This window comes from Manacus vitellinus, unplaced genomic scaffold (genome assembly GCF_001715985.3).
Source record: "Manacus vitellinus isolate BGI_N305 unplaced genomic scaffold, ASM171598v3 scaffold_2_pilon, whole genome shotgun sequence".
Taxonomy (NCBI): domain Eukaryota; kingdom Metazoa; phylum Chordata; class Aves; order Passeriformes; family Pipridae; genus Manacus; species Manacus vitellinus.
Window position 1 is genome coordinate 1,786,531 of NW_021940208.1, and position 72,089 is coordinate 1,858,619.

The following is a 72,089-nucleotide window of genomic DNA, read 5'->3' on the forward strand; positions in this document are numbered from 1 at the left end:
ATTCATAACAGTAACTTCAAGAGAGTCTTAATGATCATCAGTTTTTCTTAGTGAAAAACCAAAAGCCCATATGAACTACAAGATAAACCTTCTTGGAGCTGTATTATCTTCTGGATATTATCATTGATTTGGATCAGACAGCAAGACACATTGAAATTTCTCTATGACTGATACGTTCCATTCAGTTGAAAAGGAAAAAGGTTGCATTTAATTAAAAAAAATATACTAGCATTAATAGTCACAACTTTGATGCTGGGCTTATTATATCACAGATTTATTAATAATTTGAATTAGAGGAGGGACTGCAGTAAGTATGCTTTCTAACTGTAGTGACAAATAATGATGTGCTTCCTCTTAGCTCAATTAATATAAGCTTTTATTTTTTTTAATTAAAAGGATTACTGAAGTGTCTTTTTGAAATCATTACCCCAATTAACATACCATTAGTTCACACACACACCTTGAAATTAAAATAAGCATAAATTCTTGGCCATAGAAAAACCTGTGTTTATCCATAATAATGGAAGAAATAATTGATGACTACAGAAGGGAGGTTTATTTGCTAAACACATAGATTATAATATTCACAAGACTGTAGCTACTTTGTCTGCAATAGTCTTGTAGTCTTTTGTCATGCAAAAAAATTCACTCAGAAAATCTTAATGCATATCAGAAATCAAATTTTCTATCTTTTAATCTTGGAGATTATAATGCTCTTTTGTTACATGAGGTGGACAATATTTAGTGTAATGAGGCACTGATCTCCAGCTGAAAGCTGTATATATTTCTATAACAGAGATTAAAGATTGTTTTGAGTAAAAACAAATTTAAGCAGTAAAATGTGTGCTAGGAAGAAGTTGAAATAGTGGTTGTGGAGATAAAATTAATAACATCAAAATGTCGCCCAGTTATTTCTCTTCCTTATAAAATAGGGAATCACTCATCTGATTTGTTTACTTACTTTCCCAGAACTAAATGTCTGCTTTTAGTAACGTATGATTTATTGTGCATTTAAATAGACAGACTCTGTGAACCACTAGAGATATTTCAGGGTCTGTTAGAGCATAGTTGTTAAACAGTGTTTCAAATAGGAACTTGGATTTATTTCTTTGAAATACACCTTTTGCTCTTGGTGAAATTTGAAACTTATTTTTCTTCTCCTGACTAACTAATTATTCTTTTATAGTTTTGTCAACAAATCAACTTAATAATAGGTTTAGCTGTTTTTCAAACCAAGGATGTGGTTCAACAATGTCTCTTAAATGGTGCTCAGTTTGGAACATGTGAATAATAAGGACCTTAAGCATGGTTTTACAAGAAAATAAATTCAATGGGTAATAAAGAGAGTGTGAAATTTTACATGAAAACAAAGAAGATGAATTTTATCTCTCAGAAGAAATAAACAGCATGTGCCTAGCAGATGAACAGGGTCCATCTCACGTTTTATTTTGATGGAACTAGAAGAAAAAATGACAAAAGAAAAATTCAAATATGTCCTTTTCATTGTTTTTGTTGAATTATGAAAGTATTGATGAGTACATGGTATGCCTGTTCTCAGGAACTTTGCTTACAGTAGTGTGATTTATTTCACAGAACCACATGGGTTGGAGTACATCCTAGTTGTCATCTACTTCAAATTCATACCCAAAGTTCATGTATGGTTGCTCAGGAACTTGTCCACTCTAATTCAGGAAATCTTCAAGGAAGGATATGCCATGGCCTTAGTTGTATAAGCTAATATTTGGGGGTTTGAAGGCTGGAATTCACTTCATCTCACATATATGTGAGATGGTTAATGGGAATCCATAATCAGTATAAAAGTCTAAAAACTCCAGCATTTTATTCTTCTCATTTTAGGAAAAAAAAACTGCTGCAGTTCATCAGATGAATCATGCTCTGTATCTTCCCTCTTTTCACTGATCATAAAGCTACCCTGGGTTACCAGTTCAAATTGAGTGGCTGTACCATAAAAATCTAAAGTCAGCTAGGATATACCTTATGCAAATAAAAGTAAGCAAAAATATTATTTTTTTTAGGAATGCAAAACTACTGTTTTAAGAAAAATCATGTTGTTGAAATTACCATCAATTATGAAACATTTTCACAGATGAACTAATAAAAGAGTGCTGGTAATTCCCAAATTACTCCAGCTACCTTAAAGAACATAGAGCTGGCAATAATATTGTGTTGTCTCCATGGAACAATCTGCTTTGATACTGATCACATAAAGTCAAATAAAATAATCTTGGAGGAGGTCCAATCGTATTTGATGCCTAGTCACTGAAGGATTTTAACTTGGTTACCTCTTTCTCAAAGCCTTGACTGCTGCAGTTTACCCACATGTTGACCACTTGGGTTTCCATCACTTTTCTTAGGAAATACCATTGGGAAGATTTGCTTTTGAGCTAAGGTCCTCTCTCTTTTCTTGCAACTACAGCCCTCATGAAAGTCTCCTTTTTTGAGTATAATTCATAAATGTCAAAATTATATCTGATAAGGTGATGGTAAAAGTAATGGTAAATAACTTTCTCCTGAGGGCTAATACATCTTCCTTCACAGTTAATGATTAAACTCTCAATGACCTCCATCATCAAAATTAAATGTTTATTCATAAATTAGCCTTCCAATTACTTCTCATTATTCCATCATTTCAGCCCCTTAATCATGAAATTTTTCCAGGCCCTTCCATGAACAGCTGCCAACTTGATTAAGGTTCTTTTGTTGTTGTTTGATTCCCTCACTGGTTATTGACAGGAACAGTCTATACACAGTATTTCAGATGCAAAGTATTACCCAGAGAAACCCAAAGAAACCTAATCAAGGACATGACACTTCTGTATACAGAGCTTTCAATCATCTTTTCTGAAATGTCGCACTACAAGCTACTGCTCAGTCTAATTTACTGCTGATACGTTTTGGTCTCCCTTGGCAGTACTGTGGCATCTAGATTTCTTTGTGTCTCATGCAGTGGAGGGTTTTTCTGGCTTTTTTTTTGGCAGACTTATTACTGTCTGTTTTTCCAAACTAAACCCACCAATTTAAGAGACAGCTGAGGAGCTGCACACATAAGCACAAATCACAGAAACATAGAATCATAGGATCGTTTGGGTTGGAAGGGACCTTAAAGATCAATTAATTCCAACCCCCACACCATGGGCTTGAACACCTTCCGCTAGACCAGGTCAAATCCAATCTGGCCTTGAACATATCCAGGGATGGGGAAGAGAGAGAGAACTCATCCCTCAGCATGAACTTCAAGCAAATGCCACTACACCAGTGCCATGCACTTATTAAAGGTTCATAAAATTTGTGATGATTCAGCCTTTTTGGTCACTTTTAGGGTTGGATTAAAAAGCATTTAGGATTTTGTCATGTGTTTGCAACAGAGGCAAATAGCTGATTTATTATTTTTATTCACTTTTTTTCATGGTGTTACCATGTTATCTGCTTAGTAGTCACATGATTTAAGTTAGAAATACAAATTAGAATTAAATCTGGAGGCCTAGGAGCCTGCCTAAGCTCTTTTTTTCTCACTGGCACACATTCTGTTTTTCAAGGTCTGACAGTGTTTTTAATTCGTGTCATTTTTTTTTTAATTAGCTTGTTGGAAAAGAAGTAAATTCTAATTTTCTGGATTATTCCCCTCTTCATTTTGCACTACTGACACGATCTCCTTCCCATCTCATTCTTCAAAACGTCAATGAATGTGTCCTTATGACAATAAAAATGGGACTGTTCTCATGTTAAGAACTTTTATCCCAAACATAAAGACTCATCTCTTCCTGAAATGGCAGTACCTTATCCATAAACAGTGAACCTACACAACAGGTTAGACCAGCAAGTTAGGAATATAATGTCTAATTAAAACCATGGGTGAAATTTAAATCAGCAAAATGCAATTATCTGAACGGAAGCTCGCTCAGGACACCTGGGTTATCTCCTGCCCTTGTAGAGCTGGGCACAGGATCATTAGTGACCACATGTAGTCAGAACCTCATTTTCAGTCTCATCTGAAAGACATCATCTCCAGCAGTACAATAGCCCACACACATGCTGGGGCACAAATTGAGAGACAGTCTATTAATGGAAATATTGATGGTAGCTCTCATAGCACCTTGCTGTTTGCTGGGTGCCTCTTCCAGCATGACCCTGATTATGCAGCTGTAGGTAAATAATTTATGTTCTGTATTGGATTTTCGGGCCTGTGCCTGCAGCAGCTTCTGACTGTTCTATTAAAATAGTACCTCTTCCCTAAACACTCTGCTCTGTGAGTTCTCTGTACCGTGCTGAAGGAAAATAGGAATCTGATCCTTGCAAAGAACTTTAAATGAACTCCTGATGTGTAAAGACATAATATAAATTATGGTTTAGCCATAAAAATATGGCTGGAATATGGTCTTGCTAGGACATAATCATTCAATTCAAAGCTATTATTAATCAATAGATAATCTATATTCCCACTCTTCCAGGAGATTCAATATCCTCTGGCAACCAAGCAGTTAAACATAAAAATTAAAGCTATTTTTTTTCAGTCATCATAACCCTGTGTATTCCTAATTCCAGGCTATAGCTGTACCATAGTAGCCCAGTTATTTGATGTCATACATGCCACAGTGTGATGTTTAATTAGAGGTATTCAAGCTATTAGTTATTTGCACAGGAAAGGAAAAAGTTTAGAAACAAAAAAAATGTACATGCAGTCCCCAAGGCAGGTTGAAAGGGTTCAATGAAGCACATATTTGTCCTAACACAATCCTGTGCTCCTGTGAATTCGATGCAGTTGTCAAACAATGTCACTTTGACACATAGTAGCACCAGCTAATCAGATTACAATGATAAACAATAAAATGGGAATTGAGTTGGGTCATTCTTGACCCACTCTTGTCATTCACCCTGAGGATCTTTCAAAGATATCTGATGACATGGCAGCCAGAGGGCCACGTCCTTGAATAACTCAGCAACTGCATCAAATAAATGTCAGGTCTGCTCTCTTCCCATTGCAGTATTTTCCATTCAAATCTCATGTCTGCTGTATATTTGTCCTTTTCTGCCATTTTCCTTTTGTTAATCTTAAAGAGGAGCAAAACCAGAGATGTGAAAGTGCAAAAAATATAGAATCATAGAATCATGGAATATCCTGACTTAAAAGGGACCCACAAGGATCACCAAAGTCTAACTCCTGATCCTGCACAGGACAGCTCCAAGAATCACACTATGTGCCTGAGTGCATTGTTCAAACACTTCTTGAACTGTAACAGGCTTGATGCTGTGACCACTTTCCTGAAGAGTCTCTTCCAGTGCCCAATCACCTTCTGGGTGAAGAATCTTTTCCTAACATCCAATCTAAACCTCCCCTGACACAGCTTCACGTGGTTCCTCTCGGTCCTGTCACTGGTCACCAGAAAGAAGATATCAGTGCCTGTCCCTCCACTTCCCATTGTGAGGAAGTTGTAGGCCATGATAAGGTCTGAGCTCTGTCTCCTCTTCTCCAGGTTGAACAAAACAAGTAACCTCAGTCAACCATACAACTGCCCTCTACGCCCTTCACCATCTTTGTAGCTCTCCTCTCTCATAAACTCTCCTCTCTTCCTCATTCTCATAACTGGGAAAACGTAAGACAGTTTCATTTGCCTTAATAAGTGAGTACCAGTCTTTAGGTTATTGGACAAAATTCAAGATATTTTTTCTACTTCTGAACTTTATATGAGATGTGTTTTTCTCTCAGCAATACGAAGAATTGCTACCTTATTTATTTTGCAACCACGGTGGGGTATTTTGCATCTTTTTCTTAAGAAATGAACTTGGGGTCTTTTTAGGGCACTAATCTAATACTAGATCCAAAACGTGGTGCACACATCCAGAAAAGCAGAAGTTCAAGCAGCACTGAGGTTGGGTCTCTGGGGCAATGCATTTGCTGCACAGAGATTTCATCTGTTCCACACCAATTTACTTCAGAACTGGCTGTGACAGGATGCTCTGCCCTTAGAATGTGTCAAGCAACTGGAACAATGCCCTATTTGCAAGGTTATCAGTGGTGGACCAAGAGAGAGTGTGTTATGCTGGTTTTGGTGTTGAATTATGCTAAAATCAGCCTGACTCAAATTACTTCAAAGATAACATCCTGAGAGTGAAGAAAAGACTTGGCAGACAAGGCAAAGTATCCTATCTAAAAATGCTAAGCTGACATAGCTGGACCAGAGGTATATGACTGACAGAGGTATATGACTTCATACTATAAAAGTCCAGTCCACTTTCATACAGTAGGTTCTTCTAATATACCCCTTTCTTGAAGTGCGTGTGGAGATTCCTCCCTTGCATGGGGGCACCCCTCAAGGTTGCTCCTCAAGGCTGAGTGAAAGAGATATATCCAACTCATCGGTATGGGTGTTACATCAGTCTCTACTTAATAATTGTAGGGCTTTTTGTTAGCTTTAATATAATTTCTTTAATATAATTGCTTTGATATAGTGCACTATACCATACTAGTATTTTAGCTTCTATATTGTGTAGTAAACAATTCTGGTTAAGATATTTTTGTCTAATCATTTATCAGATTAAATATCTATTTCTGTATAAATACATCTGATTTGCTATCCTTAATTCTGTGGGACAAAGAATTCTGTGGGACAAAAGGTTCAATTGCACCTCTGTAATTCTTTAGACTTAAACTGCTGACAATCTGGGGCTAAGATTGGATTCAGCCTCACCTAATCTCCTCTCTGAGAAGCAGTTTAGAAAGCAAGAGGATCCTTTCTGCACCTCATGACTCAATGGGAGGGTTTCTCTAATAAACTTTGCCTAAAGCTTCCACTCCACCTACAACACTGTTTAACCTCAGGTTGAAATTGCCTAAAACAAATTGGGATGGTCCTTGGATTTCCAGTAGTGTCAAAAGTTTGTTAAAAAACCTAAACTTACAAAGCTTTGAATGATGTAGGATCACAGAACTGAAAGAAATATTAAAAAAAAATATATGTACTGTGGTCCCTGGACAACACTGAATTGTTCACTCCCATCTATGATCTTGGGTCTTTCTTTTTCTAGTGTGAACTAGTTGTGTTCCCCCCCACCCTATTACATGTCATTAATCAGGCTAAAACCATAGAAAAGAAAACAAATTTTTTCCTTTTTCCACTCTCCCTGACACCAGTGTTTTCTCTTTTCACCAACACAAATTTATTACTACTTTATTACAACTCTTTTTGTCACTTTAACATCCTTAATTTCTAGATGTCCTGTAAGACAGGTCAGGTATCCCACCACCTCTTTTCATGTTTTTAAACACCTCTTATTCAGTTCATATAGATCTTCACAGCTGATTCTATAACCATTGCCTCTGCTTTCTGTGACAAGATTGTCTTGACCTTGACTCCATTAACCATACATAATATATCCCCAAATAGACATTTAACCACTATATATGTCACCATAAAGTATATAAAATTAACATCTAAATATCTTTGTCTTGCTAATCATGTGGAGAATAAAGAGAAGCTTAGCGGCTACTACATCAAAACCTTAATTCCTAGATTAGCAGGTACAGATGTGTATTCTAGAGCTGTAATAGAAAACAGCAACAGATCCTAAAATGCATCAACATTATCTGGCACCTATAATTAGCTACCACAGGGACTTAACAGCATTATCGTTCCTTTAATTTATAAACTATGTTTTCTTACCTGAGTGGACAATGTCCTCTTGCTAATGCAAGTACTGTTAATCTGCGACAGCCACATGGGTGTTCTTTCAATATCTATTGTAACAAGGCTCTTCATTGACCCTGCTGTGATTGCTGACGTGCGTTATAATGCCAGCTTAATTGCCAAACTATTAAAATGTACATGCTCAAATATGCTTATAACTGTATTGCTTCCTTTAGGTGTTCCTGATAGCAACATAAAGCAAGTGCTTAATATGAATTACCAAGAGAAAAGGAAGGGGAAATTTGAAACTTTCCTTTCAGTCACTTTCTAGCATTTGATGGGGTGATATTTTACACAGTGAACTCCAATTGAAGAGCAGTTAAGATTTATTTTTTTTTTCAGGATAAATCAGTGTTTCACTTAGGAACTGCTTTTACAAATCCCCTCCTTTCTCCTACATTTTCATATTTTGGTGCTAGATATATCAACTCACAAATGCAGATAGGAGAGCCAGATGTTACCTCTTGTTCATATTATCATTGCTGAATTAAAAACAAAGCAAAGAGCACTTTACAGGTAATGACAGGAGTTCTACGCAACTCATTTTTTTTTAGCAGCATCATGCAATTATTTTGATATCAGGAGGTCCAGAGTGACAAATTTTTGAAAGACGATGGGTGCGTTGACTTTTACCTTGACCCTGGTGTATTTCTAATACTCTTTTGCCTCAGAAATATACTCCTAAGTAAATAGATTTATAACTTTCAGTTAAAAAGATATAGACAGCTCTGTGTAAAGAGATAGAAAAATATGATCTTTGTCTGAAAAAAAAAGTATAGAACTTATCCACATGGTATAAATGAAGACCTGGTGTGAAGGTGTATTAAATGGGCATCCTTAGTGGATGCACTACAACTGTCAGCAACAAAACTGAAAAATGCTGCATGCTCTTCAGCAACATATTAAAGTTCAAAGTATGAAACAAAACCAGTTAAGACACTGAAAAGAGTTTTGCTGAATGCCTGGTGCTGTGGATTTAGTATGATAAATTTTTCCTTACACTTTGGCTTCAATGGTAATTTTTTCAACTTCAATTTTTATTTTTCATAAACAGCAAATTGAAGAGAAGGAAAGCAAGTTGAAGAGAAGGAAAAAAAGTCCATACAGGACCTTGCAGAGAATTTGTCTAATACCTACTCCACTTTTTCTTTGTTGTTTTATTTTGTCATAAAAACTATCATCTTTTCAATTCAGAAAATAAAAACTATATGTGCAATTCATCAACTGAGTACTTAATAAGTACTGTCAGTGATCTCCTTGTTTACTAGATTCTCTCAGAAGCTTTCAACTTTGCCTGCTTTAACTTTCACCTCCTTTCCCTTCCTAACACAACACAAAGAGTAATTTAGCTTGTTTCATCTAATAACTTTTAGTCATTTACTCATGGGCAGTCCTTAATTGCAACTGGAGTACCAGTTCCATGGAACTATTAATGTTGTTATTTATAAACATTTTTTTTTGGTAGTTATATTATCACTGTTTGGAAACTCAAGCTTTCCTATTGTGTCTGAAGAATTTCAAAATTTAAGAACAACATTAAGAGCTGCATCTCAAACTGTATAAACTCAGACGAGCCAATAACTATAAAGAAATATAATGGCAGACTGAACATTATTTTGACCTCATACATGCAGAATTAAATTCCCATTTGCTTCACCGGAAATTCTAATGAAGCACACTAATGCTGAAGAACCAGCAGCTAACATACAAGAGTTCACAGTCAAGCACAGGTGACTAAACCCAGAGGTTAAAAAAAACACACGCTTAATTGCCTTTATACCTTGAATGCTCAAATGCTGAAAACCATTAGTCGAGTACGACTACAGTCAAGTATGTTTCTTAATAAGACATCAATAAATCTGAACACTGCAAAAACATTAAAAAATGAGATCTGCTTTCTTTCTTCCAAATACTTTCTTATTCTTGGAAAAGAAACTGAGCCTATGGGTTTTATAAAAACCAAATATATCCTGACTGCTTTGAAACAACAATTAAAGTCATGTGGTACTGCAATTTGTACCTTCAGAGGGTACCATCAGGTGTTAAAAGTCCAATACTGCAAAGACTGACACCCCTTTAATACATGCAAGTCTTGATTTGGCTTTGAGATCTGTGAGTTTTTTTCTGATTAAAGTGGTTTTTTGTTTTTGTTTTTCCTGGGCTACTGGTAATGAAAACTTCTTTCTGTCTGTTGCAAGGAAAATGATTTCATGGAGCTAGTAATACAGAGGTACATAGTACTGGTGTAAGAGCCTGGAAGAGTTGAATTAAAAACAACAAGAGATACGTCAACACAAATCCATTTCTGGAATGCTCAAGAGTATTTGGGGAGATGCTATTTCAAAGCTTTTACACTTTTTTTTTTAATGATACAACCAGAATAGAAATTGTTATTTCAAATGATATTTGTTACTGCAGTTGTTACACTTTAGTGAACTTACCATGGTTTTGTTGGGTTTGGTTTCATCAGAGAACACCCCTAAACACATGACTTTGAAAACATACTAAATTTCAAGTTTATTTTTATTTTATCTGTCTCTTGCTATTTCCTCTCAAAATACAACAATAGCACAACATGCAGGATATTACTGTATGGGAGTGCTACCAACTCCATCGACCAGGAGCATACCAGGCTGATTTGGCAGGTACAGGTGGTTAACACAATTTGGCTGTTCAAGTCACAAACTCATAGCTCTACAGACTTAACCTGATGGTTCATCTACACTCACATCAATGGGAGAAATCCTACTGAGCAATGTAATTACTGAATGTTGTGTTTTGAACATTCAGTGCAGGCTTGTGTTCACACACTCCTGAGATGTACTTTTTACTTCTAAAATGGGTCCGTATTTTCAAACTTGCTAAGTCTGACAGTTTGCTATATGTTGTGCTCTCTAGAAATAGGATTGCTGTAAGCTGTTTATCTGCACTCTTCATGTAGTTATACTAAAGGAAATGGAGCAGCATCAGTGCACGTCTGTGTAATTGTAATAATTAGGCTTACACTCACAGTTTGGCAGTTTAGGACAAGTTTCTGCTCAGGAAGAAGGGTATTTTTGCTCTTAGAAAATAACATTATCAACCACTCAAATTGGTTGGTTGCTTTGTCCTTGTCCACATGGGAATTTTGAAAGCAACCTTTCTCTTGGTCCTAACAGAATATGTGTACAGGGATGACACTCATGTCACTAACTAAGGGTTCTTGCCTACTATTTTTCTTCTGTTAGATAATGATGATATCTAAGGCACAGTGAATATGAGCATATTATATTTTTCCACTGAGAAAGAAAGGCACTTAGGGCTCTAGGTCAAGTGGAGATGTCTGCAACAGTAGCTTCTATATTTATTACCTGTGTTGTCACTGAGTCATTAGGCACCCAGTTTTTCTTCAGTATGTTACCTCCCAAGATGGGTATAACAGATGGTATTGGTTTTTTGTCTCTGTTATGTTGTTATTCTATCCCTGTCAATGTACACACTTATGAATGAATTTCAGCCTGTCAGTCTTGGAGAACTGTGAAGAATGTAAGTATTGCAAATAGGTACTGATACACATTGGCATAATTTTCTCATTTATCTCAAAGCAATCATAGTGTGTTTACCCAGCATGTGCATACATAGCAAATTAATAGGCATCCTGCCACATGTCAATCACAACTTTAATATATTGTTCCCTCTCAGCTATTCCACTCTTCCACAAATCTGTTCTCTCACTTAAATCAACTCAAGGCACAGACGCATCATGGAAAGGTATTTCATAGTGAACATAAGTGTTTGAAGATCTATGTTGTACTAATGTCATTGTACAGCATACTAAGGTTAGCTTTTTTCTAATACTTAAAACCTACTCAGATATAAATCTTTTTATTGTGCAGTAAGAAACAATGATGGTCTGAAACACAACTGCCTATTCAACAGTATAACCATGTTCTGTTTATGTACACAGTTCTGAATATTTTATTTCTTTTGTACTTAGTTATACAGAACATGCTTTCCCTAAAATCCTGTACTATATAACCAAAGATCTTGATGATGCTGAAGTATCACAGGTAACTTCTGTAGTTCTAGGAGCAGTATTGTGATCTGTCTTCTACTTTCTCCCAATATTTCTTAGTAGCTTTCCCCAGAGGAAACCACAGCTCAAAGAATTATTGATAATTTCCTTTTCCTCTCTATTTGTTTCATATGTCCCTGCTCAGTGGATTTTTTTTTCTCTGACCAAATGATGATTCCAAGTTATTATTAATTACATATATTGTTATTATAATTATACATAAATATATATATATATACTATCATATATTATATTGTCCAAAGTATTATAAGATCTTGAAGTCAAGGATCCCCTTACTCACCATCCCCCATACTTATCTTAACAAAAGAAAAGTATGTAGACATGCATCAAGCTGGTTGTAAAGGATTTAAGTTCATGATTCTTACTCTTCCTCATGGTCTTGCAGAAAAGTTCTATTGTGAGAGTGGTTTTGATTTGGCTCCAGATACTTTTAAAAGGTTTTTTTGCCATCTGGCATAACCTCAACCCAAGCTTCAGGAGATATTTAATGGGATTTAGCTAATCAGGTGCAGATTTATACATCTGGGTAATCATCTCTTTATAGTTGTCAGAGAAATGGGCAATTCCATGATAAAATTAACCATATCTTGCTAAAATAGGTATTTAAAAATGTCTTCACTGACTGTGGAGATCTACAAGAACACACAGAAGAGACTAACTTACACATAGTCACAACACTGCAATATAAATCCCAAACCTATATTTTCTTAGTTTTGACTTTAACAAGTTTCTTTGCCCCTGTATGTCGCCTGTAATTTGTAGCACCATTTTTGTTCCTCTGTTCCTCTGAATTTTCAACCAATAGCACCACCATAAATAGCTTCAATGCCTTTAATCTAGCCATGTCTTGTGGAACAATGTATAATTTTTGTTTAAATTACTATTTATTTAATTTTATTCAGGAAAGGTCCTCTGTTTATTTACTTTGTTTTGCTCTTTGTTCTGGTGGTAGGTAAGTTTTGTGCATCCTCCTGGATCAAAAATCTCTTCTGTAATCAGATTCACTTTCAAGGAGTTGAATGTCTTGGGATATCTTCTTTGATAAATTCCTTCCTGTAGCATTAATAGACTGCAGCTTCAGGCATGGTTGGTTCCCTAGGCCTTATTCTAAGACAGATGCCAAAATAATAATAGAACAGCTTCTTATGTCACTTTTCCTCATCTCTATTAAAATGTTATCCAAAACCATGTGCTTTTTCCCCCTTGCCTATCCCTCTAACTTCTTCTCTATTATTTACCTTATGATTAAAGACTTCATTAATTCTGAGTACATTGTGTTTACACATTGTTTTGTTTCATTACACCGTCTGTCTTGTTCTGCTGGTGAAGCACTTGGGGGCAAGAGCTTTTATCAGAATCCACAGTTCAGGAAAAGGTTGTGTTGTGCTGGTGCAATATAGAGCTTGTAAGATATAACATTCTACACAAGTTATACATTTACCAGAAAAAAAATAAAACTAAAAAAAAATTCTTGTTAGTGTGTCCATTGCAGGAAGCTGACAAAAATGCAACCCTCTAGCTTATTCTTCAGGTCATTAAATAAAATAAGGATTTTTAAGAGCATTGGAAGTGTGGTTGAACAGGTTCTAAATAATCCTCCTTTTGTTACTGACTTTTAACCTTTAATAATTTTGTCAAGTTTTTCCATGACATGACAACTTCCCCTACACCTATTCAGATGCTTTTCCATTTCTAGGTTTGCTCATTATTGCCCTGCTGACCTTTAAAAAGAGCTAGATTACAGGAGTGCATTAACAGCTTATATAAGTATGTGCTGTCATTCAGTTGTGTGCACTTCTTTAGGAAGCCATGTGTAATGAAATATGTGATGGATTAATATTGCTGATGATACAATTTAAAGAATTCTCTCCTCTTTCATGCTCCGTCTCTTTTCTCTTATAAAAATGAAGAGAAGGAAAAGCTTTAGTCAGATATCATTCTGTCACCACTGAGAGAAGTTTGACCCAAGGATGATTCCTTTATGGCTAGAACTGCTTGATCTGACTTTCTGAGCTACAGATCAGTAATGACCCATGTGGAGGAAGACATTCCCATGCTCAGGTCTCCAGAAGGAAGCTTTTATTTTTTTTTTGAGAACAGAACATAGAATGGAATAGAATAATAGAATCATAGAATGGTTTGGGTTGGAAAGGGTCTTAGAAATCATGTAGTTCCAACTTCCCTGTCATGGACTGGAACATCTTTTACTAGATCAGGTTACTCAGTGCCCTATTCAACTTGGCCTTAAACACTCCCACGGATAGGGAATCCACAGCTTCTCTGGGCAACATATGTCAGTGCCTCACCACCTCACTGTAAAGTATTTCTTCCTAACTTCTAACCTAAACCTACTCTCTGACAGTTTGAATCCATTCTCCCTTGTCTTATCACTACAAAGGAGGTCCAAGCTTCAAAAACCTGGGTTCTCTTTTTGCCACTGGTAGGTAGTATAACCACAGGGGAGACACCTCAATTCTCAACATTTTTGCACTTCATTTTTACTATAAATCCTTTTAAGCAGGAGGCAGTCATAGAATCATAGAATTATGGAATGGTTTGGGTTAGAAGGGACCTTAAAGATCATCTAGTTCTTTATAGCCTTTGCACTGTGCATGTTTGAATGGTACTTCTGTGAGACCACTGGCAATATATTTCAAATGACAGCCAAAAAGAACACAGGTATTTCAATTTTATTTTCTCTTTAAAATCTCAAAGGCCTCAAGGAGCAGTCAACTATTGTTTTTATTTGTTTTTTTTTAGAGAGCATTCAGATTGATAACTGCCATGCTCACACAAATCATTATAGAAAACTAGTATGACAATTAACCAGCTTTGTGAACCTCTCCCAAGTTTTTCATCAAAGCCATTTGTGTTTTGCACTTGCAGCCTGGAGATATTAAGTGTTTGGGGATTTGGAAGCTGAGGAAAAAAAAGTAATTTTTAACCAAATATCAGCAGATTTAACCTTTTTCATTGTTGTTTGACTGTAGCAGTAGGTAGGAGGAAGGAAATTAAGGACGAGATAGAGTATACATATGGGTTAGGGTAACAGCAGCCTGGAACTGATGACAATATACACAGCCCTCTTGCTGTCATTAGCATGAGGCTAAAGGAGGTGTTTCAAGGAAATTGGGCAGAATCAGAACAAAATGTATGACTGTATTCCAAGGGAGAGAATTGAAACCTGCCTTTCCCATAGCTTGAGCAGTTTTAAATTGATGCCTTAAACCCCTAATGTTTTTTTATTTTTCTAATATTTGTAAGACTTGTAAGTTTTATAAGTAGTGGAAGTAGGCTCTAAAAGCAGCCTCCCTTACATCCCTTTCTCTGTAGCACCCTTGTTTACACATTCCTTAACCCTCTTACCCCATTCTATGCTCCCTATATCAATCCTACTCCAGAATCCAGTAGAAATGTTTAGTCTTTTGTCAAGGCAAGGCCTAGATTGTTGGTAGAACAGCATATCAGGGCCTAAACCACAGAACACGGTCAAAAACTCGGTAATTATGTACTCTTTGTGCTCTGAGGGAGATGAAGATGGGATGAACAGGGGGTCCTGAAATGCACCCCAGACGCATTTTCAGGGGGTGAACCCGGGGCGGACCAGAGTAAAGGCCACAGGGTGGACACATTTGGGATTGGATGGAGGGTATTATAAAAATGTAACCTCTCGGGCACACGCACGCGCATCTTATAACATCTTTGGCCTTGGCAAAATAAACCCTTTCTTATCTCACCCCTAATTAACTGCTCCGGGAGATTTTTCTGCACCTAAATCCCACAGCAACAAAATAGCACAGGAATGTTCATATAAAGAAATACATTGGGGCAGAAAAGGGAGAACAGGATCAAGAGAAGATGTCTAAAGCAAAAGAGTCTTTCAGACACTAGCAGACAATATTTGTGGCAAGTTACTACAGCAGAGAATAAAGCACTGTCAGGGATCAGGAAATGTGTAAATCAGAACAGAAACAGACAGCTCAAGGAACCAGAGAAAACCACAGCTTAAAACATGAATAGCTAAAGAGAGAGGAGACCACTTGTGTAGGGCATTCACAAGCTGCCTGTACTGGTGTATTAAACAAGATCAGGGCACAGATGTAAGCACTGACACATTTTTGCATGTACCCAAGTCTGTTTTTCTTTAAGGACAGAGAGGACAAACAGCATGTTCAGAGTAATGATTAATAATTTCGACAGTGATCTAGAAAATAATTGGAAAAAAAATTTCAATGGGAATTTTCAAATATTAAAATGAGAAAGAACCAGCCACCTGTGTGGAAGAATTGGGATGATTTGATAAATCAAATTCCACTATTTTAATCTATATATCTGAACTGAAGAAAGTCCTAACACTGAGAAGAATATACACAAACCATCCTTGCCAAAAAAAAATAATTGTGTTGTGGAAGTGAATGACTGTGGATTTATTTTGCTGGTATCTAAGAAACTAATATGGTTTCCTTCTGTACTGCCATAACAATTGGGGCTAATACATTTCTTAGAAATGTGAGTAGAATTTGACGCAAATATGTTTTATTGTAGGAATCAGTAATTCCAAGGGAAACTTTGCTGACTAAGCTCTTCAAAAGTTGATTTGATAAAATAATTCTTTCTATTTTTCTTTACACATCAAACTAAAAATATACTTTTGCACAGTTACCCAATGAATAATCAAAGTTAGAGTTATTTCACACACTGTGATAAACATTCTTCAGCCAAACATCAAAGGATTTTTCAGTAAAACATGCAAGATTTAGTGCTGCACTGAGATGATGAAGAGAAGGAATTCATCTTGAAGAATGCTATTGCAGTGGTAGTTCTTGGTAAATAAGATGAGAAAATGGGAGTATATGATATATATGATACATGGGAATAAATATGAATTGCTATCAAGTTGAAAAGCAATGTGTTTATGGATAGAAATAGAACTCAGGGCACAGAAAGATGTATACTCCTTTTTGTTTTACAAGGGGAGGATGCAGAAACACAGAATAGTTGTAACCTATCCAACTGAAGCAAAAGGAAAGGCCAAGGAACAATAAGTCCAGGAAACAAAATATGGCAAATGGATTTTCCCCTTGTCAGGGCTTGATTATTTTCTGATGAGCTGGGGTCTTAGTCTGAGAGTAGATTTATAAGATATTAAGCTTAAGAAAACTCAAGCATCAGAGTCTAGTGAATACCACTGAAATCCTAGGCCTTGACTTCCTGGTATTCTGTTCATTCTTACCAGAGTTCTATAGCCTTCAGCAAAATCTTTAGAAGTCTTATTTCCCTCCTACCCTCAAGCAGAAGCAGCCCAACTACTAGCACTGATCCCACCATCATGACATAACAGTGCAGGAAGAATACACTAGAGCAGAACTTATGCTTCATTTGCAGAGTAGCCTTCAATGGGGATTTCCCAGGTTATCCCCAAAGTTACAGAGACGCATGGTGCAATTCAAACCAAACACAAAAAGCAACACACAGAAGTCTGGATATTCAACTCCTCTGTGATTCATTCGTGAGACAGCTTGGTCGAATACAAAAAATAGATGTTGCAAACTCTCAGTAAAACAAGATGAGAAAATGGGAGTGTATGATATATATGATACTGAAACCTTTATGAGATTGAGATTTTTTTTTTGTATGTCTACATTTTCTAACCCATACTAGCAAGATGAGAACATTTATCTCTTAGTATCTTCATAATAGATAACCTGTACTACACTGTTTGATGCTTTCGCCACTAGCTAAAGAACAGATGCTGTACTGAATTGACACTGTCAAACCACCATTTTATTGCTAAGTATTAATGATGTCTGTAATCCTTCTAACTAATCACAAGAATCTGTAGCCATAAATAGCATTAGATCTTTTTCTGCTACAGTGTCATTTATAAAATGCTTTTGAATTTTCTTTCATTCCAAACTTTGCTAGTTTGGGTCAGGTAGCCTCCTCCTACACATGAGTATAGTTAACTGACTTTATTGGAATTCCATCAAATCCTCTTATCAGAGAATCTCCCTGTGCATTTGGCTTTCATTCATCTGGCTACTCAGTCTAGCTTTCATTGACTCTATTTTATGCAGGGTTTTGGCATTCACACAGTTAAGCATTTATACCTCACCCTCTTGAAACTTCTTCTGATTTCTCAACTTCTGGACTGTAATATGGACGGTATTCTATGCTTAGCATCTCTACAAATGTTATAAACTCAACAGTGTGAGATCAGATCATTCAGTATTTAAACAGATTTTGCTATTCAATTGCCCAGTAATGATAATGGATTTACATTCATACTGGAAGATGGTCTACAAATGTAGAATTACCTTTATGCATAACAGATGATTGAAAACATTAGAAAAATATAAAGTTCTTTCTTCATAAGTTTAAATATGGAGACCTTTGTTATTAAAAAAAAAAAAAAGAAAAAAGAGAAAAATTTGAATGAGATCATGCATTTCAAAAAGCTTTAAAATAAACTAGAATATATTAATGATATCACTCAATTTAAGGTTGCTTCCATGTAGTAAGCAGACATCCAAGGTTGTCTTTTTACCAGTTCCACCAGACTATATAACAGTTTCTACACAAAGTGGAAACTCAGCCCGAGATGAACCAAACTGCTGTCCACTTTTCTGGACATCTCCTTGGAATCACATCAAAGCAAACTTTTCTTTTGCCATCCTTTGCTTGTGAGGAGCAAATTACTTCTTTTTGTTGCTGCTTTTTTTTTTTTAACTGCATGCAATCTGTTCCTTTTATATGACCCTTCTTTAGAAACATCCGTTTTATTAAATAAGTTGGAAGCTAATTGCAGTCATTATAATCTCCTTAGATTCTTAATAGTTTAATTTATGTTTGTGCATGCAGCTGTTGGGATTGAAGGAAAAAGTACAAACCCACATGGCCTTACACAGCACTCTCTTGATTAAGAACCGATGTCTCCTAAAGTAACAGTAATGGATGAAGCTGGGGCATCTACGGAGAAAAGGCCATATGCCTGAGAAGCAGGCAATGCTCAGAAGACAACAGAAAGGTTTCTAAAGTAATGAAGGAAGAGGTTTGCTGTCAAGTAGTGCTGTCAAGAGAGATGAAAACAAATTCATATTACTGAAGCAAGTCAGTCACTCGTGAGACTAAGTAGGTGTAGCAGGCATGTCCTTTTTACTTTTGCTGTTTAATAGGAAGGGGGAAAAAAAGTCCTTTACACAGTGACAAGCACAGAAAAGATAAAAGAAAAAGCAGCAAACAGCATATGTAGTGTAATTAGGAAAAGTTCACATTGTGCAGACAGTAAGCCAATTCTACCCTTAGTGACAGTCATGAAACTCCTCTGGAGGGTAGCCAACAGTAAATTTTTAATGCCTCCAACCTGTAACTCCTGCCACAGGCTGCAGTACTGCTTAGTCATGGTAACTTTTCCCAAAACATTCTTGTCTTCTAAATGAAAATGAACCCTGCATTCTGGAATCTGCTTTTTGTTGTCTCCTTGTTATATAGCAGCCTGTCTTCTCTGCTTTTTCACCCTCTCGAGATACCTAAGTTTTAATTTCAATGTTTAATAGTATTTTCTTAAATAGTTTGAAGCCTAATGACTACTAATATAAAAATAGGTCAAACAATTGATGGTCTTTAACAACTGTGGGTTCTCTTACATTGCAAACATCTGGATCAAAACACGCGCTTGACTCTGTCTTCTCACAGTTGCTTTAAAACCTTTATTATTCTGGTTCAGATCTTCTTCTAATGTAAACTGATGGGATCTCCTACAGTCTCATTGGTTGATTTCCTTGCAGAACTTACTTCTTTGTGACTCTACTGTTACTCTTATGTTGTTTATGACTGTGAAAATAGGATGGTCAAATAGTCAGAAAAAATTATAGTCTACAAGACTCTGTCTTGGTTCAACCCCAGCTGGCAACCAAGCCTTACATAACCTCTTGGTCCCCCCACCCCAGTTGATGGGAGAGAGAATCAGAAAAGTTAAAGTTAGAAAACTCATGGGTTGAGATAAAGACAGTTTAATAGGGAAAATAAAAGCCGTGCACACAAGCAAAGCTAAACTAGAATTAATTCACCACTTCCCATGGGCAGGCAGGTGCTCAACCATCTCCAGAAGAGCAGGGCTCTATCACACATAATGGTGATTTGGGAAGATAAATGCCATCACTCCAATATCCCCCCCACTTTCTCTTTCTGCCCCCAGTTTTACATGCTGAAAATGTCACCATGTAGTCTGGGATATCCCTTTGGCTATTTGGGGTCAACTCTTCCAGCTGTGTCCCCTCCCAGCTCCTTGTGCAGCCCAGCCTCCAAACTGATGGGGTGGGGTGAGGAGCAGAAAAGGCCTTGACTCTGTGCAAGCACTGCTCAGCAATAATGAAACCATGCCTGTGTTACCAACACTGTTTCTAGTACAAATCCAAAACACAACCACACACCGCATACCAGCTGCTCTGAAGAAAATTAACTGTACCCCAGTAAAAACCAGCACACTCCGAAAGATAACTTTACATGTCCACGCAATTTCTTAGGAGCATAAATAATCCTAGCAGAGACAAAGCAGTGCAGTGAATTGAGATGTTCCTCATCCACTGGCCAGATTAGCTCAAAACTGTTTCTTCACTTCTATGCCAGGCTTGCTAACCCTTCTTTCAGCCTATATCCCCTTTATTTTTATCAGCAGGTCTCAGGACCCATCCCTTGTTCAAAGACCTTGATTTCTGAAATACACTCTACAAGTGCACTAGCACTCTCTTCTGTTAATTCACTTTCAGGTACTATTTTGGTTAAATCTCTTTCACTTCTCCTCCCTTTCTTGATAGTCTTTCAAAGTGAGTTCCCTTTTTTTTTTATCCCCCCCCCTTCCACTACTTTTATAACTTCACCAACTTCTCCCTTTCAATAGGCATACAGTTCTGGTGTCATTTGTGATTTCCCTCTGTCCTCCCTATTGACGCTGTCATTACCTCCATTTATTTCTTTCCTCCTCTTCCACTTTCATATTATCTCCAAAATACCTACATTCCAGTTGTAAATCCTTGAGCAAAATGCACTGTAAATGTATAACAAGCCTCTACTTGTAAACATGAAGTCAATATAAAGAACCAAAGGATAGGAGGGAAAGGAAGCTCCATATAGCATGAGAGTGAGTGGTGGTAAGTAGCCATTAAATTCTTTCTGCTTAGTAGGTGATACTTAAAATGCTCCATTAATTGACTATATACAATTCCATTTCCTTCTCCATTCTTAGGTCTCCTCACTTCCTTATATCATGGTACTAATTGCGGGTTCAGATGCTGGTGACAATATTTAACTCCCACTAAAATCTGGATCTTGATGGAGAATTCCTACATTTCTGCTCCCTTTTAAACTTCACCCAATCCATATACAGATTGCCCAGACAACAGGTGGATTTCCCAAGGCAACCGCTCCAAGTGTGCGTTATTATTTTGTTGTTTTGAATTGTTATATTCTTGTAAGATTCTTTAGGACTCCACAGAACCATAACAACATATGTACTTATTATGATTCGTGTGTTAATTAAACATTTCCAGTTCAGTGAATGAATTCTGTATAATGTCTCTAGGTAATTGAGCATCCTTAATTGTTGTGCCATAGGTCAAGCAGATGATAACGTATTTTCTCCAGTGGAAATAACAAATTTACTCCTTATTCTTAGCACTCAGCTTGTCCTCATATACTAGTGTAAAAATCTCAACAGTATTACAACAATATAATTAGATAATTGTTACATTTAAAGCTATATGCCTCAGATTAAATAAAATCCTAATTTCAGCTTCTGTCCCTGCTAATCACCAAGTTTTTGTGTCTTTCATTTAAACATAATGTTAGGACCAATTCAGTACTTTCACCTCTGGGACTCCATTTGTTATGTACTGGTTCCTTAGAGACCTAAAGCAATTAAAATTAAATTGAATTTATAGCTTAATCCATCCCTGAGAAGTACAGGAAAAAAATTATTAGAGCTTTCCAGAGGTTTTCTTTTTTAGAACAATCCTGTTCACTGACTCAAATAAAGCTCTGCTTACTTATACCAGCAGTAAATTCACTCCTCTCCACATAAATAAGTAATTATTTTTCTTTCTTATCGTCAACTTTGCAAAAATCAGCCTACCAATACTTTTTTAAATACTGACTTTGAAGAGTACAATGAAAGTAATTATATTGTGTATATGCATAATCTTTCTATTCATGCTTAAAGTGGATCTACGCTAAATAGTTGGATTTTAAAAGGGATTATTTTTCTTCCTTTATTTGTTTACACTTGATGAAAATACAAAAAAGATAAGATTCACATGAAATACTGCGTTGTCAGCCATCTTGGTCTTCCTTTACAATCAATACAGAATAAATAAACAAATTAAGACATAATTAATCTGGCCTAATTTAGATGTAAATATCAGGATGAGACCAGTAATGTAACATGCTGCGGAAGTGGTTGTGTCATCATTCATGGAGTTATTTAAAAGATATGTAGATGTGGCACCTGGGGACATGGTTTAGTGGTGGACTTGGCAGTGTGGGGTTAATGGTTGGACTTGGTGATCTCAAAGGTCTTTACCAACCTAAACAATTCTGATTCCATTCTGTGAATCATGACCCAGTGAAAACAGCTGCACGGTATCTCTAGGTCTTCTGCTTATGTCTGTCTTTAGCAAAATGAATGCCATTCATAAAACTTCAAACTCTAGTAAATGGAACTAGAAATGTTATTTTTCCACTTGTTCTAAATGTAGCTTTCATCCAAGAAGCATATAAAACAAAGGATGTATGTCCTTGTTACACAACCTCTTAGGCAGAACTGAAGTAAAGATGTATTTATGTGTGTCTGTCCCACTCTAAGAGGATCCTACCATCTTTTAATAGACTGATTTATATTAATGTAGGTACTAAAAATGCTTTTACAGAAAAGCTTTTGCTGTTTGAGGTGTCACCTACCCTTCAGAGGGAATTACTGAAATAATATCAAATTGGGGGTAAAAGACGGAAGTTGATCACAATTGTAGATGAAAATTTAAGCAATGCAGAAAAGTTATGCAGAATATGAATAGTATATCTGAAAAAGTCCATAATGAATCAAGTGATTAAGAATAAAATGTCCATCTTTTAACTACAACAGGAGCAAAATATTTCCCGGCAGAGGCCTGGGTTCATTGCTAGCTGAAGGGGATAAGACAATGAGAAGGCAGAAACATTCTTCTCATTGTGTGCTTGACACTTGATGTATTTGGCAGGAGAGTGGGTAAGGATTTCATCCAAGTTGAATCATTTCATTTTCTTCCAATGTTAGCTAAAGAAAATGCTGAAAGATAACTACTCATGTTATACACTGTAGAACTGGCTTTAGAGATAATTAAAGCCCAATAATTTAAAAAAATACTTTGGAATGGTAATATTAATTTATTGAGATGAATTGAAAGAGAAGCCACTTTCTATATACTTTTAAAAGATCAGGTGGGATGATTAGAGCAATTAGAGGCTGACTAACTTAAAACATTTTCTAAAAAAAGCCACTGGAACAGAAGTCTTGTCTAGGCAAAGTCAGTCTGCATAATATGTTAGAAATAAGTCACTGAGCAAACTTGGGCTTTTCAAAATGTCACTTATAAAGATAGTTGCAATAATATAATATATTTTGATTTCTCTGATGGATTTCAGTAACATATTCCTTTGTATAAGCACAATGACATTAAGTAGATAAAAGGTTACTTAGAAGGCCATTAGTGGTTAACAAGAAGGACACTGGATTAGTTGTGTTCCTCTATATAAGCTGGCAGAACATAGTGTAGGCTGTGATCATGGTAACATACATGAATTTACTTCTTCACACAAAGCTTCACCTACTTCACTATGCACAAATATGGAGAGTATCCACGTGAAAATCACAGTGCATATTCTCTGGATGGGTCTTCTGAGAATTTACAAATGCAAATGTAATTAGCTTGTAAATTAAAATTATTTTTAACCAGGTCTTTAAAGAGATATTTTTCTGTGTCAGACAATTTTGTCCTCAAAAGCCTTAGACTAGCTTGGTGAAGCAAAGAATTGTAAACAAGATCTCTGAGGATTATATATTTTAAAAATAAACTAGTTAGATGAAGTTGGTTTTTTCCACTCTCATTCTTTGTTACTGAATTTCTCCTTTGATAGAGGCTAAAATTTTGTCCTTTTCAACAAAACTGAAGGAGGTGGTTTTCTCTGAAAATGTCTGTCCTTCCCCATTATTCTCAGTATACTAAAACCATCGGCAGTAAAGAAGGCTGCTTTCTTGATTTAAGCTGCTTTGACATTTTCCTCTACTGCTTAAAATCAGCAGTCTCCATGTTCTCTGAAGCAAGTTGATTTTATTCCTGCTGGTTACATTTGAAAGTAAAAAGTAGTTTTTCTAGAAACTACTTCTGTTCATGTTCTCAGTCAGAATAATGGATAATAGCTACTGTTTCTACTAGACCAAAGCCTCAAAAGCCACTTATGCTTGCTTGCTGTATGTATAAATAATAACACCCAATTTAAAGGAAGTCCTGTGTGAGCTTTTTACTAGTCTTCAAATATATTGTTAATGCTCCTGAAGTCATAGAAAGTTGAACTCCTTGCAAAAAATATAACGGATTCCTTTCCCACAAAATAGCCACAAATATTTATATCAAAACAACAGATAATTTAAGTGCTGAAGCACCTATATCTTTTCTCCTCAGGTGTCTCCCTCTTGTCTCTTGCTTGTGGCTATCTTTCTCTCCACAATTTAGTTCTATTTCCAAATCTTTATGCAGATTGTGTCATAATTAATGCCAGGAAAACAGAAATTCTGTTTACTATCTGGTCATTTTGTCACTAATATGCATACTTTCCCCATGCCTTGTGCGGTTGAGATAGTACCCTGAACAGCTTTCGTTACTTTTGTTAAAGCTTCATGATTAAAATCAAGGTTCTGCACAAGTTTCATTGGCCATAAATCTCATATTGTTAGTCCAGGACAGTTTCTGTAGACAATATCCTGCCAAGTGTCTCAGTCTCATTATTTCAGCTTTTAACTGTTACATGGAAGATCAATTACTAATTTTGTGTTGTCACCTCTTTGACTCCCACACACGCTGAGTTAGTGTAAGACCTGTCCCACAAGCTGTCCCATGACATGTCCCTGAAGCATGGACATGTCCTGTCACAGACTTCTCTACCAGAAATTCACTGTGACTAGGGCAGATGAGATGCTACCAGGTCCAACAAACGACCCAGGCAAGTTCATGTTAAAGAGGCAGATCCAGTGTCAGGTCATGATGTAAATCCACAGATTGGAGTCCAGACCTATTGGGTCCGTGGCCAGGTATGGGTATGGTTGTGAGGAGTCTGGGAACAGGCGTAGCTATAACACACTTCTGGTAGGTACTGACAGAGATGGTATGGGCCTTATGGGACCATTTTGCAAGGGTTCTGATTAGGGCCAGCAAGGGCTATTAGTACCCTTTAGTGCACATGGACTGGGTGTTGAATTATCTACCTCTATATTCATCTTGACTGCTTCCTTACTGTTTCTTCTGAATGATGGAAAGCTTCAAATGAAAAATTTTCTGAAGCTACCAAGGATAAATAGTAAGGAGAAAAACCTTAGGCCAGAAGCATCAGGCCTTAGCACCAATACATCTGGGCCCAACTTACTGGGCTTGTTTAACCTGGAAAAGATGTGGTTAAAGTGAACTTAATAGCAACCCTCCAGTACCAAAGAGAATGTTTCTTTAAAGGCAAGGTCAGCCTCTACACTAAGGTCCAGGAGAAGAGAAATATAGTCCTGAATTAAAACAGTGATGTTCTAGTGTGATATGAAAAAAAAAATAATTTTTACTATAAGAATAGTTAATCACTGAACAGTTGACTAGAGAAGTTGTGTGATTTCCACCCTTGGATATTTGCAAGTCCCAATCAGAAAAAGTTTTAAGCATCTCAGTGTAGACGGCCCTTCTTTGAGTAGAGGACTTGACTGGGGACCTCCTAAGATGCCTTCATATGTGTGTGACACTATGATCCTACACCATTCATATGGAAAAATGCTAACATTTCTCTTCACTAGTTGCACAAAAATGATCACTCAAACAGTTTTAACTTCACATTTCTTTGCTACCTTGCCCTTACCCATACTCTCATACTCTTTAGATACCACATCTGTTCCATACTAAATACAGGATAGTTCAAGGAAAAAAAAAAAAGAATATGTATGGAGATTCAGGAAAAAATGGGAACTACCGTTAGAGGGAGAACAATGTTTACTATCTTAAACAAGTAAAGAAAACTGTTGTTTATGAGGAAACCAACACCTAAATAACAAATTCCTCTAGAATCAGATCTTGCTCAATAGTATGTCTCTGTTCCTAGTGACTTCAAGTTTTTCTTTAGAAGATCTTTAATGAGAATTTGTCATGGTTTAGGAATGGTATTCCCTAATTTAGTGCTCCCACTAAAATGAAAGGCTCTCCCCTTCCCTCACCAACTCTGATGAGAAAAAAGGCAGAGATCCTGAGAAATTTACTGGAAACAATGAGATAAGAAAGTTAACAGATACAGCAATAATATTAATATAAAAGTATACAGAAAGAGGGTGATTTACATGCAATAAAAAAGGCTCACCAAATGACCCAGTGCCATGAGACCCCTAAGACAATAACAAAATGGCAGCAGACACTCCACACACCATGTTTATCTTTCTGACCATAAACCATGCCTCCCTCCTTCTGGGAAGTGAGAATCCCTTATTTCCATCCCCCAGTGATGGGTGGTATTGAATAACAACCTAGACACACCCACAAGGCTCCATTCCCCGTCCTCTCACAGCTACTGAGAAAAAATTAGCTTTGTCCTGGCCGAAAACCAGGACAGAACTGAACCCCTAAACCATCATTAGTGAAACATGTTGGAGTGTTTCCATTTCGTTGTAGGTGAAGTACCACTACCTGCGATGTCATGAACAGAACATGTTCACATGTTCTCAAAAATTTGCAAATTGCCCATTCTGGTATTATCTACAGAGCAAAAGTGTACCAGGAAGAACAAAACAATCCCTTCTAATATATATTCTCTTTGTGATTATACACCAATTTATTAATTATTATGCATTTAAACTATGACTAAAAGAAGTAACCAATGCAAATCACCATATGCTGCCCAATTCTGACTTATGAAGGAAGATCCTCACAAACCTGTGAATATAGGTAGTGAGCCTTGTCTTTCTTTTCTATATTTATTTCGAGTTATTATTCTATAATCTAGCCTGCAAAATCTTTTTTGTAAAGGTAAAATCACATACTAAGTCCAAATATCTCCCCTCCTCTTACTCCTCTCTGTCCCTCACAGTCTCTGAATGTGTTCTGGCTTACCTACACTGCAAATAATTTAGAGAACAGAAACAACAAGGAGAATGAGCAATCCTACCTGGAGGGATTGACAGTGTTCCTAGGAGTGATGCATGAGAAGGTAGCAGGTTTCTGAATGGTGGACAGCATATCAAAGATTTATTTTCTCTGCAATAAGTATCAAAAGAGGCATGAAAGGAGGACCACTTACTATTTGTTCCATTAGGCAAATGAACCCAAACAGTGACTCTACTCATCGTTCAAGATTAAAGGGAAATATATTAATATAAAAAGATAATAGTGTGTATTGTTTCACAAAGAGCCATTTATGGGTTATAACATAACATGAAAGTCATGCATGGCTGTTTGTTTAGGTCACTGTAGAATTTCTCAAGATTAAGAAATGGTAAAGTAACCTATGCAAGAATTCAGCAATAACTTTGTGTTAGAACTATGCTTCAATATCTTCAAAATCCACATTTGATAAACCAATGTTTTAAGATTTAAGTAATTACTGAGGAGGATATGTGTCATTATATATTATTACTTTGTGACTTTACAGAAAGTAATAGGATCTTGTATTTTGAAAAGCACTAGCAACAAGCAGATAAGTCCATAACTTTACATGGAAATATCGTAGGGGTTTTATACCATTTTTTTGTCATGTACTTTAGAAAAAGATTCAGCTTTTTCTAACTTCTGGTACCCTTGATGTCAAAATTTCTGAAAGATACATCACTATTAAGTTATGCAAAGTCCAGCAGACACCTTTCCCTTCTTCTGATTTTGTATTGACTTGTATTGGACAGTTCACAGACTAACATACAGTAGGTACGACAATTATATGTTTTTAAGGTGAAAATTCATTATCTTTAAGCATAAAGTCATGCTTTATTTCTAATCATTGAGTTTAACAATCAAAACAGGAATTAACAAAGTTTTCTAGTTCACTCACTAAGCTCACCAAGGGTCGTGCAATGACTACTGTTTGTGCTATGCTTTCCAAAACTGTGAATTTCAAGTAGTCCCACAGAATTATGGAATAGAATTGGATCCTACTTAGCTTCTAACATTTAGTAAAGACAGTTCTGGACATAGAGATGCAACTGCACATAAACATCTACAAAAAAATCATAGAATCATTAAGTTTAGAAAAGAACTCAAGGATCATCAAGTCCCACCATTAACCTAACACTGCCAGGTCCACCACTAAAATATGTCTCCAGGCACCAGATCCATACATTTTTTAAACACTTCCAGGGATGGTGATTCCATATTTTCCCTGGACAGCCTATTAAACCTACCCTTTAAGTGCTACCATCCTAAAGCTGTATTAAACTCTCCAAATACATTTTACGTAGGTGACAATACAATGGAGCAGGCTTGATGTAAAGGAACTTTCTCTGAGAAGCAGGAGGTAGAAGTTTTGATCTAATTCATTGAACAAAAGAAAGACTTTTTCAAACCAGATAGCTAATTTCTGATATGACAGGTAACATTCTCCTGTAGTTATTTTAAAAATAGCACCCATTTTTTTGTCTGACAGAAAAAAGAATATAGTGATTTATCAATCAGATGCATTATCAAAATTGTAATGTAATTTTTTAATTATTATTTTTTATTAGTAATCAGACATGCTAGTGGCCTTCTGGAGACTCATGAAATATAAGAGGGGATCTTTAAGTCAGATGAGTTAAGGTCTAGTGTATAAAATTTCTTTAGACAACAGGTTTCTCTGCGTTGTGGGTAGATATGATTTTATTGCTCTGCAAGTGTGGATGTTCTAATCTATGCCAGTGTACTATCTTTTTGTTGCTATTTAGCATTCAATTTTACTTCACTCTGCTTTGCAAATAAAAGTTCATGCACATATAGCCCATCCCAAACACCCTCTCTCCAAAAGAATCACTTAGAATCAGAGAATCACTAAGATTGGGAAAGACCTTTAAGATTGTCAAGTCCAATCGTTAACCCAGCACTGTGATGTTCACCACTAAATCATCTCTGCAAGTGCCACATCTACACACTTTTGAATATTCCCAGGGATGGTGATGCAATCATTTCCTTGGGAAGCCTGTTCCAATGCCTGGCAACCCTTTCAGTGATAAAATTTTTCCTATTATCCAATCTAGATCCTGATTGGTACAACTGTTGGTTTGTTACCTGGGACAAGAGACCATCTGTCTCTACAGACAGGTATATAACAGGTCACAAGTATTTGCAAAGCTTCTGTGAGCATTAACCTGAGGTACTTCTGGCATGTTCCACGCAGAATTAAATATATGTTAATTTCCAGTATGCTTGGGAAACCTCTGGTGTTAAAAAAAGAAAAAAAAGGACAAAAATGAAATTTCAGAATAGTGAGATTTTTATTTACTACAGCAGTTCTCAAGAGTGGAATTATGGGCTCTTGTCTCTTTGTGTGTAACTATTCAGAGGCTATTTAAAATTAAATCATGAGATGCCATAAGAAACCTAAGGACAAATTTTCATATTTTGCATTTCCATTAAGTTTAAAGAATATGAGAGAGAGAAACACCAGTTCTGATACTTCTCCTGGCCTCGGTGGGATGGGTGGTGAAGGAGTTGTAGATCAGCATGCTTCTTGGGTAAGCCCTACCTGGTAGTTCAGCCTGGCAGGGTGCATGCACATGCTGGGAGGGATGACCCAGACACTGCTGCATGTGGATGCATTGCTCGCTAGGTCGGAAGAGGTGCCCCCATAGCTCCATGCAGCTCTTGGGCAGAGCTGGCATAGATGCTTCACCCAGCTGTATCCAGCCAACATCTACCCAGCTCTGCCTCACAGCTACCACCATTCTCTATTGGGCGGTACACAGCACCGCTTGGAAGTGCTCCCAAGGGTGTCAGGAGAACAAAAAGGCAGTTTGGGGTCTCACAGAGATCTTTCTTTCTCTGCCCTTTCCTGTGCACAGGCAACCTGAAGGAGAAGAGGAAGCCCAGATGATCTAGCTTCCCTCCATTAAGCTACTACTGAAGGAACTGAGCTGCAGTCCACCAATGCCATGAGTGTCCCTTCTGTCTCCACTCTGCCCCAGATGTTAATCTAGCTCAGCATCGGGTGCAACACTTCTCACCTTCTGCTTTTTTCCCCTTGCCAAGGCATTAAAACTACCTGCCAAGAGCCTGGAGAGGCTCAGGATCAGACCAAGGTGAGGTGTCTCACACCAGCATGCTGAGCTTCAGGAGAGCATTCCAGTGTTTCAACCTCCCCCAGCACTGGTGTCCTGCCCTGCTGGGCACATCCTAGATCAATGGCTGAAAGAAATCCCTTGGCCATCTCCGCCTCTTACACACTGCCAGGGGGTCAATGCAGCTTGCTGTGGACATTTTCTGGCATGGGACTGCTCAGCAAGAAAAGTATACTTCTTGCAGGCTGATCCCAGGCAGAGGTTCCTCTGGAAGCAAATGTGCACTTCACTATTCAGCTGGTGAGTTTGGAGAAGGATAACTCTTCTCCTCTTGCAGGTGGGTGTTTCTGCTGCAGTGGGACTGCTGTTGCCCTTCCTGCTGGGTGCCGTTCCCATCACTTTGTGGCAGGAGAGAGCTGAGACTCCAGGGATCCTGAATTCCCAAATACCACCTCTTCCTTGCACTTATTGGCAGGTACACAGTGCTGAGAGTATTCAGGAGCATTTGTCTGATGCTTCTAATACACGGCAATCATCTAAACCATCTAATGTTAAACCAGACCATGACTGATAACATGAATAACAAGACAAGGCTTCAGCTCTAAAAATAATCTCTATAATTTTATTTTTTTAAATAAGGTTTTACTGGAGCTTGTCCATGATAAATGCATATATATAGAATCATCTACCTGTTAATGCTATTGTAATATGGGAATTACAACCAATTAGAAGAAGCACTGAGCAGAAGGATCACATAATGATAGTGAAATGAAGACTGAAGAACCATGCTGAAAATTACAGAAATCCTCCTTTATGACATGAAATGTGGCCACTAATACTATCTGTGGCATATGCTTTTGCATATGTGCCATTTTGTGTTGTCTCATAAGAAATTCATGTGTTCAGAATAGGAAGAATGTTCTGCGGCTCTGTCCACTGCATGTATTTTGATGGACAATAATAACAACATATCTATAGACTTAACTATTGGTTTTTAAACAAAGTAACCATCTCTATAGCTCTCTAGTTATGTTGTAGGGCCATGTAACCTTTCTTGTCTATGCTCTTGATAATTTAATGAACTGTGTTTTAAATTGCATTAAAATCTCAGGAGGTGTGAACATGTATAAGTCAGTGGTAATGAAAGAATATATAATATTTTTCAGCATCGGAATACCAATCTTTTTTTTTTCCTTTATCTGAGATTCACAGAGCACTGAAACCCACTGAGAAACTGCCTTGAAGTGTGATATGCAACTGTTATACTAATTAGAAACTGAGCTTCAAAATATGACTTGCTGAACCCAGGCAAGTCTAAACAGATCCTTTGGTTATGTCTTCCCTAGGTGTATAAGGTTGCTTCTGGTTTCATTCAAAAGAGAAAGGAAAGTTTTTAATTACATGCCCTTTTTTATCTGTTGATATAAAAAACACATACCTGTTGATATGTGAAGCAACCTTGGGAATACCATTAGACCCGTGGCAGACAGCATTATTCATTTTTATTTTTCAGAAGGGTGTAATTTAGGAGAGAAAGTAGTTTCTTTTAATATATTCTTCTGTTAATTTGGTCTGTCTGGAATATTGTGCCGTCAATATCCATTTTCCAAGGCTCAAGACATGTCACACTTGTGCAATTGTTATGGTGACAACGTTTCAGCTCTAAAAAATGAGCAAAAGCAAAACAAGCTTTTTCTCATGGAAACATCATAGAGTCATAAAATGGTTGGGTTGGAAGGGACCTTGAAGATCATCTAGTTCCAACCCCCTTGCCATGGGCAGAGATGTCACCCACTAGACCAGGTCACTCAAAGCCCTGTCCAGCCTACCCTTGAACACTTCCAGGGATGCAGCATCCTCAGCTTCTCTGCACAACCTGCCCCAGTGTTTCACTATGCTCCCAATAAAGAATTACGTCATAACATCAAATATGAATCTCTCCTCTTTTAGTTAAGAAACTATCAGGGCTGTAGCTTTCCTAACCAATCCCTGGCTGATTAGTTCCTGATTCTATGCATAATTTAAGAAATTTTAAAAGTAGGAATTACAAGTATGCAAAGTTTTGTTCTGAACTATTGGGCCACACAGACTTCAGAGTAGATTTTCTTTGTATATTATATAATTTCATATTTTACTTCATCAGCACTTGAACTACACTTATTGACTATGACTAATATTTTCTGCCTCTACATTAGAAATTCTAATTGAAAAGAAAATCTAGATCCTGAATACTGTCATAGTCCAATTTGAAAAAGTGCATTCTGCATGCTCCCACTCTGTTTCTTCATACTTTTCTGGTTTTTTTGTGTTTAGACCCCTAATTCTTCTTGAGATTGGAGCTGCTCCAGCTTAGTTCCATGAATGTGTTATCGTCATGGCTACTGAAGACAAACACCCATCAGGTCCCTGGTTGCTCCTTCCCTTCCACGTTCCTTTGTTTGTGCTGAAGAGCTTATGCTTGCCTCAGGAAAGACCAGAGGAACTGATTCTGGTAAAAAGTAACACAAAAGAAAAAGAAGTAAAAAAAGAAAGAAGAAACATTGGTTTTATTTTGGCTCGGCTTTTTAAAAAGTAGTTTAAATGGGTTCAGTGGCTTAGTTTGGTCCACAGCTGACTTTAACCATTGAATTATAGTTGTAGAACACCCATTCCAAAAGAATAGATCATCTCATGTTATAGGAGCTTGGACTGTGGAGAAACATAAATCAAGAAGTCTTGATTCTGGGATAATATTATCCAGTCAAAAATTTTGGAGTTTTGTCTGATATACTTCCTATTTATTAGATGTTTATTTTTGTTGGTTTTCATTAGAAAGGTCTCCACAGAAGGAACAAAAAAAGTCCACCATCTATATTTCAAGCTTCATTCTACTTTCACACTGGTGCGATCTATATGCATACTGATGAAAACAAAGTCAGATTCAAGTTCTAAATCAATAGTGTTTTCTATTAAATGCATTCTTCCTGTCCTCTTGCTCTGCTGTATGCATAAAACAGACTTCAAAATATGAACTGAGAAGTTTTTGCTGTCTAGCTCAGTGTTTTATAATCTCTTATTGCTACTCTTGTGGAAAGTCTAATGCATCATAACATGCATATTTCTGTATACATAAATATATATGTATGAATGTTCATGCATGAACTTAAATACTTTATTCTCTCTGCTCCCCACAATTTTTCTTTGCAAAACACTGTTTGTTGTGAAACATCTGTATATAAAATTTAAATTCATATGATCTGTTTCAAACATATCTAATATGATTTCTTTCATGGTTGACATCTGTCATACAACAACAAAAATGATTTTTCCCCCAACAGAATGAAAAAGACATGCATAATATCAACAAGGATTTTTAAAAAACTGCTAAAAGATCTACAGTGAATATATTCAGCATAACTCTCAAAGGAGATATGATTCTTTCTGAATCTCCATATAAAAAGGCTTTTAAAGTTTACCAACACTTGATTTGAATTATTTAGCTTAAGATAAACTGTTACATTATTTATGTTAAATGAAGTACATAAACAATGAAAATTTTATCCCCCAAAAATTTAACTGAGGTTTTGCCAACTCATTAGAAGCAAAACTGGGTACAAAATTTCTGACTCAGTTCAACATAAAATGCCTTGACAAGTTATGGTACATGAAGGTGACTGCTAAATATATCCCTAATCATTAAATAAAGATGTCTTAAAAATGCAATCTTGAATACATATATCCATAAGTAGACACTTTCTTCCATCAACAAGTTCTGTAGCCTGAAATAGTAGATCAATTACATGCAAAGAATTCAATGTCATTGAATAATTTTCAACAGAATCAGTAAGTCTGAGTTTCTGTCACCCCTTTTTAAACTATTTAGAAATATACCCACAATTTATGAAAATACATAAGAGATACTCTTGTCATTGAAGTGCTAAATACACACAGGATTGGGCAGCCTATTAATGAGGAAGCAATTCTAAAGGTAGAAAATTATAGTTCTGCTCATTAGTATGCAAGGTGAATGAAGGAATTAATTGTTATTTTGAGCTTTCAGGCCAAAATTTGAGAAATGGACACTTCTGTCATCTAGGACTAATCTCACTCTTATGGAGGGCAGTGGGAGTGTGCTAGTAATTGAATCAGTAGATATTGTCTACATCAATTTCTTTCCATGTAAAATAAGGGAATATTACTTCTGTGGAGCTGTTGTGAAGCAATAAAGTTCCCACTGACTGATGCTGTTACTATTTCTGTTTTATCTAGTTTACTATTGGGCAAATCGATTGAATTCATCCCTTCAGATAGTTTCCGCAGAATTACCTAGACAAAGTCATGGTTGTTTCCTTAATTTACACTCCCTAAAGACTCATCAATTGCCCTTGTAGCCTTTGCTTTTCTTTTGAACCTATTTGATTACTGGTTCTGAAAGAGATGATACGGAACTACCTATCTTGTCTCTTCATTGCAGGGAACGCAGTGTTTTTACCCCCTTTCCACACTCTGACAGAACATACAGACATATTTATTATCTCCAACTTTTCTTTCCTTTTTTTCTCCTCTCAGGTTGTGGTGATGGTTTGTGCGATACAGGTTTACCAGCATCTTTATCTCCTTATCACCTATGCTAAGCCAAACCTCCTCTACAAATCTTTACAGTGCTTCATGAAAGGCCCTATTCATCAATGCATTGAAAGATAAAGTTAAGCATGTGTTTAATTACCTGTGTATGTGAAGTATACTTACCATATCTCTACTGTACTTCTCTAACTGTTTATTTGTTTCACTGCACTGATTTAATGAATATTGGCATGATGGCAATTTAATTACAAATTATTCTCATGTATTTAGACATTTTATTTATTTCAATAAGTGACCTAATCCTTAAAAACCCAAGATGAATTCCAAACATTTACAAGAATTAGAAAACAGTACAAACTTTTTCCAAATTTTACACAAGATACACTGCAAAATCCAATATAAACATTAACATGTCAGTCTAGTATACATTTGTTTATCTGAATTCTTTCAGGTACTGGATAAGCAGTTCAGTATCTTAAAAGAAATATTGTTACTGTACTATTGCCCAGCTGTACAGACGAAGCAGTGGAAGTCTAGTATGAAAGCCTGTACATTATAATATTCAGTTTAATTTTATATTTTCAAAAGCTTGAGTAACTCTGACCCAAATAATTACATGGCCAAAATAATCCTGCAGTTTTGGGAATGTTTTCCAGGTTCACGTTTTGAATTTATACATATTGCAGCTTAGTTAATTTTGCTATGTAAAACTGGCCTATAAATTGCAGAATTTGTTCCCTAAAAACTATATGAAAACATACTGGCCATTCTAACAAGAGACGGACACATTTATTTTTGTCAGCACTGTCACATGTGGACTGGATCCAGCAGAATGCAGCTGGGATAAACAAAGCTTTTTGGCAGACCATTATTAACAAAGGACTGATCCTATTAAGAGCGTGAGAACAATCTAGGGGCTTTTCTGCTACAAAAGATGTCTTGGAGGCTAAATTCAGGTTGTACAAACAGGGATGCAAGAGCTATATCTTTCTCTTTCTCTTCTCTTTATCTTTTTTTTTTCTTCTCTTTCTTTTCTCTTTCTTCTTCTTTACTTTGCTTTATCTTCTTTCTTTTGCTTTTTTCTTCTTTATCCTTTCTCATTTTTCTTCCTTCCTTCCTTCCTTCTTTCCTTCCTTCCCTCCTTCCTTCCCCCCTTAATTGAATGAATGGCACTGGTAAACATACAGCCACCCAGGAGGAATTCAGAAGTGCTGCTATGAGATGTTCTGTGACATCTCTACGCTAAGCAAGATGGGGGGTGAGGATATTTAAACATTGGGTTGCATAATTTTGTTCTAATATGATTCATTCAGCACTCAGCGTTTCACTATTCCTGCATATATAGCTCCTTGTATCAAGGAATATACTACTCCTTGATAAACAGCAGCCTCAGAGAACAACTAAACTGTCCATAGAAAATTATTACAGGAGAAAAAACCTCTAGAGCTTCCTCTTTTCCACTTAAGATCCTCTTTCTACCTTTGATAACTTTTTCACCTCAGTGCATCATTATTGGACATTTTTTATCAAATTTGAGAAAGGTTGAGAAATTAAAAAAAAAGTCCAAACAAACAGACAGTCTTAGTATTTAAAAATATCTTGAAATTATTAAGCATATAAAGTCCTTCAAGGAGAAAACATTTATTTGAAGAAGTTACCAGTTTAAAAAAAAGGCACATTATTCTAAAAGTATCTGAAAGTTGATGTATGCGAGAGAGTGACTCATTTTTTCCAAAGACCTCTATGAAAGCTTTCAGGGATAGGGAGAGATAAACTGTATGATACTAAAAATGTTGAGAGAGAAAAATGCACCAGTTTCTCTTTTATAAAAAGTGAGTAGTTCTGTGGGGTTTCTTCTAGCCTTGGCAGGATTTTTATGGTGTCTTTTTTTTTTGTACTTTAGGCATCTGAACAGCACAAAGAAAATTTTGCAGCATAGAGGAGGCCATCCTCTGCATGAGGGAAGATGTACCACAATATTTCATGCTGCGCTTCTTTCAGAGTTAGCTCTAAGAGCTTCACAAAGTCTTTACAGGCAATGTCAAGAAGAAAGGGGAGAATCAGGTAAAATGGAGGGAAAAGAAATTTGGAAAGGTCTGCTGAAGTGTATCAAATATGAGTTTAAGTCAAGGACCAACATGCCCAAACTGCCCCTAGAGTCTGTCATGTGCACTTAAAAATTGAAGAAATACAAAGAATTTTATTATTTCACAGTATCATAGAATCATAGCATAGTTTGGTCTGGAAATGACCTTAAAGCTCATGGGCAAGAACACCTTCCACTAGAGCACGTTGCTCAGAGCCCCATCCAACCTGGCCTTGAACAATTCCAGGGATGGGGTATCATCATTTCAGATGATGTATAAAAACTGAGAGGCATATTTCTCTTAGGAATCATATATACAGGACTATCTGGATCCTCCTAGTTCGAATTCTGGCAGCAAGTACCTATAGCAAAAATACAAGTAGACATTTTATCCTTTGCAGCTGTGTGAAACATTTGAGTTGGAAGAAGGACTAGAGCTTGTAAAGAGTGATTTGTATGAGCTGATACCAGCTGTCAGGTTCTTCTGCTTGCTTTCAAGTATGGAGGAAATACTGAAAGAGCAATGGCTCATCCAATGTGCCCAGGGCCAGTTTGAGAAAAATACTCCTCTTGGAGGGAGCAGCCATGACATTTAACCCTCCCACTCAAGCAGAGGGGCTGTAGAAAAGATGTCTGTTTGGAAAGTTTTCCTGGCCCTTGCTAATTCCCAAATCCTTGTCCTGATGATTATTTGGAAATGATCTCTTTGCCATAACCCATTTCCATCCAAGTGAGCACCAGAGTAACTGAATAGAATCAGCACTGGGACTCCAGAGACAGGATCAGCCTGGTTTAGTTCATTTATTCACAAAAATAATAACCACTTCCTCATCGCTTCTGCTTCCTTTATCATCTTCTTAGCCGGTGCCTGTGTTCCCGAGAGCTAACTTCACTCTCTCTCACCTTAGTACAATTTGCAAAACCCACTTCCCTCACCCTGAATTCACTGGTATGAAGTCATTGAGACTCCATTCTGTGCATTTTCCAGTACACTATCAATCAGGAGTTCCTTTTTAATTAAATTGCTACCTGCTTATGGGTTTCTCATCTGTTCAGCTAACTATATTTCTTTGAGTGTGAATTTACTTGTACAGCTATATCCTGTAGAGAGAAGCACTGCTCAGCCCAGGGAATGGCTGATATTCTCAAGGAACCAGACAGAAACCATCAATAAAGAATTCTGAGTGCAGTTTTTTCAATATTTACATCTTAGTTGGATCTGTTTCAGAAACTGTACTTCAAAGGTAGTTTTCCAAGCCTTTCTTTGGACTTATATTTCTCTGTCAGCCACTGAGGCAATTCCTCGATTACATTGTTCTCTCTTGGTTTCATGCTTCAGAGTAAATATTGTGTGGACTCAGAGTCTCAGAGCTTTGGCACCTGTAAGTGTCTATAGTACTACTATCCCCAGAGGTATCTGTGAAAGTGAATCTTTGTGATGAGCATAATATGGCAGCCTAAATATATCCAGTATAAATAATATGGCAGCCTAAATATATTAAGAGCCACAACTCTAACCAAGGCATGGTGAGTACTGATCCCACTTTGTGTCTATAGAATTAGATAGCTTATATATTCCTTATCTGTAGACAGAATGTGGAAAAGATAGAGAACACCTATTCTTAATTTCTATTTACGCCTTCCTGGAATATGAGGAATTTGTCAGTATTGTAAATGGGTTGGGCATCCATCTTGTCTCAATTCATCCCCGAGAGTTCTTTGTTGGAGAAATCAAACAACAGGAGAATGGATATAATTGCAAAGAATGGATATAATTCCTTCTTCTAGGGCTGTAAGGAAATAAGTATGAGTTGTCCCATGCAATAGGATGAGTTCTTCAAGATGTTTTTTTTTCTTTTGGGGACAATATTAGTAATTAGACCAGAGAGATAGAGCCTATCTGATCTGTCATATACTGTAGTGCCAGAAGGAAAGACACAGTTCTATATAGACCAGTTTCCAGCCTAAAGCCATTCACTTAAAAGAATGATAAAAAAATCTCTCAGTGTATTTCAACTGCCTTTAGCACTGAGAGAGAACTTGACAAGGCTGGAAGTGAAGCAGACAGGGAAATATACTGTTTATTTTTGTGCTGATTTGATTTTTTTGCTTTGTGTTGATGGGCAAGATATGCTGACAATGTGATCTCTTCTCATCTATGAAAGGAGAAATGAAGCTTTTATCACACACCTTAGAAAGAAAAAATGTGTTTGAGTAAGCTAAACCTATTGCTCTGGGCTATCCTGTGACACAGCTCCTTTCATTATTCATTAACTCAGATAATGCTAGAGAGCAAGTCTTTCATAAAAGTTCTTATTTTTAAATCTTCAGAAGCCTAGGAGTAAATACAATTCTTTCATTTTATAGATCAGTCATCAAGGGAAGAGAGGCAGATGTGAAGCATTGTGTGCAGTAAAAAGGAGCCATATGACTAAATTTTAAGAAATTATTCTTACAGATTACTGTCTACATTTTCCTGTCTCATTAGACAGCTTATAACTATAGGTATTTCCTCATAATCTTGTTTAGAGAAATGACTATGCAATTTTTGAGAAGACTATAAAATAATCTGGATCAATCTCTCAGTTACAATTTCAGGTTGCATATGAGCAATAAAAATATGCATTTAAAATGAGATGTGATAGACCAAGTTAACTATAGGCAATTCAATCAAGACTTTCTCCAGCAACAATTAATCTTGTCCTTGAGAATTCAAGAAAGCAAAGGTTGTGCTAGAATTACTGGAATGAATGTGTTTCACAGAGAGTGATGCTGCTTTAGCATCCTGTTTGGCTGATAGCATTGTCCAATCACTCAGGACCATTTGCTATTAATTTCTTGAACAAATACTACCATCATAATAAGGTAATACTGCCATCAATACAAGTAGCATTGCCACATAACCTCATCATTGCTCTTTGGGGGAACAGTAGCTCATGTTCTACCTCTCGGTAAAATCTCTGCCCTTCTGCCTGCTGATAAAAGCTGTTTCTGAGATGAGAGCCAGAACTCCTATTTGTCAACAGCAATTAGTTAGAAGAAAACACACGTGTGTATAAATAAATTACCTCAAAATTACCTAGGGACAATCCAAAACTCCAAAAATTATAGTTTGATATGCTACATATCCCAGTTTATGTGTGATTTTCTACATAAGTTTGTATTCCTTCATTGTGTTAGGGTCTGATCCTTCCAAGACAGAGTTTGGGATGTCTACAGAGGTACACTTCAATTTCTGTTTTTTGCTTAAAACTCCTCTAAAGTTTTATGGAGTTAAGCACAACCTGTTATGAATCTGATATTATTCAGAACTTAATTTAAAATGCTAACTCAGATGAATTAATGTCTAAGGGTATTTAGGAATTCTATTAAATGAAATGGGATTGAAGAACACATAGAATGTCATTTATGTTCCCCTTGTGGGAACCATCAGAAATATGACAAGCTGACAGGTTGAGAGTCTTGAGAGTTGTTCAGCCTGGAGGAGAGAATACTCCAGGGAGACCTTAGAGCACCTTCCAGTACCTAAAGGGAGCTCAGCTACAAGAAAGCTGGAGAGGGACATTTTATAAAGGTATGTAGAGATGGGACAAGGAGAAATGGCTTTAAACTGAAAGATGGCAGGTTTAGATTACATATTAGGAAGAAATTGTTTACTGTGAGAGTGGTGAGAAAAAGACACAGGTTGCCCAGAGAAGTTGTGGCTGACCCATCCCTGGAACTGTTGGGTGGGGCTTTGAGCAACCTGGTCGAGCAACCTGGTCAAACCCCCTATCGCCCATGGCAGAATAAGTACTTAGAGAGCACAGTTGCCTGTCTCATACACTGTCCAGGCCACAGAAGGAACTTGCCATAATATAAGCTACCACAGCGGAAACTTGAGATAAGCACAGAAGGGAGGAATTTTTAACAGGAAGGTGCTAATTCCAGGCCTGGTAGAGGTGAGATCTGGTTAGCACATCCTGGTTAACATCCAGACAAAAATTCCCACTATGGCAAACTGTAGGAAAGGAAGCAACTGCTCATATGCATATGACCAGATTATGGGACAGACAGCATCTGGAACAACCAACGACCACTGAAGTAGCCCCAGATTAATTTCTGGGGCCTTTCACCAGAGGACTGCACATGATCCACAGTGTTAAAAATCCTCACTCGGGTGAGGTGAACCTAAGTTCACTTAAGTACTACTAAAACGGAATTAAAAATAAATATAATCGAATCTGGGTCCGTGCTGTTGTCCATGCTTCCTTCTTACAAGGAAGAACTGTTATTACGAGTGTCATGTAGAACAGAAGTCTATATACAGTAACATTTCATTCTTTTAAAAAGGTTTTTTATTCTTGTTTTCTGAAGGCAAATAAATTTCCAAGCTGCTTTCCAAAGGCGTGTTCCAAATTATACATTGGGCAGGATCCTTCCCCTACCATTAAACTTAGCCACAGGAATTCCAGCTTTAGCAGGATATTATTAAGTTCGAAACATATGCAGCAAGACTATTTAAATGAGTTGTTAATTAGTCAGTGCTTAAACAACAACACATTTTCTCTATTGTACTGTTCCAAAACTAATAACTTGTGCTCTTCCCATCTGTTTGAATCCACCTGTTATCATTACTTTAAACCTACATTGAAAAGTCTACAATGAAGGAACTGATTTCATAGTGGTTGTTCATACCCAAAAACAATCATAATAGCTTTTGTTGCTATCACAGGGCACATGTTAAACATTTTCCTTCAGTGTTGATATCGTAAATTGAAATTCATACTAGAGACAAGACAAGGATGCTTTGAGGCAAATAAGATTTTACATTTTTTGGGGGGGAAGAGATACTGGAAAGAAAAATACATAATATTTCCCCATGACCACCATGAAAACCATGTTTTTATTAAGTTAGTGTTTTTCACATATATTCCACTAAATAAGACCCAGCATAGTTTACACTGACAGCATGAGATTAATCTGGTTATCTGACCATCTTCCATACTAGGTTCTTAAATGTTCTGGATGCAGAAACCTGTAGATATTTTCAATCTTAATAAGCATTTTTCCTAGAAAAAAAGTTATTTATGACAGGAAAAACAGGGAACATGGGGCAAAGAGAACCACTGTTCTGAACCAGTATTATTCATCTGCAGCTTGTTGATATGTCTTAATTTATCACTGTTATATTTCTCATTCCGCTTCCCAAAATAGTAGCAAATACTTTTGCTTCAAAATTTCCAACTGGAAAAAGTTTTTGGTTTGTAATTTCTGGCATTTAGAGGAACTTTTGGGGTTTTTTTGCAAAGCACAAAGAGACCTGGGAAAAAACAGTAGAGTAAATTATTCAAGAATTTGTGTGCACACACTTGTGTAATCAAGAAAGTACACATGGAAATAAATCACGCCTTGTATTTCTTCTCCATGAGTCCCAGAAAGCATCCAGATCTATGTAATCAGCAAAAAGAAATGTCATTTCTCTGTTATGAATCTGACTGAGAACTTGTAAATTTTCTTTAGGTGTTGAACCACTACTGTCAACACTCCTACATGCAATACTATTTTGCAGAAACTGAATAAAATGTAGTCATTAATAAAAAATATCTTTCCTTTATATTTCAAGAAGGATGTCTCAATCCCATGGCTTGCAAATAGGTCAGATACTGTCTCAGCATGCATTTCTGAGCTGTATTTTCCATCAAATTATGATCAAATCACTTTGTAAGGGTTACTCAAGTTTTTTGTATGAGAGAAACTTAATATTCCATTCCTTTATGGCAGGTGCTATCCATATACAATTACAATATTCCTCTTCCGGAAAATATATGTTTCCAGAGCAAGAAATTTAATCATTTCACATTTCCAGTTCTTTAATATCACTTGCAACTGATTCCACAGTATCACAAATGGCTCTATCATCTGACAGTAAGGATATAATGTGATGTGTCATTCAGTGTCACAAGAGGCCTGTCATGTGCTGCTGTTCTTGTTTTGTGATCATTCTGGACCAACCGCCGCGGTTCACTTTTTGCTTGGAACACATTGCTTTTCCATTTCCCTGGGAAGTCACACGGGATACAGGTGCTGTTGTACCGAGGCAAAATTTTATAAGCAATTTCCAGGTAATTTTGCTGTTTTCTCCAGAGATTTAAAACATAGCTAATCAGAATGAAAAACATTTCCAGACCCTGCCAGTAACTTTCATTTGATTTCATAGAATTACTGTAATTAACTAAAGAACACATTCTGCTATTCCTGTCTAGCCTGAAATAGGACAGAGGATCCAAGAACTGTCACATGCAGAATATGTCCTGCCCCAAGGACTTTGCAGCTGAGACTGAGACAGCATACAGGTGGGAACAAATAGCAGTAGGTAATAGTAGTAAGATTGAGCAGACAGTGCACATTGTAACAAGTTAAACTGCCAATGCACTACCCAGAGAGTAGGCAGATTGCATGAATAGTAGGAGTATTTGTTGTGTTTGCTATGTTAGTATATTTGCATTTAAGAGTAGGTGGCACTGAAGAGTAGGTTAAACTGAACCGAGGGTGCTACAGATGCATATGTCACAGAGCAGTATTGTCTGACTAAGTAGGAATAGAGGCTGTAGAAGTTAACCCAACCTGTGAGTAGTTCTGAAAGGCATAGTAGGTTCAAGAAACACCTTCTGAAGTTAAAATCTGTGCCTGATCTTGCTGTCACTGGGGAATAACTACTTTCCTCGATGGGTATGTAGTATCACCCTAAGTATCTGGGGCACAACTTCAGTACAAGCCTCCTTCCACTTTCACCATTGTTCAGATTACTACCTTCTAGTTGTAGGAGTAAATTGAAAACAGGTTCTGCTCTCCAAAATATACTTGAACACAAAATAGGCAAAAATGAAATGTGTTTTACTTGTGAGACAAAATAATACACTACTGAATTTCTCCTCTGCATCCATTTCCAATTGCACCAGAAGGTGAAATTTAGTGATACTATAATGGCACTTATGGTAGTACCAAAGAATGAGTCCTGAGAATGTCTTCTACTCCATGGAGTTCAGCTAAATTTTATCCTGCGTGGTTCTGCCACATAAAAATATGTCTGTGATTAAATAAAAAGGAGGAGAATAACTCCACATAAATATTTCTGATTCAGTCCAACCAACAATTGCACGAAATTAACTCTTCTGCTGAAAAGATCTAAGCTTGAATTTGATTTGAAAACAGGCTCTTACACAGTGCAATAGTTCTCCAAAGCATTCTCCAGGTGACTACAAAATGTTTAAAGCACCATGCAACTCTTTTTATAAAACACAACTCATTCCTAAAGGTTGTGCTTCCATATGGCAGGTACTTATTATTCACTGTAATACATTTAAAATATGAATTTGGCTTTGTTCTCGGAAACAAGTCCTGAGAGGTTTCAATGGCCTACCACTTGCAAGGTGCTGAGAACCAACTGGCATTTGGGCTTATGATAACTGCATTGTTAAAAAATATGAGAGACATTGCCACTCTTCATTAGTTACACAGAGAGAAATTCTATTACCCTATCTTGCTTTGTGCATTGGGGTTTCATGAAGCAGGTTAGTTCATATATAAGGCATGTATTCATATATTTTGTGTGTATGCATATATATATTTACTATATAAAAATGAGAGATTTTTCTGAGCAATTTTTATGCTTGACATATAACATGAAGTTCTCTAAATCTCACAGGATTTTTAGGTTCTCCAAACTTACATCTATGCAGCACTTGACTTAATCAAAGGAGGTGATTCTCCACTCTGCTCCACTCTCATGAGACCCCATCTGGAGTACTGCAACCAGCTCTGGGGCCCCCACTATAAGAAGAACATGGACCTGTTGGAGCACACACAGATGAGGCCATGAAGAAGGTCAGAGGGCTGGAGTATCTCTGCTATGAAAACAGGTTGAGAGATTTGAGTTTGTTCAGCCTGGAGGAGAGAAGGTTCCAGGGTAACCTTACAGCACCTTCCAGTAACATAAAGGGGCTACAAGAGAGCTGGAGAGGGACTTTTTACAAGGGCATGTAGTGATAGGATAAGGGGTAATGTCTTCAAACTGAAAGAGGGCAGGATTAGATTAGATATTTACTGTGAGAGTGGTGAGACACTGGCACAGATTGCTCAGAGAAGTTCTCACTACTCCATCCCTGGAAGTGTCCAAGGACAGGTTGGAGGGACTTTGAGCTACTTGGTCTAGTGCAAAGTGTCTCTGCCTATGGTAAGAAGGGTTGGAAGTAGATGATCATTAAGGTGTCTTCCAACCCAGGCCACTCTATGATTCTGTGATAATATTTGTAAATTATACTTATAACTGTCTGGTAGCTTTTCCAATTACTTTTATTCTCTGCTTGCCATCACTATCACCTGTCTTTGTCTGTTTCATCTTATCCTGTAGGCCCTGGATATAAACATATTTGTGCATATATATACATACAATAAATTCCCCAGTATTTTTAGGGTCAAGACTGCTAATTTTTTAGACTAGATTTTCTTAGTTGTATGGGACAATGACTGACATTATGGGTTTCTACATAGTCCTGGGTTACTGGAAACCAGTGAAATATGCGAACAACAAAGGAAGAAAATGTGAAAAATATGTGGACTTAAAATGTTGGACTTTCTCCCTTAAGAAAACTGATTATTACTGATAACCACAGTGACCCCCTTGGAGAATTGGATGTGCTTCCTAAAGGAGTTTTTTGCTCTTAATGAGCAAAATATTTGTGATAATACTATTCAGAATTGCGGACTGTACCACTTAATCCTGCTCCCTATGAAATCAGTGTGGAAACTCTTATCAAGAGAACTAATACCCCTGCCACTATGCATTTTAGCTCATGTGAACTCTAGAGTGAACAACCTGTCCTCTTAAGCTCAAACAAATTGCTCAGTCATAGCCTCTGGAAAGATTTTTTGAGAGTTTCAGACTTTCGCTCCAACTCAATGTTGGTTACAGATCAGAGTCAAAAAGGTATCACGCCCTTTGCATAGAGCTCTACCTGCTGAGAAACACCAAGCTATAGCCTGGGTTTCTGAAGTCCCATCTTTCAGTTCAGCATGTCCTTTGCTTAAAATGACAGCTACCAAAAAATTTTATCAAGAAAAAAAAATATTGTTTTAAGCAACTCAGCTTCTCCTCATTACCTTTGTAAGGATGCTGACTTATAACTGAATTTTTTTCCTAGATTTCTTGGAGTATTTTCCTTACACAAAGATTTGCTTTCATTTTTCTTGAGGAAATTGGTGGGGTTTTAATGAGACCCTTTCTAAATGTTCAAACACTGTGTTTGAATAGCAACATATGAGAAGCTTCCAGACATGGTGGTAGATATTTGTAAGATTTAAAAAAAAAAAAATCAATATGGATTTGATTTAGAAGTTTTTGCTTTCTTTTTCTCTCTGAAGAAAATGGTTTCTTAGCTGGAAATCATGTGGGAATTTAATTAGTTCAAGTCCTATTAAATGTCTTTTTAGCCCAGTCACATCAATAAATACTAAACACAAGACATAAAAAAACATATAGGAAATGTTTCACAAATAACTTAATGGGAAAAAAAACCCTGTAAATATTTGTGGGTTTGTTTGGGTTTTGTTTGGTTTTGTTTGTTTTTTTTTTATTTTTCTTTCTGTGTGTATATGTGTGTGCTTGCAAAAATACAGAACACAATGAAGCTGTTCTACATTTTGCTTTGTGATTATAATGATGCATTTTGAAACAGAACATGTCATGGGATATGCTCCAACAAATTTTGGATAAAAAAAATGCTTGATGACTCTGGCAGAGGGCTGTAACTTTTAAGAGAAAGTTCATTCCACTTGTGAAATATTGGTGATGAACATATTGCTGGGAATATATGTAAGGTTAAGAAATATTTGACAAAACACTTTCACTTCTAGGACAGATAGAACCCCTTTCATATCCAGCCCAAACTTTTTTGTATTCTGCTTATTGAAAGTACTTTACTCCATTCACCACAATATTTTATGGTAATGCCATAAAAAAGGGGAAAGCAGACATCTCTGTGTCACAGATAGAGGATGGAAATCCAGGTAGACCAGTGAAGTAAAAATAATGTAGGAAATCTCTGGCCAATAAGGTATTTAATCCAAGACCTTAAAATCGGAAAGCAATACCTTCAGTTTCTCAATTATTAATTTTTCTTCATCCCAGTAGAGCAATGGTTGGGAAGAATTTATGAAGAAAAAAACTTAAAAGTAATAATAAAAAAAAAAGCCTGAGCATAATATCAAAGGCACAATAATAGTCCTATCCTACTTTTTTTTAAGAACTGAATATTAACCAACACTAATTACCAAAGCATGATATTCTGACTGTCACCAGCTACTCCTTGCTGCTAAATAGTTTGGGGGCCTAAATTTCACAAAGTGTTTTTGAATGCAAATATTTTCATGTATCACTTAATCTTTATATTAAAATTGATCAATTGCCTCTATTTCAAACTACACTGTTCCATAGGTGCCTATGCATACATAAGTTCCTTGGTGTAAGAAGCCACAGACTTGAAGAAGTGGACAGAATTTAGGCACCTGGGCATCACTGCAATTTTGAAATAAGCAAAGAGACATCAAAACTAAGCCTTTGATGGGTGTCTTCTGAATATAAATGATTTACTTGGTCAGCTTGAGGTTTTCTACAGAGATGCAATAGAGATGGTGCCATGCGTTTTTAGAAAACTAAGTTAGCACAAATATTCTTGATCTTATGAGCTGATTATCAGCTTCAAGACACATACCATGAACATGCAAAGATGGATGCAGCCTTATAAGGGATCCAGGATAGTGAATAGAGCATCTCTCCAAGATCCTAGTTCTTCATTGCTGGATAGGGCTGCATATGAAGGACAGTCTCAAGATGTGCTGGACACTCCAGCTTCCTAATGCCTTGCTGTCCTGCTTCATGCTTTGGCACCAGTTTTGGACTAACCAGCACCTTCATCTCAGCTCAGTCCCCTACCTGTACAGATTCATATGACTTCTTACAACTGAGGAGCCACAATGACTGCTTGAGAAGGACACAGGGTGGCTGTTTGTCTGCATACTGATCAGACCAAGAGAAGGAATCCTGTGCTTTTCAAGGGTATGCTCTGATTGCCACTTGGTGGTCAGGTTTGGAACTTTCATATTGTCCCTGGATTGTTAGTTTTTTAATTCAGTAATCATTCACAGTAAAATTACTCCCCCCACACCTTCTTTCCCCAGGAAGAATTACTGCAGGAACTCTTCGTGCAGAAAATTGTGGGGGGAGGTGGCGAGGGGAAAAACAGTACTAAAGAGTAATCATGGTTTCTCTTACACTTAAGAGAGTATCCTCATTACTTCCACCTAAAGTCAAGATTCAGCTTGGATTCAGATGTATCTGAACTATCATAATAGTTTTTTCTTATGTGTATTGTTAGGCACCTGCCCACAAAGAACTATCAATTTACTCTCTCATAACTGACATCTACAGAGCACTTTCTTTTGTTTAGTCTTAAAACTGAACTCAAATCCAGGCTGTAAATAAGGAAATGCTTGTTTCAGAAGTCTAGAAATATTTCTAAAGATCATTAAATCATTTAGCCACAGGAAAACAAATTCCAGTGTGTATGAAGCAACTAGCAGTAATATATCCTGTAAATATCTGTTGCAGTTAGTTTTCTCTCTCTGCATGACTCAACACCGATTTTTCCTGTGTGTCCTGATTGTTATTCAGACAGCAGATAGCTTTGCTAGAGATATCAAAGTACAGTATCCGGATTTCTAATGATTGCAATAGGATTTGGTTCAACCTCCTTCAAAACAAAGCCGCTTTTCCCATGTTGTAGGTGCAATTTTTCAAGTATTATATATGCTGTGTGTAACTTTGAAGTTAATAAATATTATTGTGTCAAATAAAATATAGTAAAGCCTTCTCAGTGAGACAAAGATCAACTTCAGTACTATATAATATATGGCTTTAGCCTCTGGCAGTGAGTTCTGGGAGTTACAGCAGTTAAAATAAATTTGAGAGCACAGCAGTGGGTTTGGATTACAGAATATCTAAGCTAAAAGAAAAAATTATCTCTCAAAAAAATGGGTTTATGAGGTGAAAAAGGTATGCAAATGATCTTTTAGAACTTGCAAGAAGAAAAAATTGTAGTGCATCAAAACTCTTGGAAAAACAGAGGAGTAAAATTTTTGTGTGCTTTACAATAAGATTTTTTCCTTTCTGTCCAATAAAGTATATGTAACATGGGAGAGCTTTAATTCTTAATTATAGAATCATAGAATCATAGAATGCTTTGGTTTGGAAGGAACCTTAAAGATCATCTCGTTCCAACCCGACTGCCATGGGCAGGAACACCTTCCACTAGACCAAGGCTGCTCAAAATTCCATCCAACCTGGCCTTGAACACTTCCAGGGATAGAGTAGTCACAGCTCCTCTGGGTAACCTGTGCCAATGTCTTACCATTCTCACCTTAAAGAATTTCTTCCTAATATCTAATCTAAATCTACCCTCCTTCAGATCAAAGCCATTCCTCCTTGTCCCATCTCTCCATGTCCCTGTGAAAAGTCCCTCTCAAGCCTTCTTAAAGGTACTAAGTGATCAATTTTCATCAAGTTCATATTTCTTTTTACTGCCTATTGCTCTAATAGTGGTAGCCTCTGCTTTCATACCATAACCTTCATCAAGGTGTGAAAATAGTGTTCCTAAGGAAAATACAGCTGCTTTGGAAGTATCATTGTTCCCTGTGAAGCAACAGCTACAAAAGGCAACACATTTGAGAACCATGAGGCCAGACAATAAGAAAAGAAAGGAAGGTACCATTTGCAACACCACAAAACCTTGCATAGTTAAAGGTTTTGAGCAAGATGATATATTAAAGAAGGTATGGAGCAGAGCTATTAAAATGACAAGGGGGACAGAATCATGGCTCTGTGAAAAGACACTAAAGAGCTTTTGTCTCAGACTTCATCTTTACTTTCTTCTTTTTTCTTCTTCTTAAGTTTAAGAAGGGAGGTAAATGTGTTCAAGCTTTACATTGTGGAGGTGTTATAAAGAAAGAGTGCAGCACCATGAATCCTCACCCACACATTACTGCAAACACTCAAGGGGCACTTTGGGAAACTGGCTTAAAATAGATAAAAGTAACCCCTTTTTTTGCAGAACTTAGGGAACTTCTAGAATATTTCCACTGAACATTGTGAAGCAGGCAATATCAGCAGTTTCAAAAATAGAACAGAGACATTTAAGAACAACAGGTCTATAAACAGTTAAGAAGTGGTTGAATTCCTTGTGTAATTTTGTAAGACCATAGGACCTTATGATAAGAGCAGAAGGACTTACACACAAAAGCTGATGACAAGCCTTAAAAGAAATTTTGTCTTAATTCAGTATTTGTAGATCTGTATGGAGGCGGCGTGACTTGAGGGAAGATAAGGAGAGGTGTCCTGGAATAATCCCATAGCCAACTCTAAAACCTTTTAGCTTGTGTGCCTGTGGAAGTTTCTGAGTGCCATCGTTCGAGCAACTTCCCACCCCAAACTGACCTGGGTTCATACACACGGATTGCTTCCCCTTTGGCTTTGGCTGACTGAATTTCTCTTGAAAAGTTGGTGGGGAAGTGATCATTCAGATAAAAACAAGACACATGTATCTAATCTGGAGAAAAATGTCACTGAAGTTTTTGAAATCACATATTAAACTGGAAATTATGAAAAAAGTTTATCCTCTTTATATTTGGCACAGTATCTGCTTTAATTTGGCATGCAGTGGCATAGTATAGTCATTCTTTTCTGTAGTTCTTTAAAGAATCATCCTATTTGAACAAAGTATAGAGAAAAATAAGTAACTCCTCATAACTAACAGCTTTTTTTGCTAAATTTTCTTTTTCCCCTGGTCTGAAACATGGTATATCATTCCTTAGGAAGAAAAAAAAAAAAATCAAGCACGCCAAGATTATGCACAAGGTGTAAAGGAGGATAATCAAAAAAAAAAAAAAAAAAGATTAAGGCACTGAATGTTTCCAGACACACTGTTAGACCTCTCTTTATATCACATTTCTCTATTATGTAACATAACTTCAGTGTTCTGCACCGTGAATATAATGCTCATAGAAGTCACAGAAATCTTCATAAAAGGTTGAGAACAATTTCAGACATGTCCTTCTCCTAAATTTGAGGTATCTAGCAAATAAGTCTAAAACAAATGCTTCCATTATTCAAGTAGCCAACTAATAGTGCAGAAACTTTGAAAATCTGCATCAAGAGATCTTGCCTTGCTGCTGCAGGTAGGTCAATATGGTCTCATTTAGAAAGTCTTTCCGTGTGCCCAATTCTCCCCACCATAAATAGAGAGTTAAGACACAGTGGTAGGATTCCTTCAACAAGATAGTGCCTTTGCTTCTTCTGCTCCATGTCTCTTCTTTCCCTTGTTTGTGCCCTTTATCAGAAAAATCCCTGCTCTTTGATAGTGTCATTCAGCCTCAACTATTTTTGGACCTAGTTAGCATCTGTTCCATAAATGTGTTTTGTTTTTTCAACTGCAGTGATATAAATTCTTTTTCAAACTTTGTAACTGCAATAAAATGCAGGAGTAAAACCTCATGAATTATTGCTTTTCACCTATAATGCCTTCAGAATTTTTTTTAGAATGGAAGTTATAAGCTACATAAAGATATATCAGGCATCAATCTCAATAAAACATTGAATATTTTACCTACAAAAACTTTCAGTTGTTCATACAATCAATGTTTAAATGTTAAACATTCAGTGTTCAAATTTTAAGATATCTTCTTGAGTTTACAAAAGGTTAAAATTAAAATCAGTGGATGTTTAATTGTCTAGGTCCAAAGTGGATTTTTAAAGATCCAAAGTGGATTTAAAGATCAGTTTGAATCTTCAATTCTCTCATAAGCTCTTTTGCACCATACATTATAAAGTTCCCTTTTTATTTTTCTTTTTCTCCTGTGGAAAGTGGAGAAGGATGTTAAAGAAGGCTCTAAGCAAATGTTCTAAAGAGAAGATGAGACAAAGAGAGGCAAGGGATTTCGGGAATAAAAATATTTAGTCTGAAAAAAATCTTTGTTTAGCATTGAGAAAAATAGGAAGCAAATTTTTTCAGTCATACAATGCTATTAAGTGTTATTAAAATAGAAAGAAAACCCCACACTTCACTAGCACTCTAAACTATTCTTGTAATGGCAGTAATTTCTACATGTGCAAATAAGGGACTAAGGAAGAAAAAATAAAGAGGCAAGCAAAGTTTTATAAACAGAATGCAATAAGATGGAAAACTTTCTGAAATTCATTCAAATTTAATCCAAGCATGAGAAGAATAACATAAATGGTTATACAGTGTACAGTAGTCTAGCCTATGCAATCTGAAATTCGGCTGATTTACAAGAAGGCTAATGTATTCCTGCTCCTTATTTTCTGTTTTCTGCTTTCTCATGAAGATTAGCATGTGAGCAAGCATTGATTTCTTTAACAATTCCTTACCTTCAAATATTCATGCTGAATTTTAGAGCTTTTTCTGACAATTAAATATTATAAGAATTCTGTTTGATCTTGCATAAAAAAGAATTTGACGTCAACATCAAATAACTGGTAGAATAAGTAAGAAAACGTAGACTTCCAGTTCTGCCTCTAGTCAGAATACACTTCCTCATTTTTAAACAATAATAGTAACAGCAACTTAATAACTAGCAACATTCACTTTTTTAAAAAAAACAGCTCCCTTACTGGTTTTCCAATTCAGTTACTGACGAACTAGTGCCAGCTCCCCATTAGCTGTAATTTCTGGCTAGACTATGGGGGAATCAGTACCATACTTTACTAATTAAGAAAAATCATGCTCTTAAAAGTTATAGCTGATGCTGTCAGAGAGAAAATCTTCTCTATGTTGTATTTAGTGCTACCACAAAAGGTACAAAGTTGGCTGTCACGAAGCAGACATACTTCATTCAAAGTTTAAAACTCAAGTTCCCTCCAGACTGCTCGTATAAGCAACTGTATTTAAAAATTACCAGATGGATAAAACAGCATAATTACTAACAATAAAGAAGGACAGATATTTATCAGTAAATATTTCTATGTTTGGTAAGGAGAGACAATAATGCAACCATAAAATGTTAAGTGAGAAAACACTATTGACTACAACCCTAACTAATAACAATATTTAGCAACAGTTATTAAATCTGAGAATTTTCAGAGAAGCAGATCCAGCCAATACTCACTTAAGTCTTTAAATCATGTGGCCAAAAAATTCTGTGGATCACAAATGCCAACTTTCCAATATATTCTAGAGAGCTGGAGATGTTCCAAAATATAGCCATGTTTTGAAAATATATAAGAAAATGTATGTTTTGGGTTTTTTTTATGGAAAGCTATAAATCTGCAGATACGACAGCAACCCAGACACAGAATGGCTGATATAAAATTCAACCAATAATAATTAAAAGAATGCAGCAATATTAACACTATTTTACCTAGAAAGTCAATGTCTCCATTAGGGGTATGAATTTACGCACTGTGTGGCAGGAATTTGTAGACTTCCGGTCCCACAGAAACTCCTGGAACTGTCCCTTCCCATTGTTTACCAGACTAATTTTTAAGCATAGATCCCTACTTCATCCTTTTTATTCTCTTCAGTGTGCAAATAGTTTGTCTTGTCATGAATGCACAAAGTTATTCAGCCAGGTTTAGCTGTCCTGAAAAAGGATACCTTTTCCTATCACCCTTATGATTGTTGCAGAAGTTATCAGTATGATCAAAATAAAGTCATTCTGAGGATAAATGTAATATCCACAGTTGAGAATTTTACAAGATCTTATGATATATAGTGAGACAATTTGGCATACCCAACCATGCAACAAATTATGTATATTAAAAAAAATAGAAATATTCTATTTGAATTCATGCAACATCATCTAACTTACCAGAATGTTTAACACTATAAAGTCTACCAGCCAGACTATGTCAGATAATTTCTACCTGGATAATTAGGCCTGTTTTCTTATGCTTATTCAAAATAAACTAAGTTGGTAGGATATTGCACTTAGATAAACAGTAAAATTTATTTTGACCACTATGTTGCTTTCAGTCTTCTGGAAAATGGATCCATCAGTGCTGAACTGTAGACTAGAAAGCCATTTCCAGTAAATTCCTGCTTCCTGATCTACAAAACAAAGGCAATGAACATAACACCTGTCAGAAGAAGGACTCTGATGGGCAACATCAAGTCAAATAATTTTGGGTATTGAATACAGGAAAATAGTTTTGGATAGAATACTAGACAAAGTGTAAGAACATGTACATGCCAAAACATCTTACGTGTTATCCTACCAGTCAGATTCATCCACTTGAACCACTTCCTGTAATCACTGACTCCATATTTTACCACCTTTGTGAAACTACAGACACCATCAGACCATACAGAACACCTGTTGTCTGAAAAGATGCCAGGTAGAAGGATGGTCTCTCACATAATTATGTATAACATGTGTAGCATATGGCAGACAACAAAACCACTGCAAAAATAATGTGCATCAGAGTTTGAAAATTGAGGCAGAGTTTGCCTGTTCTCTATCTTTTTATACATACAAAGACAGTTTCTCCCTTTTGGTCTTCTCCCAGGTTGTAATGAAATCATGTTATATTTTATTTCATAGACAAATCCAAAGCCCTAACAGATAAAAACTCCTGACTAAATTTGGCCAGTACAAAAGTAAAGTCTGTTACTTTCTATGTAAAATGGTTCTAAAACTCAGCTTTGGGGCAACAACTTTCCTGATACCCTTCAAACTAATAGGAATTCTCACCTGTCAAACATTTCTTCTTTAATTACAGTGAGGTTAAGCCTAAACATTTAAAAGTGTGTACACTATTTTGCCCTGATTATCACGAGACTAATTCTGAATGGAAATACTTTTTTTGCTTGTTTGTCACTTTTAAAGAAGAAGATTTTGAAACTGATATTTTAATTTTTGATTTTGAGGTTTTATAATAAAGAAAGTTCATATTTTCAAGATTTACCTTAATGTTTTGAATGCTGCAAGTATTTTTCCCCAATAGAAGTTCTGATTCATATGTAAGGACTTGCCTCTAAGTGAATGTTTTAAGGACATGCTCATGTATCATGAAACATGGAGTGTATGATCAGTTAGCTCATGGGAGAAGGGGTGTAGACTGTTCTTATGCTTAGAAATAAGCTTAAGGGCATCCCCACTTGGTTTCAAGTAGATTCAAGAATTCTCAACCACCACTAGTTTTTCACCTACACCTTTTAGTTATTTCTGAACATCATTGTTACTTTTTAGCACCCTCGATCAGTCCTTGAAGATTTTATACTCTTTACCGAATGATCTCTGTCTTCCACTCATGCAAAATCAGGTATAGGTCAAAGCATAGAATCATAGAACAGTTTGGGTTGGAAGGGACCTTTAAAGGTCATTTAGTCCAACACCCCTGAAATGAGCAGGGACATCTTCAACTAGATCAGGTTGCTCAGAGCCCTGTTCAGTCTGTCCTTTCTCCTCGTCCCAGGTTTAGCAAAAGCAGTGCAGTGTCATTTGCTGCAATAATACACAGAAAAGGAATCTGCATTATATCACTGAGAAATATTGCACTTAGTGAATCCTGATCAGAATGATTAAATTTGGTCATCTACATACACCCGCTTTACAGTGTTTGAAAAACCTCAGCTGTAACTGTAGTTGCTTAAATATATGAAATTTTAAGTAATTCTGGATTAATCTGGAGACTTAACTGAAGAAAGTCAAGGTGCCTGAGTAGATAGAGCAGGAAGCTAGCACCCAGCACTTGTGGACGCTGCTCCTCCTTGTGCCACCAGCAGACAGAGTTTATTTGTAAAATTTCCCACCCCACCATTCACTTGGCTCTGATGTAAAGTAGATCTATTAAGGGCGTCATCTCCTGAAAAGCACGTGAAACCTCTCAGTAAATATCAAAGTGCAAATTCTATATATTCATTAATTATTCTAGATATTCAAATTAAGTATATCAGTTTGAATTTACAAGGGTATAAAGTAAGGGTAATGAAAAGAGTAGTGTGGAATCTGTATCTTCAGAAAACATCTAGTTTATATCTGGGATAAGATCCAAGTTAACCAAAATGAACATATAGAGACTCAGTTCCTCCCTCAGACACTCATACTACAACGTCTGCACAGGCAAAAGCAGCAGCTGTTATCTCCTCAGCAACAGTGCAAATGCAGTCCCAGCTTCATCCAATACTAGATTTGTCTGATTTTCTCTCACTTTGGGATGTCATCATGGAAACAGTCTTGATTACTTAATGTTCCTTAAAATGGTACTAGTTTAGCTAATCAATGTTATTCTGTTTTTAAGCAGGGTATTTTTCCATTCTGAAACAATATTGATTACCTAATTATTGCCATTAAAAGCACCCAAAACCAACACACATTTAAGCCAGTGATGGTGTGGCTGCTATTAAAGCCCTCACAAGTCATACTACTCTATTTCTTCTCAGTTTGCAAACCTTCCCTATTTTTTAACACCTTCAACTATCTCACTGTTCTAATATTCAGCAACTTTCCCCCCCTCCCCCAACTTCTACCAGCAGACGGTGCAAAATTAACAGCAAGAGACAGGATCAAACAGCTTGTTCCAGAAAGCAGCAATACAAGACAAAAAGAGAGGGCTATGGCAGCAGGTATAGACACAGCACGTGTTTCTAATTTTTTTATGTTAAAACTTAATTCCACCTCATTCAAACTTATTTTAGAAAGCAATTGACAACAGGAAAAAAATATAAAATTGGCAGGAAAGTAAGACTTGGGTGTTGAGAATTAAGAACTTCAAACTGTGGATTAGAATATATATGTGTATCTATATATATTACTATTGCATCATTGGGAGAATTTGGCTCTACATCTGTATTTATGATTATTTAAGGATTCTTCTGTTTATATTTAGCCATAAAATTACACATACTTAAAAACTCTATTACCTCTTTACAAAGGCACTTGTATGTCTTTTTAGCTATAGGATGTTTTACCTGATATTCAAAACTCTTTGTGGGATTTGCCCTAGATGACAAATCACTGACTTTTCTTTGTGGGTTATGTGTGTTTTGTGAAACATGAATTGCATATGTGGTTGCAAATATGTTTGTGTTTGTGTGTATTCCCTCATGCTCAGAGTAAGTATTGTACATACATTCTTTTGCAGTATCTATATATACAAAATAGAGTTACAGTATCATCTTTTAGTTGGTGCATTACCATTACAGAAACAGCATGCATAAAATGTAAACTGTATAAGCCCCAGCTGTGCTAATGTTTCCATAGAGGTAGCCCACATCGGCCTCATGAAAGTACAGTAACTTTTAAAAACAGGAAAGGTGGTGATCTGCGAAGAAACTAGAGCAACAAGGTTTTTAGACTGCAACATCACTGGGGAAGGTGAGTAAACACGGTCCAATACTTTTTTGGAGAGGTCTGGCTGGTTTTCAGGGGTGTGCAACTTCATGGTGAGATACACAGTCCATCCCTGTAAGTGTTCAAGGCCAATCTGGATGTGGCATTGTGCAACCTGATCTAGAGTGTGTCATCCCTGCCCATGGCAGGAAGTTGGAACTAGATGATTTTTAAGGTTCTTTCCAACCCAAACCATTCTATGATTCTATGATTCTATGATTCTATGATTCTATGATTCTATGATTCTATGATTCTGTGTCCTATGCTTCTATATCACAAAGTACTCTGAGTATGCAAAAATAGGATCACAGAAATAGTTTTGCCTCCTATTTGGACTAAGACGTGGAAGGTGGAGTGGATTCATGGACACACCTCAGAACGTGTCAAGCAGGGCCCTAGTTGTACAAGTGCATAGCAGCTGAAGGTCCTTGCCTACAGACTCAGAGCTGCCCAAAGGAGACAGAAAGCATTCCCTGCATCATTCTTGTTTTGCTTGCTCAGCCTCGGCCCTTCAGCAAGAGGGACAGATTAGACAGACATATTCAGACTTGTAAGCAGTCTGAATACAGACCTGAAGGACAAGGTAGAACATAAAACTATAGAAAAGGAGGTCAAAAGAGAATAAAAAATTGAGAGATTTGTAGCCAGGCAGTGCTAATACTCAGAGGAGTCATCTGAACAAACTTCAACAATGGCTTTCTATATATTCAATGAACCTAGATAATTGATAACCAATGTGAAAATCAGCAAATTTAATTAAAATCTAACTTAAATGTATTTAAATTCTGATAAATTATTTTGATTTTTGAGTTTTGATTATTCTGAAAGAACAGATTAAGGAAAAACATTAATCTACCATAACATGGCAATGTTCTCATATGATAACACTAAAAATGCTGATATTGCTACTGATATCAAACAACCCAGAGAACAAATAAGGTACCAGAAAGGGAGGTAAGGGGAAAGGAGGACAAAGAAAGTGGAAACTGTTATATTTCTTTCTCCTTGGTGCAGTTTTTCTTGCCAAGAGTGGACTTAAACTCAATTTGCTTCTAGCTATGGGGCCTGGCACACTGCCACATACATGCTCCTGCTCACAAGCAACATCATCATCCTGGTCACAACCTACTCCAAAAAAAATGATGTCCAAAAATATCCTCCTCTCTAAAAAGGTTGTGCTTGTATGTGTGTGTGCATGCTTGCATGTGTGATTTATGCAAAAATACTGTCAAAATATTCTGCTTCATCAAAAGTCTAATTTGCATACATTTTTGGAATACTGTAGAGGCTGATTAACATGACGTATCACAATTCAGAAGGAATGTTGACTGTAGCATTTTAGGAGCCTGGGATGCAAGAGCATGAGGTAGATAAGCATATGGAGCTCAGTGAATGAAGCAGGAGGCTGCCTATTCTGCTGTGATTTATGTTCCTCAACTTGTGAGAACTTGATGGCTTTCTGAGATAAGAGATTTTGTTTAGAAAAAACTAGTGCAATGAAAAAAATCATTACAGAACTTTATTCATCTTTAATATGCCCAGCTACATCTTCCTTCACCTTTTACAGATACCAGAATTTGGGTTTTATTAAAGAGAAAACTGGTCAACGCTATAGCTTTATTTATAAATAGTAAGCTAAAATATTTAATCAAAACCATTTAGAAATTATTTTTTATTACCTGGATTTAGAGAAACTATAGCAACATTTATCCTGCAAAATAAAATTGACCAACATTTTATATTAGATCTTTTAAATTTATGTGATAACTTACCCATGCATCTGAAACTGGATTAATTTTACATTTTCTTATTATTTGTTTAATTCATTTTATTTAATGGAATACTGACATTTCTCCAGAGTCTTAGAATATGAGAGAATCTCATCATTTTTCCCTGTTTTTTGTATCACCAAAACAATGCAAAACATCACTCTCTTGCCAAGTCCAAACCTCCAACTAGTGGAAATGTTTGTTAGTAACCTTCCTGAAATGAAATCACCTCATACATTATTTACCCTGCCATATCTCTGCTTAGTAACTTTACAGCAAAAAACACTATTTCACTGCAATGAATTGTTACTCCTCACCCCCAGCAACATTCACAACAGTTAATTATTGGTTTGCAATGTGGATAGTCCAGAGTACAGGAGACAAAGAAGAAGGTAGCCACCAACCCAGTGACAAATTATCAGGTGATGGGAGACAGAATTTCATGTTATTAGGACTTATGAGGTTGTTTATTTTTTATAAACAGTTTTATAAGGCAAATATTTAATAACTGGCAATATCCAGCCATCCTTCCTGAGGATGAGAGTTGGTAAATAGGTGTAGCTCCGACAGGACAGAAAAAAAGTTCTTTTGATCAGTTAAGATTTACTCTTCCTCAGAGGATCCCTGGGACATAATTCCACGTTAACTAATTTTTGTCAAGATAGTATTTAAAAATGACCTTTAGTAAAACAGCTTGTGATGTCCTAAATCCTTTTCCACCTGCACAAGCACTTAGAATGTATCCAAGCAGAGACTCTTCACTCTCACTCTTACTTCAGGCATTCAATCATAAATATCTGGGTTCAAAAGCCAGGTGGCTTTTGTAGCATTTCCTGTGATGGTGCTCACACTGCCACTAAATTTAGGTATAGATGCACCTTAATGCTAAGCATTGACCTCATCAAAGTAAGCATTATATTTACTTTTAAGTCAGTGGACAAAGATAGCCTTTCTAACATGGTCCAAGGGAAGATGTGTTCAGCCTAAGCTGACCTTCATGCCTCTCCATTTTTGTGTGATAAATCACTAGGGCTCATTTCTGTTGCTTAATGTATAATCCAGTGTTGAGCTGCAGGATGCTCTCTGTGCTCTCAAGTTTCCACTGAAGAGGGATCCATATCTCCTGCAGGTGACGTATTATATTGTCCCCATGTCTACCTTGCAGTGGAAGACTAAGCTCCCATTTTAGCCAACAATGAGCTGGTCAGTACAATCTGTAGAGTCTAAAACACTGATTGAATTACTAGACAGATCTTTATTTTTAGGATTAATCAGGAAACAAATCTGACTTTTGGCTTCTGGCTATAAATTATGCTCTCATAAAGGTAGCCCAAAGGATCTTTCAGGCTATGCAGGGAGACATAGAATGAGTTTAGTCATCAGCTTGGGCAGTAATGGCAGTGATGGCAGATGAGCTGTGTCACAGTCTGGGACCCGGATATGGATTTTAAATTCCTATTTCAGCAGGTTTTGGATATACCTATCATGGGAGATACAGTACTGGAGTGGGACTTGTTCATTTCCATATGTGTAGAGGTTATAAACCCATTTGCAAAATATTATAATCTAGACCAAAATGATCAAGTTATATCCTGGAGACATTTTATATAAAAAAATATGACTTTTTAATTATTCACATTCAATATGCATCAGATAATGACAGAATTTGAGAGTAAAGGGAAGGAATCTTAAGTGTTTAAGGTTGAATTTCTGACAAGACTTCTGCTAAAAGATAGTATTGTGGTTAGTCTCTGGATGTGATATGAACTTAATACTGCTATCAGTTGCTAAAGCTTTTCCTTAGACAATGCAGAAGATGTATTTCTCCATGACTACAAACCTCTGTGACTCTCTCTCACAGAGGCACAGATGGATGGCAGCACTTTTGCTATCTAGGGTAGGCGGCAGATGAAGGTACCTGATAAATTATTGAGCTCATGAGAAGGCACTCATATTTAACCCCACAGTTTTCAGGAAGGCATCCAGGAGGTCCCACTGACCAGCTCATGGGTGCTCACTGTCACCACTGGGTGTCTCACCAACTAACCTTTTAGAGAAGATGAGAGCAGTGATGATACTTGCTGTGACTGCAAGATGGAAGAACATATTCAAACACCAATAGCAAACACCTTACAAGACAGGACTGGATCTGCAAGTTACAGGAAGAAACAAAACTACCTGACATCCACCCTCAGAAAGGTTGTAGAACACCAGCCTGAGGTTTGAAATTTCTCTTTGGAGAATTTCAGCCATTACTGCAACTACACTACCAAAAATCATTTCTGACTAAAGATAAAGCCCAAAAGAGTGAAAACCTGGTCTCCCTCCAACAGGTTAATTCTCTTCCTTTGTTGTAAATCATCTCAGTTTCATGCTTTGCCTGAACTGTGAATGCATGTGGAATATTTTCCCAACAGAGTTCAAACTGATGCTGTTAATCATACAATCAGTTAATTAGGGTTAATGAAGATGAAAGAAAGTTCTCCTGATAGAAGACCATGCCTGAAACCATACATTTTTATGGCATTATCTTGCAAAAAAAGTCACACCAAAATAACATTAAGGAAAGATAAATTAAACAGTAGAGTAGTAGCCAGGAGAGTCTTAAAGTTAAACCCCCATACTGTTGTAAAAAGGTTTACCATCTGGATCCTAGTTTGCTGCAATATTGAAACTTCATGGCATTTCCTCTCCTTCATCTTCATTTTCAGCTACATCCATGAGAGAACTGAGGAACCTGTGCAGCATGTGTGACACAAAATGCTTTCAGAAATCCCTGCTAAAGTGTGTAAACAGCTAACTGTCTTCTGCAACAACTTTGCAGTTGTTTGTATGCCAGCAGCCTCTGATAAACTCACATTTATGGAGCAGCGGTAATCATAGAGGTGTTGGCACTCTAAAAGTACACAAAAACTAGTTCTTGCTTTTTCCAGGCAGAAGGATGGATGCTGTGTGGCTTTACCAATCACTCCAGATTCCAATAACTCAGCTAAGCTTTTGTGAGCTGTTTCAAATCCCCCTCTTTACCTCTGCTAAACACAAGCAACAGACAAAAAGAGACCTCTTTACATCAAATATCTCAATACACTAGAGGGCTGGTCGGCTTGGGAAGCACACTGCTGGGAGTGAGAGACTGTAACTTAACAAAATGCATCTGGGGCTCCAGATGCTGGCTCTGAGTAGCAAGGCATGAGAGAATCGCATCAGTGATTGCATTTTATATGACAGACAAATCTGCTTTGAAGAGGCACACGGGTGAGGTGGCCAAGAAAGAGGTCAAAGTGAATTACCTCCTGGACCCTCCAACACAGAGGTGGAGGTCAGGAAGGAGCCTGACACACATTAAAGAGAAGAAGAAACATTATAAGCCTTAAAGGGAATTAAAAAGAGAGGTTTGGGAGGGTGTTTTTCATTGGCTATGTTGGGTTTGTTTTGTTTTTTTTTTTCTCCTAGGCTTTGGTGAGGGGAAAGACAAAAGGGATTTGCTCTCAGACACCTGTTGTTGTCATCATACACAGGCAGCTTTTTGTTCCTAGTGAGTGAAAAGACAAATTCCCCATTTTGGCTATTTTTCTGGAATAAAGCCAAGCTTTAAAGGAACAGAGCCAGGTCCTCGGGTCACATAAATTCAAACAGCAGCAAGGGAAAGTGAGATTTTGCACAAGTTTCTGCCTTTGTAAACAACTTCTGTTCATGTAAACAACTTCTTACTGATTTCAGGACAGTAGTCCGATTTCCTCTCCCAGAAACAGGATCTGTCCCATTAAATTGTTTTTTCTTATACATATTTAAATGTATTCTATGCCTCCAGTCCCTGCATTTTCTCTGTGTGGAAAAGGGTGGATAAGAGAGGACCAACAGAAACTTTCTATCTAAGCACCAGACTGATTCAGCTGTCATTAAAAATGGCATATGATAGGGACAAACAGTTTTTTCCCTGTCCCCTGAGGAGGAGACACTAAGTGACAGCCCAGTTCGGGCTGAGGGCTGCAGCAGCCGAGAGGCACAGCTCTCCAGCTGAGCTGACCTTCGCCACCACTGAGCAGCACGGTCCAGTCCAAGTGAGGACTGTCTGCCGAAGAGGTTCCTCTGGACATTAGGAAGCTAAAATTCACTTTGAACACACATGGATAGCTCTACTTGTCACACTTCTGAGAGGCAGGTACTCCACCGCTCCCAACACTTCCCAGGTACTGGGAGGATTTTTAATGAAATAATCACAATGAGCCTCTGGAGGGTTTCTGAAGTGGTTTTATACAACACAGTTCCTGTCTAGTTGTTTTCTTCACTGTGCAGTTACAGAAATCTGCAGTACGACCCATTAATATGACATTTTTTTGGTAATACAGAAGTCATTGAGATTTGGAGGCAGCTAGGGTTATTGAAATTTTTTAGATGAGCTATCTCTAGACACATATGCACACATGCTGCCTCTGTATTTTTCAAGACCATTCTACTTCTACCTGCAGGGGAGGACCATCTCTGCTGCTCATGCAATTCTGATAAACTACTGACAGGGGAATTTTCGTAAGGAAAGATTAGTCAAATCCCTTTCCATCCTTAAAATACACTGAGCTTGCAGAGGGCTTCTCTGACCTTAGAAACATCCCAAAATAAGTTTTCAGCCAGTGCAGGATGTACCAAGTTAAAATTTAAGCATCATAATATTAGCGATGCCTTGGATATGCTCAGAAGCTGTATAGCATAAGGGAAATAACATCCTATGAGAGAGCAGCATTTGAACTGTACTTCATTTTCATTGCTGATGACCTGTTAGCAAAAAAGTCCACAAGTATAAGCAACAGATCAAGTTGACTACAAGTAAATAAGAGGTACAGTCAGCTATGTACTGCAGTATATGCTTACCTGTATTAGGGGTTCTTTGAAGAAACATTTATATATGGCTTATCACAATACCTCAACCTGCATAATTCTTTGATATAAGATCCCATTCCCTTCTAAAAGTCAGAATTATCATAAAAATCTGTGGACCAAAAATCCAAACACTATGAATATTCATTCTCTTCACAGCTGTTAAATTTATGGAAATGCAACAACAGCAAACTTCTTGTATTTGGCAAAGACTTTTTACCAGATGAATACATACCAGTAAAAGAACTGAACTGAAATGAAATGAAATGAAAAGCCTGGCTCACTCCTCTTTTCTAAAGAAGTGTGCTGCAATCCAGAGCATTTTGAAAGTTAGAGTCTTTTTTTCAAATTTCAACACATGTATGCAAATTTCAGCTGGTAGTGAATACACAGTCCATATTTAATAAACACATCCATTCTAAAGGAATGTTCCATGTCCACAGTTAAACAGATGATGAATGGACATTTTTCCCTGACAGACAAGCAGTCTATTTGCTTGTGATGCAAAATGCAGTCAGAGTTGTCATATTTCCTGAAAGTTTAATCCAGTCATTTAATTTTACCCCTTAACAAAAAATTATCATGGTTGATGGAGAACAAAAAAAAAGGCAAAAAAAAAAAAACGCAAACAAAAAAACCTCACACAAACAAGTTACCTGTCTATCTGTCTATTTATTCCTATTGCTATGATTTGCTAAAGCCCTTCTCCGTCAGCTCTCTGTGGAAAACTGCATAGACCAGGAATGTCTGCAAGTGAGATTCACAGATAGAAACATTCAGCACAAGATGTAAGGTAAAGAAGACTGTAACATACCTTCAGCAGTGTGCTCCCTCCTTTCCAGCCAGCCACTTCTCAAGAATGTGCACTACAGATGGGACTGGGAAAGTAATTTTAAATGGGCTACTAATAAGTAGATTCATGAAACCAGATGTGACAGCAGGGTGTCACTAGGTCCTTTTTCAAACTTGCCTCCAATGCTGTCTCTTAGTTCCTCCAGACAGAGACAGTTGCTGCTCGGATCAGAGCTGAAGAAGCAACGGTGCTTTTTGACTGCAGTTGCTAATGCTCCACTTTCAAGGGAAGCGCAGAAGTATGTGTGTGCCTGCACTAACTGCACACACTCATCAGCCTGCTACAAGCAGGGAGATGTGATATGCATACTGAAAGAGCTGTGCAGGGAGGAGTAGTTCAGAAGCACACCCAAGCTTGTTCTGCTAGCAATTGCACCCTACTGACCTCCCTGGGCTGGATCACTGCTTTAGAATTCACCAATAAGTCTATCAGTCAATAAACAATGGATATGAAATAGCGCATAAGGGGAGGGGAGAGGAGGGAACAAATGCAGCTTCAAGCCTTCAAATAAAACTTTCAAGATAGCTCGTTTAAATTTCTCTGCCCTTAATGTTCCCACTGCAAATGCCATGGTCCATAGGTGAAGGCAATTGGATTTCATTTTAATTAATAATCTGAAAGAGGATTTCTTTAGCCATGATAAAGCACTTTTTTTAACAGGACTCCTTAATGAGAACTATTATTATTCCAGGACTTGTAAGAGCAGTAACAGCTCCCAGCTGTGAAGATGGCCCCACAGAGAGAGGGTGTATTGACTCACTCTAAAAACCAGAGTTTAGAGTCAGATTAGACAAATGTAAGAAATATCAGTATCTTCACTTTCCATGGGAGAAAATGAGCTTCGAATGGGGAAAATGTATGTCCAAGGTCACGCACGGAATTTGAACCCAAATCTCCTGCAACTAATTCCACTTTTTTGTAAATAAAACCTGCTTCTGTAGACAAAAATCACGAAAACATGCAGCAGCCCAGGCTGCCACTGACAAAACCTTCATTATGAGGCATCTTCATATGGCATCTTTAAGTCTTCTTTTTAAATGTAATGTTTTCACATAAATTTGACCATTCAAACTCTTCTGCAATGTTCCAACCTTCTCCTGGAAAAGTGAGCTGTCACATTAACTTGCACACCTTTTCCATAAAGCAGCAGGATTAAAATTCCTTTGACTGACCAAGCTCTACTCTCTCAATATTGAAAAATCCACTTCTGTGCCCCACAGCTGTACGTTACCTTCAGAATGGGTTGATGGGGGGAAAAACCTCAAAACATGTAATGAGTGATTAGGACAAGTGTCTAGCAGCCCTGGCATGGTTCTGGAGATTATTTATCCCAGAACTGACTGTTCTTAGCAGACTAAATGCTGCTTTGTTTGTGAGGTGTGATGAGATGATAGTTTAAGGTAATGCAGCTGCAGGCCATAAATAGTATCAAACCAGTATGAAGTATGAAAAAACTTCAGAGACTCCTCTAGAGCAGCAGGAATATTTTCTGACTTAGGGGAAAAGTTCCTTTTTTAGTTATTGTTATTTAAAGACTACTGGATGGAATAAACAGTCTAAAGTCTATTGTGCTTGCAGCCTTAATGAACAAACAATACAAGACAGACACACTGTAGTGGTAATAGAGGAAAAGAAAATCAAACCCACAATTAAAATACATTAAAAACCCTATATCGCTTTTTTATAAATGTATTTTAGTCTTAAATATACATTTATATTTTCTCAGAAGAATCACTCTATTATCTTACCTCAGGTCTACATTGACAATGAGAATTTTCCCTCAGAAGAAGGATTTGGTCCCTGAAAAACAGCTTTGGAAATCCAACAAGAGTAGTTCTGTGGAGTGTTTTCAGAAATGCTAAATATGGTTAATTTCAATTGATTAGCTGCAAGGAAACATCTCAGCTCTTACCCTGCATAAGTCCTGAACATTCTGGTGAGTTTGATTTGGTTGGTTTTTTCAGGTTTTTGTTGGGTTTTTTATTCCAGAAAAAGAAGGATGTAAGAGAGCTTTGGACTCACAAACACTTAATCAAACATATAGTGTACAAAGCACGGCAACTCAACAGGACTAGTCCTGGAAGCAAAATCACTGCATGTAAGGATCTATCTTTTACGGAGATCTGAACTGCTGACATTAAATATTGTTGTCCTTATGTAAGGACTGATATTTATTAAAGATTCTGGACACACAAATAAGTGTTGGAAAGAGAGAAACAGACAACTCCATAGGTGAGGAAAGACCTGTGCAAAACCATTTCGGACACCGAGGAATTATGCAAGGAGCTAAGATCACAAAGAATGAGAATATTATCGGTGAAATAAATGATACTTACAACTTCTTTGGTATATGCTACATGGACAGGACTATGCCTGCACAGAGCATAGTGATAAGACAAAGAATTATACAATCTTAAGTGTTGGAGGGGACCTTAAAGATCACCTAGTCCAACTCCCCCTTCCATGGGCAGGGACACCTCCCATCAGACCATGTTTATCCAACCTTATCCAACCTGGTCTTGCACACTGCCAATATGAGGTATCCACAAGCTCCCCAGGCAACCTGTGCCAAGCCTCACCACTCTCACAGTAAAGAATTTCTTTCTAATATCTCACCTACATCTTCCCTTTTTAAATTTGTACCCCTTACTCCTGGTCCTATCACCACAGTTCTTGACAAAGGTTCCTCTCCGGTTTCCCTGTAGGCCCCCTTCACATACTGGAAGGTTGCTATGAGGTCTCCATGAAACCTTGTCTTTGATGTTTCTGTTCTCTAACCTGCCCAGAAATTACATGAAGAGTGAAGTTCTGTCCTCCCTCTGAGCTGATTGGCATCTCCACTAGAATCCATTCTCAAATAGTGCTGCTAGTCCTGCCTTAACAGGACTTAAATTGATGTGGATATTTTCAGCATGGTACTATGCTCAGGGCAGTTAATGCTGCCTCAGTAGTGTAGAGTCATCCAGGTTCAATGCCAGGCTAATCACATCATGGATCTTTGTTGTTCTGGTTGCAGTTATAGCCTTATTTCTACAGCTAAAAAAAAAAAAAAATAAAAAAATCAGAGAATGGGTTTTAGTACATTCTAACTTGGGTTCAGAAAGGATTCTAGGAATTCTGGGATTGTTGCCAAATCTCTAAGAATTTCACAATACTTACAAATCATATTAAGCAGTAAATAAACTACTAGGGATTTGGGGGAAAAAAAGCACTAAAAAAAATCTAAACTTTCTTTGAATCAATATCTCTATAGAATGAGCAAGCCTGAAGAATTTTATTTTTTTTTTCAGCAAGATAGCCACATTTTATGAAAAGAAACAAATATCCTCCTAGTCTAGAGCAAAACCAAGGATGATGCATACTGTGCTGTGATAAGGAAAGCTCAAACCAGTGACAACAGTAACTGCCTACAATCTTTCTTCACAAGATATTGCATTTTTTCCTTCAAATATATTATCTGAGTGAGATGAGTAGAAGATATAACATTTGACCTCCTAATTTTTCGATGAAAAAATAAACACATCAAAAGGCCAAATAATTTGGTCCAGATTCTCCTTAAAACTCATTTCTTTTGGGTGCTTAATTTTGGGCAATTTTTTAAAATATGATTTTACAGAATCAGCACCTGCCCTGGAAATCAAACTCTTTAAAAACAGTGTAAATAGGACACTCAAAACCACCACCAGTGTTGAAAATCTTAACCTTTATACTTGTTTCAAAGTATTTTAGCAGATAAACACCACTCTATCCTAAATCAATAGGATTTAGGATAGAATAGTGTTTATCTTCTTAAATATTCCCAAACCTCCTTAATAAGGTCTGGAATTTACACAGGAAACACTCCACTCCTGATTTTTCACTAACTTTAGGCTAAATCAATCCTCAAATTAACATGTTAGGAAATAGACTTGAGCCTAAAATAAATTAATAACTAAAAAAACTGTTTTAAAGGTGGCTGGTACTATCAAGTGAATCACAGAATATTCTGAGTTGGAAAGGACCCACAAGAATCATCAAGTCCAACTCTTAAGTGAATGGCCCACACAGGGACCAAACCCACTACCTTGGCATTATTAGCACCATGGTCTAACCAGCTGAGCTAATCTCAGGATCACTGTTTAATGCCAACCTATATACAGATTATTTTACAGTGAGAATCCAAGAAAAGACTAGAAATTGTTGTTTAATAGTCATTCAGGGCTTGTTTTGGAAGATTCAAGAGTAAGGTAGACTTGGAAGATTGTATAGCAACAAACCATTTTTTAAAGGCTGAAGAAGGAATAAGACAAACCTTTGAAGTGGTAGGTTAACTGGAAGTAGGGCTCATATAAAATTATTGTAAGAATCATAAAAACCATAATCAGAAAAAAAATTCAGAAACTAATATAAATTGTGGGTGAAAGGCAGTAGTGACCATTTCTATTCCTAAGGAATTCATTATGTCTATACATAGCTTTCATGCCTTTCATATGCTCAGAGCCCTGAGGCCACAGACAGACAGAGAGAAGTCACCAGAGCACTGCCCATATCCATAGCCTTGCAGCCACCAAGGGGCCAGTGTATTCCCAGGGAACAGATTATCTAGAAAAGAGTGTTCAGGAAAGAAATTATAAAAAAAAGTTTGAAGAAGAAATTAGGAATGGTCAATTCCAGTGAAAATCGCAAACATAATATTTACTTAGTACCTAACAGTGAAACCACACATCAAAAAAAAAAAAAAAAAAGAGAAAAAAAAAGATTAAAACCTCAAGCTAGGAATTTCTTCTTCAACAATAAATGAACACGTCTACACAGTCAAATTTTAGAATATTTATCAAATATAAAACGCACAAAGGAGCTCTGACACCTTCTCTAGATCGCAGGCAGTTGTTTTCTGCAAAGATGCAATGATTTCCAAACAAATGCAGTACAGACCCCAGAGCAGCATCAGTCACTTTAGATGGTAAAGCACCTGGAAATTAAATTTCTCTTAACTGTTGTATATAGTACATCTACTTCATGTGTTTTTGTGGGTAGATGTGTATATGTATAATATTAATTATCCATTACAAATGCTCTGGAAATTCAGAGATGAGTATAAAGAAATGTATATACATATATATGTGTGTGTATTATATTTATTTAATCTGTATATAAATGCTTCATATCTGTATGTGTTTATTTATGTATGTATTGCATGTAAATAACACGTGAGTGTACGTATTCAAATAAACTCCTGTATTGACATTTTTGGTATCCTTTAACTTGTCTGACAGCAATATGGAAAAATTATTACTTGAGAATAAATAGTATTTAGAATCTTAAACCCCATATCTTGATGCTATATTGCTGTTAGCATTCCACATTTCCCATTCTAAAGATATTGACTTTTTTCTCCTCATAGTTTCAGAGTGAGGGTATATGAATGTCATTCAAACAAGACTGTGTATTTAACCTAGAAGACACATTTTTTTTTACACTGAACATTAATAATTCACCATTTAAGATATTAGAACAGCATCAAATTCCACTTATATTTTTACAAGATGTGTATGTGACAGCTAGCCTTTCAGATTCTTTTTGTGAGCAAAGTTCTTTGAAGGTATTCTATACATAGGAAACTGTGCTTTCTTAAGTTATTAACGATAAGTGATTTTCATACTATATCTGAGTTATCAGTAACATTTTTATTTATGAAAATTAGTGCCTGACAAAGACCTATGAATTGGAATTCACAGCAAAAGTCAAACATTAAAAGAAAAGTAAAAAGATGTGTAGAGAATGTGACATGACTACTTGATTACTTTGTAATTTTTTTCTCTATGTTTATGATCTATTCTGCAGTCTTCATTTTAAAGTCAAGATGAAAGTCAATTCAGGTTGAAGTCAGAAAGACAAAAAGGCAGTAATTCAGAGGACTGATTCTTCATGACCAGCTTCATAGAGGTATAATTCTTCAGCTTCCCCACAAGACACTGTCTCTTCTCCAAGAAGAACTGGTGAAAGTTCAGGTCCCATTGATCACTAGTGAAGGTGAGTCATAACCTTAAAGTAGTTGTTTCTTCCATTTCTGATTTAAAGTCATGTCTCTGAAATACCAATTGCAAGAAATCTAGTTTTCCCCATTTGCCCTAGATAACATGTGCATCAGCATATGTTTTCCTTAGTAAGGCAACCATTAAATGTCAAATATGAAGAAGGTGCTAGGTCATACTTTCCCTTTAACAGCAATGTGCACGTTAGAACCTGTTACTGTGCCTTTGAGAAGGAAATTCGACTGAAATTCCATGTGTCTATATGTTTAATGAAAAACGTATAGATAGGTAGGATATGAAGGGTTTTGATGCATGTGCAAACTTTTTAAAAAGCTTTTTGAAAAATATAATTGATTTGAGAGCAGAAATCCCACTGACTTGAAAAGAGATGTGTTCCCAAGTCATGAGGGCTCTGTAATATGTACCCACGCTTAAACTAATTACTAAATGGAGATTAAATTTGAACCCTGACCAAATTTCTTGATCCTTCAAAAATATTTTCTTCTATGTGAATCATGCAAATAATAAATTTTAAAGTATTTTTCTCAAACACCTTTGGGAGAAGGAAAACATAAGTAAACACTTACCTCCTTATCCATAAGAGTCAGAAAATGCTACTGTCTCCAGCCACACTAATTCAGATAAAAGCAAGGGGAATTTAGTGAACGGTGGCCTTTACTGCCAATTCTAAACTTTCACTGGAAGTATACATGTGTGTTTGGAGTGGGTAGGTTCTCCTGACCCAACATAAATTTCTAAAAGTTGGATGAGATCACAACCCCAAACTTTGAGTAATTCAATGTGCCACAGGGCTAAAATCACTTGATCTATTTCTGCCTTGAACTATAAATAAAGGTTGACCATACTTATCCTCTAACTTTATTTCTCAGTAATGCTCTATATTCCTTAATCTAATGGGCACTTTCATGCCCATTAGAACAAAAATTCATTTCATATTCAACATCATTTATGTACCCAAATAGTACAAACATGCCCAGAACCAATGGATACATGTAGTGTGTTATTTTATTGCTGGGCATTTTAGGCCCTGGTTCAGCAAAATATTTTTATGTACTTTCTTTCCTTTAAAGGAGCAAATATTCCCATTGCCTCCAATGGATGAGAGGAGTATCAATAAGAAGCGTAACTGAGCTGATGTAAGTACTGCTGGGTGAGAGGAAAGAGGCAACCACAACATAGTTAGTGAGGT